The sequence below is a fragment of the Lepus europaeus genome, chromosome 18 (genome assembly GCF_033115175.1).
Source record: "Lepus europaeus isolate LE1 chromosome 18, mLepTim1.pri, whole genome shotgun sequence".
NCBI lineage: Eukaryota > Metazoa > Chordata > Mammalia > Lagomorpha > Leporidae > Lepus > Lepus europaeus.
The window spans coordinates 50,985,418-51,051,082 of NC_084844.1; the positions used below are offsets into that span (position 1 = coordinate 50,985,418).

The 65,665-nt window shown below is 54.3% G+C and overlaps 2 protein-coding genes and 1 pseudogene across 2 annotated transcripts; 1 reads left to right on the forward strand and 2 right to left on the reverse strand.

The window, feature by feature from the left end:
- Positions 1 to 787: 787 nt before the first annotated feature.
- Positions 788 to 965, reverse strand: LOC133747421 (U1 spliceosomal RNA; annotated as a pseudogene).
- A 6,634-nt stretch (positions 966 to 7,599) lies between these two features.
- Positions 7,600 to 15,473, reverse strand: ARRB2 (arrestin beta 2). Its single transcript, XM_062216493.1, has 15 exons — positions 15,375 to 15,473; positions 12,537 to 12,567; positions 11,857 to 11,917; positions 11,735 to 11,779; positions 11,383 to 11,579; positions 11,098 to 11,157; positions 10,763 to 10,830; positions 10,494 to 10,629; positions 10,177 to 10,261; positions 9,925 to 9,997; positions 9,488 to 9,625; positions 8,735 to 8,818; positions 8,553 to 8,632; positions 8,399 to 8,453; positions 7,600 to 8,123 (listed from the first exon to the last, which is right to left on the reverse strand). The coding sequence occupies exons 1-15, from the start codon at positions 15,395 to 15,397 to the stop codon at positions 8,030 to 8,032; spliced, it is 1,230 nt and encodes a 409-aa protein (XP_062072477.1). The 5' UTR covers positions 15,398 to 15,473; the 3' UTR covers positions 7,600 to 8,029.
- A 9,334-nt stretch (positions 15,474 to 24,807) lies between these two features.
- On the forward strand, positions 24,808 to 48,225 carry PELP1 (proline, glutamate and leucine rich protein 1). Its single transcript, XM_062215952.1, has 17 exons — positions 24,808 to 25,071; positions 37,429 to 37,493; positions 37,848 to 37,953; positions 39,514 to 39,663; positions 39,857 to 39,928; positions 42,816 to 42,875; positions 43,161 to 43,311; positions 43,465 to 43,594; positions 43,719 to 43,806; positions 44,210 to 44,298; positions 44,379 to 44,495; positions 44,595 to 44,742; positions 44,884 to 45,043; positions 45,968 to 46,023; positions 46,136 to 46,342; positions 46,466 to 47,968; positions 48,080 to 48,225. The coding sequence occupies exons 1-17, from the start codon at positions 24,823 to 24,825 to the stop codon at positions 48,170 to 48,172; spliced, it is 3,444 nt and encodes a 1,147-aa protein (XP_062071936.1). The 5' UTR covers positions 24,808 to 24,822; the 3' UTR covers positions 48,173 to 48,225.
- Positions 48,226 to 65,665: the final 17,440 nt, after the last annotated feature.

Consider the following 65,665-nt stretch of genomic DNA (forward strand, 5'->3'; position numbering starts at 1 on the left):
GCTATTGTCCACTGCTTTCCCAGCTACATTAGAAGGGTGCTGGATGGCCGGCGCCGTGGCCTAACAGGCTAATCCTCCGCCTTGCGGCGCCGGCACACCGGGTTCTAGTCCTGGTTGGGGCGCCGGATTCTATCCCAGTTGCCCCTCTTCCAGGCCAGCTCTCTGCTATGGCCTGGGAAGGCAGTGAAGGATGGCCCAAGTGCTTGGGCCCTGCACCTGCATGGGAGACTAGGAGAAGCACCTGGCTCCTGGCTTCGGGTCAGTGAGATGCGCCGGCCGCAGCGGCCATTGGAGGGTGAACCAACGGCAAAAAGGAAGCCTTTCTCTCTCTCTCTCTCTCTCTCTCTCTCTCTCTCTCTCTCTCACTATCCGCTCTGCCTTAAAAAAAAAAAAAAAAAAAAAAAAAAAAAAAAAAAAAGATGCTGGATCAGAAGTAGAGCAGCGGGACTCGAACCGGTGCCCGTATGGATGGCAGTGCTGCAGGCAGCAGCTTAACCTGCTACACCACAGCACTGCCCCCCACCCCCAGCTCCATTTCTAATCCAGCTTCCTGCTGCTGTGTACTCTGGGAGGCAGCAGGTGATGGCTCAAGTACTTGGATCCCTGCCACCAGTGTGGGAGACCTGGATTGACTTTTAGGCTCCTGGCTTTGTCCTGGCCTAGCCCTGGCTATTGCAGGCACTTGGAGATTGAACCACTAGATAGAAGATCTCTCTCTGTTTCTCTGCCTTTCAAATAAATAAAAATAAACACAATATTTTTTTTCTTTTTTTTTTTATTTATTTAACAGGGGAGAGCGCGAACGCAGTCCCCCACTACCACAAATTATGCAGTCGAGTTTCCCACATTTGGGGAAATCGCAGGGGTCAGCACATCCGGAGTGCAATGGATAAGTAGTTGCCTCCGAGGAGAAATAAATCAGAAGAAGAAGGGTCCACTTTTTGTTCTGACAGCTCTTATAGTATTGTCTCATTAAACTCTGTTCATGTCCAACTTTGAAAGTAAAAAGTAAATAAGAAATGAAAAGTGAGAGTAGAGCTATATAGGAGGCCTTCCAGGGGCTGGTGCTGTGGTGTAGTGGGTAAAGTCACTGCCTGCATTGCTGGCATCCCATATGGGTGCTGGTTTGAGTCCTGGCTGCTCCACTTCTGATCCAGCTCTCAGCTATGGCCTAGGAAAGTAGAGGATGGTCTAAGTGCTTGGGTTCTTGTACCTATATAGGAGACCCAGGGGAAGCTCTTGGCTTTGGATTGGCCCAGCTTTGGCTGTTGTGGCCATTTGGGGAGTGAACCAGTGGATGGAAGACCTCCCTCCCTCCTCCCTGTCTCTCTCTCTCTGCCTCTGCTTCTCTGTAACTCTGTCTTTCAAATAAATAAATCAATGTTTTTTTTTAAAGAGGTCTTCCAAATTCATGGAAAATGTGTATCCTGAAGCAACTGGGTTTCAAAATTCTTTGCCATCAAAATAAGCTTATGTTTTAATTCCATTTTCCACCTTTTTATTTCATTTTTTAAATTTATTTATTCAAGGCCAGGAGGCAGAAGCTTCTTCTGGGTCTCCCACACAGGTACAGGGGCCCAAGCACTTGGGCTATCCTCTACTGCTTTCACAGGCTATAGCAGAGAGATGGATCAGAAGAGGAGCAGCTGGGTCTTGAACCAGCGCCCCATGGGATGCTGGCACTGCAGGCAGCGGCTCTAACCACTACGCCACAGCGCTGGCCCCTTTTTTATTTCTTTGAGAGGCAGAGCTCCATCTGCTGGTTCATTCCCCCAAATACTTTCAAAGCCCAGGGAACCAGGAACTCAATCCTGGTTTCCCATATGCGTGACAAGGAACCCAACTCCTTGAGCAATCACCAGCTGCCTACCAGGGTGCACATTACCAGGAAGCTGAAATTAGGATCAAGCCTGGGACTCAAGCCCAGGCACTCATATAGGATGTGGATGTCCCAAGCGAGGTCTTAACTGCTGTGCCAAAGCCCAACCCCCTTCACCAACTTTTTGAAGCTCCTTTGTACTTCATTGTGCAAGGCCTAAGAGCGTTCTGTGGTCTCCTCCATCGTCTCTCCCTTCCATAGAGGGAGACGTGTGGTTTATTTCCCGTGGCGGTAGAGCAAGGAGAGAGGTTGAAGAGCGGGAGGTGGTTTGATCAATCCAGGTCTCAGAGGAGGCGGGAGGGGAGAGATCTGAACACAGGTGGGGGGATTCGCTCTATGCGGGAGAAGGCATTGCAGTCTTGATTGTGCAGGAGAACTGGTGTTGATCAGTCGAAGGTGGTAGACTGAACTCACTCTGTATTGCCTAATCTTTGTGAAAAACAGGAGACGTCCCTGTGAGCGTAAGGAAGGGAGAAAACTAGTGAGGGTGGGAGCCGGAGAGAGTTGTGACCAGAGGGAGGTGGACAGGTGATCAGGTGTGGAGGGCCCAGCTGATGGTGGAGACCACAAATTCTTAAGCAGCCACGAATCCGTGTTTACTGCCTATTACCGTGTTGGCACCTGGGATGTGTTGGGAGACTATTTGTTGGATGAACGCATGAGGGCTGTTTTGATTTCTCTCTGGAGTGTGTGTGTGTTTCCCACCCCTACCCCGTTGGTGTGGAGAAAGTGGGGGTATTTGGACAGATCCAAGGGTGCGGTTTGAGAGTACATATGAGGGGACATGGGAAATTCATGGGAAAATGGAATTAAAGATGAGTTTATTTTGGTGGAAAAAAAAAAGTAAAATCCATGCATAGGATCTTCATAATACCCATTTCCTGTGAATTTAGAAAAAAAAATTAAATGGCCGGCGCCGTGGCTTAACAGGCTAATCCTCCGCCTTGCGGCGCCGGCACACCGGGTTCTAGTCCCGGTCAGGGCGCCGGATTCTATCCCGGTTGCTCCTCTTCCAGGCCAGCTCTCTGCTATGGCCCGGGAAGGCAGTGGAGGATGGCCCAAGTCCTTGGGCCCTGCACCCGCATGGGAGACCAGGAGAAGCACCTGGCTCCTGGCTTCGGATCAGCAGGATGCGCCGGCCGCAGCGGCCATTGGAGGGTGAACCAACGGCAAAAAGGAAGACCTTTCTCTCTGTCTCTCTCTCTCACTATCCACTCTGCCTGTCAAAAAATAAATAAAAAAAAAAAATCTATGCTTAAAATAAAAAAAAAAACAAAGTTTAAAAAAAAATTAAATGTATTTATTTGGGGGAGAGAGAGTACTCCTGCCCAGTGGTTCACTGCCCAAATGAACTGGAGTCAGGAGTGGAGCAAGGTACTGAGTTCAGGCACTGCAGCGTGGGACATGGGTATTTGAACCACTAGGCCACATGCCTGCCCCTTTCATGAACCTTTTGAAGACCCTTATGTTAGGCAGGGAGGACGAGTTGAGTTGTGCTCATGACAAAGAGGTTGATGTGACAATTGTGGGGAACCTCAGGCTGGCCACCTGTGAGAACCTCCTCATCTACATAGTTTGCAGCAATCGGTCGACCACAAGTCCTATGAAAACAGCCAGGTGAAGCAGATGAAACAGAATGGACTCTGCATAAACTAGGAAGAACCAGGTGAAACAGATGAACTTTCGACCTGAGGCTATACGCGCCCTTTCATCTGATTGGACGATATCAGCATAAAGGGACATTGGGATCTGGGCGGGCAGGTGCGGCCGCCGCCGCGGCCTCTCCTCATCTTTTCTCCTCTCCCCACTTTCCTTTTGCCCCCACAAGTAAAAGTTCCTTGAGAACCGATGAACAGTGACCGTGTCGTGACTGCATTGGACCCTGGCTGGCGAGGGTCCGACAACGATCTTGACGTATAGGCTGGGAAGAAAAGGAAGTGTGAAATTGTAAGAAAATAGAAGGGCCTAGAGCTTTGTGACAACAAAACAAGCCAAGGAGCCATTAAGGAAAGACTTCATTAAATTAAAAAAAGTGAGGCATCTTTAAAGATACCCAGGAAGAAAATGTTTTGGAACTAGGTAAGGGTAATGCTTTTACACATATAGGGAATGTACTAAGCATCATTGAGTTATATATTTTAAAACAAGAAACTAGATCCAAATTCAAATGGTAGGGGCCAGTGTTGTGGTGCAGCAGGTTAAGCACCATTTGTGACCCCAGCATCCCGTGTTGCAGGAGTTTCTTCTGGGTCTCCCATGTGAGAGACATTGCCGCCATCCCATATGGGTGCTGGTTTGAGTCCTGGCTGCTCCACTTCTGATCCAGCTCTCAGCTATGGCCTGGGAAAGTAGAGGATGGCCCAAAGTAGAGGAGTCCTTACTGCTCTGCTTCTGATCCACCTTCCTGTTAACACACCTGGGAAAGCAGAAGATGGTCCAAGTACTTGGGCCTCTGTCACCCATGTGGGAGACCTAGATGGAGTTCTGGCTTCTGGTTTCAGCTTGGACCAGCCCTGGCTACTACAGCCATTTGGGCATTAAACTAGTGAATGGAAAATCTCTCTCTTTCTCTGTGTCTCTCAGTCTTTCAAATAAGTGAATCTTAAAAGACATCATAAACTGGGAAAAATATTTCCCAAATATATGAAAAAAGGGCTGATTTCTTTAGTATATATAGAGCTCTCAGGGGCTGGTATAGTGGCAGGCCAAGCTGCCTCCTGCAGTGCTGGCATCCCACATGGGTGCCAGTTTGAGTCCCAGCTGCTCCACTTCCAGTCCAACCCCTTGCTAATGCACCTGGGAAAGCAGCAGAAGATGGCCATGTGCCTGGGCCCTGCACCCACATGGGAGACCTAGATGAAGCTCTTGGCTTTGGCCTGGCCCAGCCCTGGCCTCCGTGGCCATTTGGAGACTGAACCACCACATGGAAGATCTCTCTCTCTCTCCCTCTCTCTCCTTCTCTCTCCCTCCCTCCCTCCCTCCCTCCCTTTCTCTCTCCTTCTCTCCCTCCCTTTCTCTCTCTCTCTCTCCCTCTTCTCTCCCTCTCTCTGTAACTCTTTCAAATAAATAAATCTTTTTTTTTTTTTAAAGAGCTCTTAGAGTACACTAAGGAAAAGGAACACCACTCAATAAATTGGGTTCATCCTCATTTACAGAACAAAAGATGCTATTTAAAAGTAGGATAAGGGGCTGGTGCTGTGGCATAGTGGGTTAAAGCTGCTGCCTCTAGTGCTGGCATCCCATATGGGCGCCAGTTCAAGTCCTAGCTGCTCCACTTCCAATTCAGCTCTCTGCTATATCCTGGGAAAGCAGTGAAAGATGGCCCAAATCTTTGGGCCCCTGCACCCACATGGGAAACCTGGAATAAGCTCCTGGCTCCTGGGTTCAGATTGGCCCAGCTCTGGCCATTGTGGCCATTTGGGGAGTGAACCAGCAGATGGAAGACTTCTCTCTCTTCCTCTGCCTCTCGGCAACTCTGCCTTTCAAATAAATAAATAAATCTTTAAAAAAGTAAATAAAAGTAGGATAAGACCATAAATCACCTGCTAGATTGGTAGCAGTCAAAGAGCCACTCACCCTCTTTGATCCAGCAATGCTACTTTGAAGAATTTGTCCTCCAGGTATATGGCGTATGTGTAAAAAATCCCCATATCTTCAAGCGTACTGTAATACTGTTTGAATTAGCAAAAACAGGTGACATTCTACATCAGTAGGAAACTGGTAAAAAAAAAAAATGAAATGGTGGTGGAAAGCTATTCTTTAAGAAAATGTGGTGGGTCTGTGTGTATTAAGGAATTATCTCTTAAATACACTAGTAGCAGGTGGGTGCTTGGCGCAGTAATTGAGACACCTCTTTGGGTGCCTGTATTCCATATCAGAGTGCCTGGTTTGAGTCCTGGCTCCTCTGATTCCAGTCCAACATGCTAATACACACCTTAGGAGGCAGCAGGTGATGGCTCAAGTACTTGGTTCCTTGCCACCCACCAGGGATACCCAAATGGAGTTCCAGGATCCTGGCTTTGATCTGGCCTAGTCCTGGCTATGGTGGGCATTTGGGGAGTGACCAGTAGATGGAAGATCTCTCTGTATCTCTGCCTTTCAAATAAAATGAAAGTAAATGAAACATATATGTATACATTTTAAATATTTATTTATTTATTTGAAAGGCAGAGTTACAGAGAGAGAGAGAGAGAGAGAGAGAGAAAATCTTCCATTTGCTGGTTTACTTCTCAAATGGCCACAGTAGTCCGGGAGCTGGGCCAGGCCAAAGCCAGGAGCCAGGAACTCCAGTCAGGTCTCCCATGTGGGAGGCAGGGGCCCAAGTACATGGACTATCATTTGCTGCCTCCCATTAGCAGGAAACTGGATAGGATGTGGAGCAGCTGGGACTTAAACCAGAGCTCATTTGGGTTGCTGGCATTGTTGGCAACAGCTTAACCTGCTGTGTCACAGTGCCGGTCCCAAATAAATATTTTAATAAAATACTATATTAGGGGCCAGCATGGTAGCATAGCAAGTAAAGCTGCCGCTTGTGATGTTGGCATCCTAAATGGGCACTGGTTTGTGTCCCGGCTGCTCCACTTCCAATCCCACTCTGCTCATGGCCTGGGAAAGCAGTGGGAGATGGCCTAAGTACTTGGGGCCCTGCCACCCACTTGGGAGTCCCGGATGAAAACGATGCTTGGATGAGTTGGCACTCAGACTAAAGGCCTGGGTAAGCTGCCCCCGTGCCTCACCAGCCTCATCTGCTATCTCTGTCCCTTTTCTTCACACATGATGGCGCTGTTGTCCGGGGTGCTCACCCCTGCAAAGTCCCCAACTCCTGCTCCTCTTTCAATTCTCCCCCTACAGGTCACGTGCTCCAGGGGATGTTCCTCTAGTCCCAGCCTAGGTCCCAGCCCAGGTCACAGCCCGCCTCTCGTGCCTTCTCAGAACTCCTGTACGTCTCCCTCGGCACACAGACGCTGTGTCACTAGGGCATGATTTCATGCTTGTTTGGGTTCCACTGCTGTGTCCTTACACTGACTGGCAGGCACGTAGTAGGGACTCACGTGAAAGAAGGAACCTTAAGAGAAAAAGGATAGACAGGTTGGGCTACAGAAGTAGGAGATAAGTCCCTGGCGTGCGGCCAACTCCCTCCAGCTCAGCCTGGGGCTGTCGCCAAGCCTGGGGAGTCCCCAGTGAGTGTCACAGGAGCTGCTGTCCCCGGCACTTGGGGCCAGGGCAGCCTGACTCTCGGCTGCCCGAAGCCTTGGCTTCTGTACTAGGATGGAAGTCCCAGACTCCACGGCGGGGTCACACGGCCTCTGGCTGGGTGAGACCTGCAGATGTGGTCCCGGTAAGCCCCAGGAATGGCTGGCCCAGCGAGCAGACGGAGTAGAAGCGAACACGGCGCGGTCACACAGGTCAGAACACGGTCATGCATTGTCGGTTGCCCTGCCCAGCTCTCGCAGCCCCTGGTCGGCAGGGCAGTTACTTATTATTTCCCCTGTAAAATGGCTAAGTTTACTTTGTGGCTTTACCAAGCAATACACTTGCGTTTGGACAGACCAGATCGAGTCTCAGTGTTTACCTTGGAACACAGGCTCAGCACAGTCACTCACTAAACACTTACTGAGAGGCCGTGTGTCGGGTGCCCTGGGGGTGCAGGAAGCGCCCAGATGAACATGCCAGACATGCTTTATCCAAGGCAGAAACACACACACATACACTCATGCCTATTAAAAGGTTTATTTGCTTCTTTATGCTCAAGAAACAAAGCGACAGCCTCGCCAGCCCCTGCCCCCACCCCAGGGTCTTGTCTTGGAGGCACGGGAGGCAGAGTGACGGGAGTGGAGGGGCGTGTTGGTGTGAGGCTGAGTGCGGGAGTTCTTTCTCCCCCTTCCCCTCCTATCACTTCTCTGTTCAGTGCCCTCCCTCTGAAAGATGTAGGGATGAACTCAGCCTGCTACCCATGGAGGGCTGGGGAAGCAGAGCTGTGAAAAATTAATGCCCACTTTGAACAGGAGATGGGTCCAGTGCGTATCTTGGGTGGGGGGATGGGGAGAGGGGGCTGGGGATGGTTGAGGAATGCTGGATGGAGGGGAAGGGAAGAGAGGCCGGGCCACCCTGCCCCCCGCAACCGTGGGGGTCTTGGTCCAGCCCTTCTTCCTAGCAGAACTGGTCATCGTAGTCATCATCCTTCATCCCTTTCAGCCGAAGCCGGGCAAAGTCCTCAAACACGATGTCGTCATCAGTGGCATAGCTTGGCGGGAGACAGGGCGACACGGAGTGAGGCCACGACACTGCCCTCAGCACAGGGCAGTTTTAGAACAGGCATGGGACCAGAGGGGTTCGCAGGAAGGGACGGGGAGGGCAGTGAGAGGCAGCCGCACAAGGCTCAGTCGTCTTAGCATGATGCTTCAGACTCCCTCCCGCCAGAACATGAAAAAAACAAAACGCAGGAGGGACCAGCTTCGGGCGTTAGGTTAGCTGTCTAGAGGGGGTCAGTGTGAAAGGGGGTGGGGATGAGTTTCTTACTTGGTATCAAATTCGATGAGGTTGGTATCCACGGGGACATCTGTTTCGGGAACCGCTGAGGCAAGGGGGAGACGGGGAGGTGAGTGGGTGCTGGCAGGACCCATTTTCCCCACTGGTCCTCCTTCTGGGGGCTTGGGGTACATGGTATGCTCACCTGACTGGGGTCTGGGCAGGGTGATGTGGTCGGGGGGCTTGGGGTGCATCAGGACAAAAGGTAGCTCCACAGAGACATCCCTGGGGGGGGCGATGACAGTAAGGACAATGATAGTGATGCCGATGCCACAGAGCCACACCACACCGTCCCCGCCCCTCCCAGGGCTCCCCCGCCATACTCACCCGCCTCGAGACACCACCAGCTTCACCTTGACCCTATAGGACACCAGGATCCCCAGCACCTCCTTGTTGGCGCCCTCCTTCACACTGCAATTGGGGACCCGAGACTTGGGTCACGGCCTGTTGCCCCATCTCCTGGCCCCACCTTAGGATGCCGCCAGGATCTGGGCAGGACTACAAACTCCCAACATCCACAGGCCAGGCCACACCCAGCATCCACCTGCGCGAACCCTCCTGTGGCTTGCTCTCTCTGTCACAGAGACAGAGTCCGTCGGACCTAACAGCCCGGCATAGTATCGCTCTCCATCAGCCCCTGTGCTCTCCTCCTCCTCCTCTCCTTGCAGCTCCCTTGAACCCTGCTGGCCCCCCGGCTTGCTGTGTGTGGTGGTGCAGTGTGTGTCCTGTGCGAAGGCGCCAGTGGGGCTGAGCTCCAGCCCGCGGTGATGCTGGGGACTCCAGGCTGCTCCCGCCCAGTGGTGCCAGGGTGCCTCGCAGTGGCTGATACCCCTGCCCGGCTCTGCCTCCGAGTCTGGGCCTGCACTTCTCCTTCCCTGCTGCCTCTGGTCTTTATTCAAGTCACCTGTTAGGAGGCCTTCCTAGCCCCAATGATCACACCCTGCCCCTCTCTCCACGCTTTCTATCTCCCTCTGCCTGGCTGTTCACACAGGTCACTGAAGCCTCCGCCTACAACAGCAGAGACCCGGCTGGTCACCGTCCTGGCCTGCAGGGGGCGCCCCTCCCGCATCCTGCACTCACATGGTGCTGGAGGCCAGGTTGGTGTCCTCATGCTTGAGTTTCCCATCCAGGGCGAGGCCACGCTTCTCCCGGTTGTCACTAAGCAGCGGGGTGATGGTGTACACCTTACAGAACGTGGAACTGGGAGACACCTGGTCGCTGCGAGCGGGGTGAGGGCCAGAGAAGAGACTCTTGGAGGGGCCAGGCTGCGGCAAAGCGCAGCCTCCTAGCCCCAGGCAGCATCTCCTGGTCACTTCCCTTTGGGCACAGGTCACAGGGGAGGAGGTCTGGGCTCCACCTGCTCACGGGCAGGAAGAGCGTAGAGCCGGCGGGCTGCGGAGGAACCCCCTTCTCAGTGGAGAAAGTTCAGGAGGGACTGCACCCCCCCCACACCTGACACTCGCCCAGGCCTCGCCTTCTCCCCCTGACACTAGGACCGGGGCTGTTCTCATACTCACTCCTGCTCGAGCTGGGCCACGGGACACTTGTACTGGGCAGTGCTGAAGAGGCAGATGTCGGCGTACTGTCTCACTGTGGGGAGGGCGAGGTCAGGCAGTGCCACAGCCCCGGGCCCCGCCCCTGCCGCGCCTCCTGTGCACCCCAGTGGGTCTCTCAGGCTGGGAGATGGCCTGGGCCGAAACTGCAGCAGCAGCCACGGAGGCAGCGGCACGCGCCTCCCCCAAGAGCCCCTGGCAGCCCCCACCTCCTACCAGAGACTTTGATCTTCTTGACGGTCTTGGTGGAGTTGTTGGTGACATGGACATTGACATTGAGGGGCTCCCCGTGGTAGTACAGCTTTGGAAGGGAGAGTGCCCTATGAGCCACGTCTGCGTCTTCGCCGCCCCATTCTTAGCGTGCTCCCAACAGAGACACACTGCTCTGTCCTCCCCCAAAGCCAAGCCCACAGAGCCTCTCCCCCCACCACTGCGGCCGCTTCTGAAAGCACCTCTACACCTGTGGCTGGCTCCCCCCTCCCGCCAGGGTCTGGCCTGCTCTGTGGCACCAGCGCCGCCCCCTCGCACCCCACCTCCTTGTCCAGGGAAGCCTCAAGGTGCAGGGACCGGTCAGACATGAGGAAGTGGCGTGTGGTTTCAGCCGAGGGCTGGGGGCCGGGCTTCTCTGGGGCAAACTGCACCTTGCGGATTACCAGTCGCACAGAGTTCCTGGGGGGCGGGGAGGAGCAAGTCCTCAGATCCCTGAAGTCTGCACCCACCCCCTAGAGGGGCTTTGGGGCGGGAGGGGCTGCAGGGAGCATCGAGGGAGCGGTTCAGCCATGGAGGAGGCTGCTTCTCTCACCTTTTGTGGCTTTTCTCTTCTAGAGATTTGGCACAGAAGGCTCGAATCTCGAAGTCTACCCCGCAGGCCTGGGGGGTGGGCAGAAAAGGCAGCGTCTTACACAAGGCCCCCGCCCCCCCCTTCTCTCCCTGTCCCCCCTCTCGGGCTGGGCTGGGGGGCTCCTGCCCCTCCTAGTCTGAGGAGCACACAGGGTCTCCCTGCTGTGCCTCCCCCAGCACCTGGCAGAGGCTTGCTCACGGCAGTGCAGGGGCAGGTCAAGAGAGCAGGGGGCAGTGACCACACCACGGTGTCCCCACTCCCATGGGGGACAGTTCCCTAGCGAGCTGCTCCCGTACCTTCCCCGTGTCCTCCGGTCCCGGCTGTAGCGTGACGGAGCAGGGCAGGTTCTGGGGTATCTGCAGCAGGGGAAAAGGGGAGGCTTCAGTCCCCCCCAGAAAAGACCCCAAACCTTCCTCCCAATCTCAACGTCAGAGGCTGGAGGAAGGGAGGGGCCAGGTGCAGGGCTTCCTGGATACCGGATGACTGTGGACCCGTCCATAACAGGCATCTCCCTGCCCCTGCCCTGCCTGCACACACTTCCCCAGGTCCCTTGCCCTGCAAAGGGGGTGGGGCATCCTCACTGTGAAAAAAAAGGGGTGGGCATGCTGGCCCAGCTTCCTCAGCAGCCGCTCCTGCAGGCGGGTGGGCGGCCGGGGCGGGCTGGGCGTCGGGGGGAAGGCCTGGTAGGTGGCGATGAACAGGTCTTTGCGGAAGGACAGGCCCAGCACGTCCAGGTCTTCTCGGCCGTAGCGGAAGGCGCAGGTGAGGGTCACAAACACTGCAAGGGAGGGTGGGGGGTGTGGTCAGGAGCACCCCTCTCCCCAGTCCCCACATCCCAGGAGACTCGCCCGGAGCCCGCTCCCAGCTTCTGCCTCGGCCCTCCATCTCTCTGGGGCACCCTCCAATGCCAGCCCACGCCACGTGGGCCAGTACCTTTGCGGTCCTTCAAGTAGTCAGGGTCCACGAGCACCACGCCATCTGGGGAGGGACACAGGGGTCACTGTCTGACTCACTCTCGGGGAGCGAGCAGCCCCTTCCTCGCTGGGGACACTTACCGACCGGGTCCACTTTGTCCAGGTGGTCGACAAAGTCCCGCTTGCCCAAGTACACGGTGAGCTGAGGATGTCAAGGGGTCACAGGGAAGAGTGGAGAGCATGGTGACAGGGCGTCTGCACCCCCCCACCCCACCCCGCGCCTACCCTGGGCTCTCCAGCCTGGGCTTTCTCTAGTTTTCCTCCCAGTGCTGTGGAAGGGTGAGGGCGCTGGGGGTTCCTTGCTGCCCGACCAACTTTTGGGCTATTTTGCTGCTCCCTAACCTCTCATCACACCTGTCTACCAGCCAGGTGTGTGTGTGTGTGTGTGTGTGTGAGCATCCTCAGGGAGGACCAGCCGGTTAGATTTCAGCTGCCAGCCTCCCGGGTGCCCCCAAGGAGCTCCGGGATAAACAGACCATCGCCTGGGGGTGGGGTAGCTGTTAACTTTTCCCAGCCCCAGGCCCTCTGGGTTGGCTCCTGGGACAACTACAGGTATAGGGCTGGCTTCTCGGCTCCTCCCCTTTGGCCTTGCTTAGGGACCCAGGCTTGGCCCCAGCAGCCTTGTGGCTAGGGGCTCCAGGAGGGAAGGAAGTCAGCTCGGGGCTGTCACAGGAAGTGAGGAGCTAGGGCCGGGGATGGTCTAGGGGCAGACCGGGCCCAGGGAGGGTCGAAAGATTGGATCAGCAGCGCGGGAGACTCACCTTGCAGTTGGGGCTCGACTTCTTGAAGACCCTAACAAAACAGAAAGGGAAACCCCACTGCCTCCCTCAGACTCAGCAGGGACCCCAGACCAGGACCCTCCCTGCAGAGCCCGAGAGCAGAGCGCACCCTGGACTCGCAGGGGCTGTGCCCTGCGCTGCCCCCTCCCACTTCCTCCCTGGCAGTCTTTTATACACCCTTGAAGCCGGTTGCTAGGGCAAATGCCCCTTCTCTTGTCCTAGATCCACCCTTGCTAGCCCCCCTCCCACCACGGGAATGGCTTCTGGCTGCTCCAGGAACCACCCAGGCTCTCCCCAAGGGGCCTTCCCGCGGGGGGCACTGAACGGGGAGGTTGTGGTTCCCTAAGACCTCACCGTCTTTCCATCTGGTCTCCAGCTCCACAGATAGCTGGGCCTTGGCCTTTGTCCCGCCAAACGGTTCCTACCAGAGGCACTACCCAAGGCTGACCCCGCTCCCTGAACTACCTACCAGCCCTGTCTCCGGCCCCAGCAGCTTCAGGTCCTATTTGTCTTTCGAGGCAAGCAGACGCAGTCCAGGCCCCAGACCCTCCCGTCTCAGGGTTCCTGTCACATCTTGTTTATGTTTCGCTTGCGGTGTGATAGCACCCAGAGCAGTCAGCGGTGCCTCCTCTGCCTCCCTCCTTGCCCTGCGAAGCCTCAGAGGCCTCCTTCACCTCGGCACACCCAGCGCGGCAGCCGCCGCACACTGCAGAGGATGATCGTGGCTAACGTTTTCTGTGTGACGGTGCCGTGCTCGGCGCCGTTCCAAGTGCGTGATCGTAGTTAGTACTCAACAGCCCAGTGGTGGGCCCCCAAGAGCCCTATTGTACGGGTTGGGGAAACTGAGGCAGGGAGCGGTCAAATACTTTGTCTAAGGTCACAGAGTAAAACAGAACTCCGACACAAACTGAGGCGGGCTGGCTCTGGATCTCAGCTCCCTGCAGCTACACGGTTACACTGTCCGTCTCTGTAGTGAGCACTGACAGTTTGTTGAGCGGAAGGGGATTTTTCTTCCCAGCTGCTGAAACTATCTAAGCCTCATCAGACTTTGGAAGGGGAGGGACGTGTCTGGCGACCCCTGCTCTGGCCACGTGTGGGCCTGGCCTTTGAAGCACCATCTAACTCCTTCTAATCCATTCTGCTGGGCAGTGCCCGCTGGAAAGGGTCCCAGAGAGGAGGAACTGAAGGGCTGCCGCCTGGCCCTTCCCTCCTCCCCCTCCAGCACCCCAGTTTCTGCTCCAGGAACTCCACTTGCCCCTTCTCCCCAGTGCAAGCTGTCCAAAGGCCATATGGCAAAGGGCTTAGCAGCCCCCGAAGTTCCCCAGCCACTAAGCTGTCATTGAGGGGGCAGCCAGCATGAGCACCCTACCTTCTGTCCATCCTGGGTTGGGGGGGACTGACTGCTCTGCCATCATCCAGGCTCTCCCTCCCCTTTGCTTCTGGGTCCCCTCCTTGCCCCAGCGTTTCTACCCAGCAGGGGCGCTAGCAGAGGGCTGTGGCTGCCACAATCAGTTGGCCAAGAGGAGTGTGGCTCTGGGGCAATTACCCTGGAGCACCTGCCCTTTGGATCCTAACCTGGCCCCCTCCTGCCAGGGCAGGGAGGAGCAGCATGCGCGTGCTCAGGCCGCCCAGGGAGACAGTGTGGGGATGAGCAGGGAGGTGCCCGGTCAGGGTGGGGGGCAGTGAAGCAGATGCCCCTTCACACTTCCTGCTATTCTCTCCATTTCCTGTGGCCCAGAATTTGATGGGGGTGGAGGGAATTGTGCCAGGTCAGCAGCCCTCCTTTGGCCCATCCGTCCCCCACTCCCTGAACCACATAACGGAAACTGGGGGCCTCCTCCAAGTCAGTGACTTCCCCCTTCTCTGAGGGTGCTTAGCCCCTAATCCGGGACACCCATCTTTCCTTGCTCTGCTGATTTCTCCCTGATAGGGGTCTACTCGATGCTCAGAAGCCTGGGTTCTCATACTCAGTGGGTGGGGTTGATGGGATCTTGTTTTGCAGTTCAAGTGACAGCTCAGGACCACTCCTGAGCCCCTCCTGGTTGAGACAAACAGCCCAAACCTTTTCTTTTGCTCCTGCTCCCCTGGGGCCCTGGCATTCACTCCCTGCCCCCTTGGGGGTGTTGGGTCACAACAGGAAGTGGATTTTGGTAGAGACCAAAAAAGAGAACTCGGGGTGTCCGTGGAAGGAAGGAGCCTCAATTGCACAGAAAACATCCGGGGAGTGGATGCGTGGCTCGGGGCAGACCCTTCTCCCCCACGCCCCGGGAAGGGACGCAGCCCAGCCTCGGGGAGGGTCGCCACGCACTCTGCTCCCTCAAGATGAAGCTGTTGCTCCTGGCAACCCACGGGAAGGCAGAAGTTTGGAAGCGGAGCCGCCCGGTCCTCGGGACAGGTGGGGGCAGCCCTTCTGCTGTAGGGTACTGGGCAGGTTTCCCTCGGGCTCCGCACGAGTCTAGAGGGGGATCCCCTTCCCAGCATCCAGCCTCCCGGGACGCGACCCTTTGGGACCGGCCACCTGCTCCTGCTTCCTCCTACATCGCAGCCCGCACGCGAGAACCCCTACATCCCTGCGAGGACCCCCGAGGCCGGTTTCTGGTCCCCTTCAGGCCTTGCTCTATGCAAGGGCCCGTGCATGCGCCCCCACTCGCCCCAGTACCCTGGAGGACCTAAGCGTGGGGCCCCGGATGGCTGCCCCCTGGGGACCCAGGCGTCCAGCCCCCAGCTTTCCCTCCCCGGTGTCCTTGTTTGGAGACTAGCTCGGCACCAGCCCCGAGCCGCAGCCACCCATATCCCGCCGCGCGGCCCCACCTCCCTTACCTGGTCCCCGGCTTCTCCCCCATGGTGCGCGCGCCCGCCGCCCGCCCGGTTCGGGGCTGGCTCGCAAGCCTTCTCGCCCGCTGCCAGGTCCTGCTCCTCCCCGCGCCACTGCGCACGCGCGCCCTCCGCTCTGTCTCCTCTTCCCCCTCCCCTGCGGGCCCCTCCTCCGGGCCTGGGGAACCGGGGCCAGATGCGTCAGCCGGATCGCGCGCGCCGGGCGCTCCCGCCCTCTCCTCACAGACTCGCGCGGTGATTGGCTCCGCCTCCACCCTCTGCGCTCCAGTCCCCGGGGGAGCCCTTCCCCGCGCGCGCGGTCCCTACTCCCGCTTCTCCCGCCCATCTCCCCGCCCTTCCGCAGATCTCTGCAAGCGGATTGGGCCGCTCCAACGAGGCGCCCGCCCTTCAGGAGATTGCAGCCCTCGGATTGGCTCCTGGCATCCACAACCCAGTAGGGGTCTCCTCCCCTTTGTTTGCTTTCTCAGTGGAGGTGGGGGCTGCCGGGGTGGTGGGGGCGGTGGAATGAGCTCAAACAGTCTGGGCAGGAGGGTGAGGGGATGCACACGTGGGTGAGCCGTTCCAGTTGCAAGATGCCTGCTAGGGTGCGCGCCGCTCCTCGGCTCATCCCAGAGCTTGCGGTTTCCTTCGGCCCGCCCTCCCGCTTTGTTGCGGTGTCTCAGCTCCCCCTGGTGTCTATCTTGGATTTGTGCAGGGTTTCTAATGTCTCAGCGTCTCCACCCGCCGGTCCAGGCTAGCATCTATCCATCCATCATCCATCCATCACCCATCCATCCATCCATCCATCATCCATCCATCCCCTCACACCCCGGCCCTATTTTGTGCCAGACGCTGAGCAGAGCCCTGGAGACACGCATGAGTGATCGCGGCCCTTGGCGTTCTGGTCCAGTCCAGGAACACGTGGACAGGTGTCATGAGTCCAGGAATGCTATAATAGAGGTCTGACTCAGAAGACAGAGCAGCTCACTGCGCTCGGCAGGCTGCCCAGAGGAAGGGAAATGTGAGGACGACCGTCCCGAAGAACCGGCACACGTTGAGCAAGGGCGTTCTGAAGAAGGCGAGGCGAGGCGAGGCGAGCACATCCTGTCCTGCAGGCAGAGGGGAAGACTGGGGCGGGCCCGCCCCGCAGGAGGACACGTGGAACCCGGGCCGGTTTTTTAAAACCGCGGAGTGTCATGATGAGAGTTCTGTTGTTGGAGATTAATCCTGGGCATTGGGGAGGGTAGGAGATGGCTGAGAGCAGGTGGGAGAAGAGGGGCCGGGCTGGAGGATCATTTCTGGGGCTGTCACATTGGACCTCAGGGAGGATGACTGACATTTCTGGGCTTAGGACTCTAAGCGATTTTTTTTTTTTTTTTGACAGGCAGAGAGGACAGTGAGAGAGAGACAGAGAGAAAGGTCTTCCTTTTCCGTTGGTTCACCCTCCAATGGCTGCTGCGGCCAGCACACCGCGCTAATCTGAAGCCAGGAGCCAGGTGCTTCTCCTGGTCTCCCATGCAGGTGCAGGGCCCAAGGACTTGGGCCATCTTCCACTGCCTTCCCGGGCCATAGCAGAGAGCTGGCCTGGAAGAGGGGCAACCGGGGCAGAATCCGGCGCCCTGAGCAGGACTAGAACCCGGGGTGCCAGCGCCGCAAGGCGGAGGATTAGCCTGTTGAGCCATGGCGCCGGCCCCTTCCCCATAGTTTCCCCCAATCGGCTCCAATCGCACTAACTTCACACCTTTTCCCTGCCACAGAAAAGAACAGGCATGAGATGGTGTCTGAGATCATCTTTGAGGTTCAAATTCAGGCTCTGCTCACCTGTTGCACGGCCGACCCCCTCAGTTCTCTCGCCGCCTTCTAAGCTTCTTCAAGCGTTAGACCTTGCATTTATTTAAGACTCGACTCATGAATTGCTTTTATCCAAATCTGACCACTGGCCAAAGCATTTTGACCAGAAGGCTCACGAGATCTGCATCCAACGTGCTTGGTGACTGCAAGGCAGCAGCCTGCATGGCGTAGAATCTGTATTAAAGACACTGAAATAAGGACAACTTTAGAAGGATGTTAAAGATGGCAGAGGGGCCGGCGCTGTGGCACAGCAGGTTAAGCCACCACTTGGGACATCCACATCCCATATCGGAGTGCCTGGGATCCAGTCTTGCCTCTGCTTCCAATCCACCTTCCTGCTAATGCAACTGAGAAGTAGCGGGTGATGGCACAAGTACTTGGGCCCCTGCCACCCATGTGGGGACCTGGGTGGAGTTTCTGGCTCCTGGCTTAGGCCTGGCTCAGCCCTAGGTTGTGGACATTTGGGAAGTGAACCAGTGGATGGAAGAGTTCTCTCCCTTTGCTCTGCCTTTTTATTTTTTTATTTTTATTTTTTCCTTTTTTACAGGCAGAGTGGATAGTGAGAGAGACAGAGAGAAAGGTCTTCCTTTTTGCCGTTGGTTCACCCTCCAATGGCCGCTGCGGCCGCGCATCTCGCTGATCCGAAGCCAGGAGCCAGGTGCTTCTCCTGGTCTCCCATGCGGATGCAGGGCCCAAGAACTTGGGCCATCCTCCACTGCCTTCCCGGGCCATAGCAGAGAGCTGGCCTGGACGAGGGGCAACCGGGATAGAATCCAGCGCCCCAACCGGGACTAGAACCCGGTGTGCCGGCGCCGCAAGGCGGAGGATTAGCCTGTTGAGCCATGGTGCCGGCTGCTCTGCCTTTTGAATAAATAAGAAAATGAATGAATAAACAATAAAAAACAAATATGGCCAAAAAGAATGAAAGAGATACATCATATCTTGGACAGAAAAAGCTATCATTATAAAAATATTTCATTTCTCCCCATATAGTCTATATTTTTTTTTAACTGAGCTGGTGTTGGAGCAGGTGTTTGGCCCAGAAATTAAGACCCCAGAGAAGATGTCTGTATCCCGTATCAAAGTACCAAGGTTTATTTATTTTTTAAGATATTTATTTATTTGAAAGTCAGAGTTACACAGAGAGAGAAGGAGAAGCAGAAACAGAGAGACAGAAAGAGAGAGAGAGAGATCTTCCATCTGATGGTTCACTCCCCAATTGGCCACAATGGCTGGAGCTGCGCTGATCCGAAGCCAGGAGCCAGGAGCTTCTTCCAGGTCTCCCACGTGGGTGCATGGGCCCAAGGACTTGGGCCATCTTCTACTGCTTTCCCAGGCCACAGCAGAGAGCTGGATCAGTAGTGGAGCAGCCGGGACTAGAACTGGCTCCCATATGGGATGCCAGCACTGCAGGTGGTGGCTTTACTATGCCACAGCTTGGCTCTGTCTATAAATTTAATACTGTATCAAAATAACAACAGGATGTTTTGGGGGAAACTTGATTGCACCCACAATCAGAAGAATCAGCTGTCAACGATAACCAGAATTCTGGGGGAAAAAAGTCACACATGCATTTGTCTTACCTATTGTGGTTTTTTTTTTTTTTTTTTTTGATAGGCAGAGTGGACAGTGAGAGAGAGAGACAGAGAGAAAGGTCTTCCTTTACCGTTGGTTCACCCTCCAATGGCCACTGCGGCCAGCGCGCTGCGGCTGGCACACCGCGCTGATCCGAAGCCGGGTGCCAGGTGCTTCTCCTGGTCTCCCATGCGGGTGCAGGGCCCAAGCACTTGGGCCATCCTCCACTGCACTCCCGGGCCACAGCAGAGAGCTGGCCTGAAAGAGGGGCAACCAAGACAGAATCCGGCGTCCCGACTGGGACTAGAACCCGGTGTGCCAGCGCCACAAGGCTGAGGATTAGCCTATTGAGCCGCGGCTCCAGCCCCTACTGCGTTTCAATAATAAAAACTGCTAGGGCCTGCACTGTGGCATAGTGGGTGAGGCTGCCGCCTGCAGTGCTGGCATTCCATATGGGTGTTGGTTTGAGTCCTGGCTGCTCCACTTCTAACCCAGCTCTCTGCTATGGCCTGGGAAAGCAATAGAAGATGGCCCAAGTCCTTGGGCCCCTGCACCCACGTCGGAGACCTGGAGGAAGCTCCTGCTTTGGATCGGCTCAGCTCTGGCTGTTGTGGCCATCTGGGGAGTGGACCAGTCGATGGAGGACCTTTCCCTCCTTCCCCCTCTCTGCTCCTCCATAACTCTGCCTTTCAAATAAATAAATAAATCTAAAACCAACAAACAAACTGTGCTACTGGCACAGTAATACGGGTCAAACAATGAAACAGAATAGAGTATGTGATATATTCACTAAAAAGAGTTGGGACAACTCACTCTGCCTTGGTGGTGTTGGTGGGGATGTGACATCTCTATCTCACACTTCAAACAAATGAGTTCCAGATGGATTAAAGATCAAATACACAGGGCCGATGCTGTGGCGTAGCTGGTAAAGCTGCTGCCTACAGTTCTGGCATCCCATATGGGCGCCGGTTCGAGTCTCAGCTGCTCCTCTTCCTATCCAGCTTTCTGTTATGGCCTGGGAAAGCAGTAGAAGAGGGCCCAAGTCCTTGGGCCCCTGTACCCGTGTGGGAGGCCCAGAAGAAGCTCCTGGCTCCTGCCTTCAGATTGGCAAAGCTCAAGCCATTGCAGCCATCTGGGGAGTGAACCAGCAGGTGAAAGACCTCTCTTTCTCTGCCTCTCTTTCTCTCTCTGTGTAACTCTGACTTTCAAGTAAATAAATAAATCTTTAAATACACATATTACAACTATGAATGTTTTAGGGGAAAATACAGAAGACTTTAGGGGTTGGGGAAAACCTCCCAAGATATCAAACCCAGGTCAATAATAATTACAGATGACACTTTACAGGATCTTCTGTGTGTCGAACATTGTCCCATACACTTTACAAGTGTCAACTCATTTTTTAAAAGATTTATTGGGGGCCGATGCTGTGGTGTAGTGGGCTAAGCCTCCACCTGCTATGCTTGCATTCTATATGGATGCCAGTTTGTATGCTGGCTGCTCCTCTTCCCATCCAGCTCTCTGCTATGGCCTGGGAACGCAGTGAAAGTTGGCCTTAGTGCTTGGGCCCCTGCACCTGTGTGGGAGACCTGGAAGAAGCTCCTGGCTCCCGGCTTTGGCCTGGCCCAGCCCTGGTCGTTGTGGCTATCTGGGAGATGAACCAGCAGATGGAAGACTTTTATCTGTCTCTCCCTCTTCTGTAGCTCTACCTCTAAAAATTATTAAATAAAATCTACCAAAAAAGAGATTTATTTATTTATTTGAAAGGCAGAGTGACAGAGGAAGGGAAAAAGAAAGAGAGAGAGAGAGAGTTCTTTTACTGGCTCACTTGCCAAATGGCTATAATGGCTGGGGCTGTGGACCAGGCCAAAGCCAGGAGCCTGGAACTTCATGCAGGTCCTCCCATGTGGGTGGCACGGACCCAAGGGCTTCGGTCATCTGCTGCCTCCCCAGGTGGATTAGCAGGGAGCTGGATTGGAAGTGCAGCAGCTGGGACTTGAACTTTACCCACTGTGCCGCAGTGCCAGCCGGATAGATTATTTACCCCTCACCAACCCCTGGGGTAAGATTCGGTACTTATCCCCATGATACAGATGAAGAAAGGGGACGCACTAAGTAAGCTGCAGGCTCATGCAAGCAGCAAGAGGCAAAGCTGCTGTGTGAACCCAGCAGGCCTGCTCCAGAGTCTGCACCTGCCTTTCATCACAACGCTTTCTTCAGAAACCCTGAGATTGTTAACAATTCCAAAAAGATAAAAGGACGAGTTGGTAAAAACCTTTTGTAATGCAGTAATAAGGATAATTCCTCATGGGGCTGGCACTGTGGCATAGCAGGTAACGCCACCGCCTGCAGTGCCAGCATCCCATATGGGCGCCAGTTTGAGTTCTGGCTGCTCCACTTCTGATCCAGCTCTCTGCTATGGCCTGGGATAGCAGCAGAGGATGGCCCAAGTCCTTGGGCCCCTGCATCCATGTGGGAGACCCGGAAGAAGCTCCTGGCTCCTGGCTCCTGGCTTCGGATCAGCACAGCTCCAGCCATTGCAGCCAACTGGGGAGTGAACCAGCGGATGAAAGACCTCCCTCTTTCTGCCTCTCCTCTCTGTAACTTTGCCTTTCAAATAAATAAATAAATCTTAAAAAAAATTCCTCATAGGTACAAAGAGTTCCTAAACTTAATAAAATAAAGGCAAACAACCCAGTAAGAAAATGGGTAGACGCATGGGAGACCAGGAGAAGCACCTGGCTCCTGGCTTCGGATCAGCGAGATGCGCCGGCCGCAGCGGCCATTGGAGGGTGAACCAACGGCAAAAAGGAAGACCTTTCTCTCTGTCTCTCTCTCTCTCTCACTATCCACTCTGCCTGTCAAAAAAAAAAAAAAAAAAAAAAAGGGTAGAACACGTGAAAAGATAATTAAAAAGAAATATAAATATCTCAACATATAAGAAATTATTCCATGTCACTACTGGTTAGGGAATACAAAAGAAGAAAATCTGATTTTTCAACATTCAAATTGACAGAATTTAAAGAGATAAAGTTAGTACTGGGACAGTGTACAAGGAATGGAGCATTTTACACAGAAAATTAATAAGTAAGAGTGTAAATAGATTTCTGAAAGTGCTACAGGTTCTAGAAAATAGGCGGGGTAAAGGGGCAGAGGGAGACGGCGTTGGCAGGGGGAGGGCCGAAGAAGCAGCCCACGGGATGCGGGCGTTTCACCTCTGGTTGAGATACTGGTGTCCTTCGGCAGAGTGCCTGGGTGCGACGCCCGGCTCTCGCTCCGATTTCCAGCTCACACAGACCCTTGGAGGCAGCGGCGACTGCTCAAGTCACTGGGTTCCTGCCACCCGTGTAGGAGACCCAGGATGAGTTCCTGGCTCCTGGCTCTGGTCCTGGCCATTGTAGGCACTTGTGGAATGAACCAGTGTATGGGCTCACTCCATCGGTCTTTCTGCTTTTCAAAATAAAAGAAGAGAATAAAAAACTCTGAGGATGCCAGCATGGTATCAGTCACACAATAGGGAAGGAACTTTTTTTTTTTTTTAAAGGGTATTTATTTGAAAGGGCAACAAAGAGACAGAGAGAGAAAGAGAGAGAACTTCCATTTGCTAGTTCACTCCCCAAATGACCCCAACAGCCAGGTTTGCCCTAGGCAGAAGATAGGAGCCTCATTTCCTCCATGGGTCCCCAGGGCCCAAGTTCTTGGGCCACCTCCCACTGCCTTCCCAGGCCCACGAGTAGGGAGCTGGATCAGAAGCAGAGCAGCTGGGACTCAAATCGGCGCTCCCAAGAGACGCTGGGGACGCAAGCAGCCACTTAACCTGGTGCACCACAGTCTCAGCCCGGGACAGTTCCTCTAGCAGAGTCCCCCCGCCTGTGCAAAGGCTCTGTGGTCAGGATGGGCTTTGCTGGATGACAGAAAGAAGGTAGTGTGGCTCTAGGATAGAGGAAGGGAAAGGACATGGTACTTGTGGTATGGGTTGCATCATGCAGGTTCTAGTAGGCCTACGTGAAGAGCTGGGATTTCATTCTTGCCGCATTTGGAAGCTGTTGAAAAGCTCTAAGTGGGGAGCTACAATATTGATCCACATCTGAAAACACCGTGTGAGTTGCTGTCCGGAGGACTAAAAAGGAGGCGGAGAGCAATGCACACAGCCTTTTGTAAGGCCTGTTAAAAGAGCCAGGTGAGAGAGAATGGTGGACCAGAGGAGCACTGGAGAAGAAATGCAGAAAAAACGCATCCCATTGGGTTAACGTATTTTGCAGGCAGAATGCTAGGACTTGAAGGATTAGAGATCAAAGATGACTCTCAGATTTGACTCTGATACACAAAGAGGTCTTAGCCTGGTCACAGCAGTGTCCGAGTTAGTGTAACACTGCACCAGCCCTGTTTGTAACCAAGAGTGCAGGACTGAGCCAAACAGAGGAAGCCCAGGCACAGGGGCAGAGAATCTGCAACCTAAGTGTAGACGCCCTGGAGCCTGTAGTTCAAAGGATGTCCCAGGAGAGCTTATCCTGCTACAGTGTCCTCACAGGGAGCCAGATACCCACCCACAAAGACCTCAGACCATGCCCGGGTATACATTGTACACCAAGCCTCCCCCCTACACTCCCCTACACCTGCTGTAAAAGTTCTAGCCACTGACTTTTATGTGTGTGTGTTTGTTTTCCAGGAACTGTACCTTTCCTCCATCTCTTTCCCTGGCCACAAGTAAATAAAGCTTTCCCTTGAGCAACTTTAGTTTGAAGCTGATTATTTGGCTACACCCCAAGCAAGAGCCCCCTGTGTCCACCAACATTCAACAATAACGGTTAAATCATGGGGCATCCACTTCATTCCCTCCATGCAGCTTAAAAGGCCATTAAAAAAGATTTATTTATTATTTTTTGAAAGAGTTACACAGAGAAGGAAGGCAGAGAGGGAGAGAGAGATCTTCCATCCGCTGATTCACTCCCCAATTGGCCGCAACTGCTGGAGTTGTGCTGATCTGAAGCCAGGAGCTTCTTCTGGGTCTCCCACTCTGGTGCAGGGGCCCAAGGACTTGGGCCATCTTCCACTGCTTTCCCAGGCCATAGCAGAGAGCTGGATTGGAAGTGGAGCAGCCAGGTCTCGAACTGGTGTCCATATGGGATGCCCGTGCTTCAGGTCAGGGCATTAACCCGCTTCGCCACAGCGCCGGACCCTAAAAGGCCATTTAAAGGGAGCTGGTGCTTGCGGTGCAGCAGGTTAATCCTCTGCCTGCGGCCGTCCTCCCATATGGGTGCCTGGCAGCTCCTGGCTCCTGGCTCCTGGCTCCTGGCTCCTGGCTCCCGGCTCCCGGCTCCCGATCAGCTCAGCTCTGGCTGTTGCGGCCATTCGGGGGACTGAACCAGCGGATCGAAGACCTCTCTGTCTCCCTCTCACTGTCTGTACCTCTAACCTCTCAAATAAATAAATAAATAAATAATTTTTTTAAAAAAGGCATTTTAAGGACACCCACATTATAGGAAACGGGGAAAAAAAAAAACCTCCACAGCTTACTGTTTAGTAAAATAGGCTGTGGACGCGTTCGGGCACGGAGTTAGGAAAGCACTGGAGAAAAGAGAGTTTCTTTTTGATCCAGGCCCTTCAGTATTGCCTGAATTTGTTTCGGCAAGGCATGTATAACGTGTAATTTCCGAAGTTGCAGATGCCCGGGACCTCGGGCGAGCGGGTCAGTGCCTCAGCCGCGGGTTACCGACTCCCTAGACAGTGTCCCGCGCCTAAGTTTAACGGGAACATTTCGGGCACAGGCGCCTTCCGTCCGGACCACGTGCCCCTTCTGCTCCGCGGGACCGCCCCCCGCCATGCGACACCCCCAGAACCCGCCACCCGCCGCCCCGCCAGCCGGCCCCGCCGCCCCGCGCATGCTCTCTCGCAGCTGGCGCCGCGCATCCGCCTCCACGCACCAGTGCGCAGGACCACAGCCCCTTCCTCACGCCCCCTCCTCACGAGGCGTGCGTCGCGCTGTGTTTGCGTCATCGCGCCACGCCACCACTCCAGCCCGGGAAAGATGGCGGCCGCCGTTCTCAGCGGGCCCTCTGCGGGCTCCCCGGCGGGGGTTCCCGGCGGGGCCGGGGGTCTCTCGGCGATGGGCTCCAGCTCGCGCCTTCGCCTGCTGCTGCTGGAGAGCGTTTCCGGGCTGCTGCAGCCGCGGACGGGGTCCACCGTTGCTCCCGTGCATCTTCCAGTCCGCTCCGCCCCGCATTTGCCCGGGCTCGTGTGCCTGTTGCGGCTGCATGGAACGGTGGGCGGGGCCCAGGTGAGTCGGTGGCCCGCGTGCCCGCGGCCCTGTGGGAAGGTTGACGAGGCACCTGCGCGCCGGGACTATGGTACACTGCAGCTGCCGCAGGGGCTGGAGGGGAGGCGAGCTGAGGGCAGAAACCGGAGACAGCTGTCAGGCCGGACGAGATCCGCGTGTTTCTTCTCCTTTACCCGCTATGGGTTCTTGAGTTGTGGGCGGGTAAATGGGGCCGTAGTTGTCTGTTGCTAGGCTATTGTTAGGCACACAGGAGTGGATTCGATTCGGGGCCTGCTCACTCGCTAGCTTCCCCAGCCTCTTCTTCCTTTGGCGGTACCTGTTTGGGGTTGTTTTTAGGGAGGACTGGTTTAATGGACGTATTCAGCAAGTGGTTCCCCAGCCCTTACTCGGCGCGCCATTTACGGCCGTGATGGCGATGGACGAAACGCAGTGGAACACAGCGAGAACTGAGTAGCAGGGGGGCTCTAAGATAATCCGGAGACTTACAGAGATCTTCCGAAGGTTAAGCTGAGACCCTTAGGATGAGCGGGGGTTGGGTAAGGAAAGAGAACGAGAGGGGCGGTCCCGTCGTGCGAGGAAACTTGGTGTGGGAAGGCCCTGCGGGTAGGAGGAAACTGGGAAGAAGGCGTTGGGGTGGGTAGGCAGTGGGCAGACAGTTTTGTCGGCCGGGTTACAAGGAGCCTTTGGACGGTCGTCAAGAGCAGCATCTAGCATCCATTTAGTCCTGCCAGCCAGAAACCCGAGCGTCATCCTAAGCACCTCCCCCCCCACCCCATCCCACGAGCAAGCTTTCCAGCCCTGTTGACTTTGTCCTGAGCAGTTTTCACATCTGTGCACCCCTTTCCGTGGCTTCCCCATCGTCCCCATCCTAGCGTGTCCCACCGTTGTCTTGGCCAAGTGAAGGCACTCCTAAGGACAACATAAGGTGTTTAAGCCGGAAGAGGCGCGTCCTTAGTATTCTCTCCTTCCTGCATCCCCTCCCACTCACTTTTCTCCAAATACACACATAGACACGTGGTGAGCTCTTCCTTGTCCAGCTTTTTTCTTTTTTATTTAATTTTTTTTTTAAGATTATTTATTTGAAAGGCAGATTTACAGAGAGGCAGAGGCAGAGAGAGAGAGAGAAGTCTTCCATCCGCTGGTTCACTCCCCAAACGGCAGCAGTGGCCGGAGCTGAGCCGATCTGAAGCCAGGAGCCAGGAGCTTCCTCAGGGTCTCCCACTGGGTACAGGGGCCCCAGGACCTGGGCCATCCTCCAAGCTCTCCCAGGCCATAGCAGAGAGCTGGATCGGAAGTGTGGAGCAGCTAGGACTAGAACTGGTGTCCACAGGGGACGCCGGCATTGAAGGCGGGCACCCCCCCCCCCCAAGCCTTTGTTCTTGAGACTGTCCCAGCTGTATGCATCCCTCCAGGGTGAACTTAACCCCACTTTGCTGAGACATAACCTGGTGTGTTAGTCCTCACCATCACTGCACAGTAGGTGAGACAAAGCCCTCTGCCACTCAGGCCAGTTTCAGACGCAGTAGCTGATTAAGGATTCTCTCTTCTCTAAGTCCTCTCCCTCTAATTCATAAGCTTCCTTTTTCTCAGTTGTATTACAGTGCTGTTTTTTTTTTTTTTTTCTTATGTTCTTCCTGTCTACAAACAAGCCCAGGCATATCTTTTCTTTCCTGAGCATTTATGAACTGTTATCTGTCCTGCTTATAAATGTGTGATTTTTTTCATCTCTTTCTTTTTTAAAAGATTTATTTATTTATTTATTTGAAAGGCAGAGGTACAGAGAAGGAGAGGCAGAGGCAGAGAGAGAGATCTTCCGTCAGCTGGCCCACTCCCCACATGGCTGCAATGGCTGGGACTGGGCCAGGCCAAAGCCAGGAGCTTCAGCGAGGTCTCCCATGTGGGTACAGGGGCCCAAGCACTTGGGCCATCTTCTGCAGCTTTCCTAGGTACACCAGCAGGGAGTTGGATTGGAAGTGAAGCAGCTGAGGTGCCAGTGGCTTTACCCACTATGCCACAGCTCTGGACCCCTCTTTCAAGACTGCCAGGGCCGGTGCTGTGCACGGTAGGTTAATCCTCCGCTGGCCAACATCCCATATGGGCACCAGTTCTAGTCCTGGCTGCTCCTCTTCTGATCCAGCTCTGCTATGGCCTGGAAAAGCAGTGGAAGATGCCCAAGTCCTTGGGTCCCTGCACCCGCATAGGAGACCCAAAGAAGCTCCTGGCTCCTGGCTTCGGATCAGCTCAGCTCTGGCCATTGCAGCCATTTGGGGAGTAAACCAGCAGATGGAAGACCTCTCTCTCTCTCACTGTGTATAATTCTGCCTCTCAAGTAAATAAATAAATAAATAAATCTTTAAAAAAAAAAAAAAAAGACTGTGCCTCTTCCCTTGATTCCAACTGAGTGATTTGACATCTTATTTCTTTTCTCTAAATTTCCCAAGTCTAGTAGAATTTTGAGTGGAGAAGCTAAGGGTAATACAGGAAACTGGGGTCCTCCTTTAATACTACATATGCCATATTTTTGGATACAGTCTGTGTTGAATTTTTTTCTATTTGTGCTTCTTATATTGGGTTCTTAGTACATGGGTCTGTGTGGTCGGTTTTTTTTTTTTGCTTTCCCTTAGTTTTTTTTTTTTTTTTTTAATTGAAAGGCAGAGAGAGAGAGAGATTCTCCCTCTGCTGGTTCACTCCCTGGATACCTACAACAGTCCGGGCTTGGCTGGGCTGAAGCTGGGAGCCAGAACTCCATCCTGGTCTCCCACGGGGTGGCAGGAGCCCACTGTAGCAGAATGTCATTATCAGGAGGCTGGATTGGAAGCAGCGGCACTCCTGTATGGGGTGGGGGCTTCCCAAGGGATGGCTTAACCTGTTGTGCCAACATGCCTGTCACTTAACAGATTTTTTTTTTTAAAAGATTTATATATTTGAGAGGCAGAGTTACAAAGAGGAGGGAGGGAACGAGGGAGGGAGGGAGGGAGAGAGAGAGAGAGAGAGAGGTCTGTCTTCTGGTTCTCTCCCCAAATGACCACAGTGGCCAGAGCTGGGCCAGTCTGAAGCCAGGAGCTTCTCCTGGGTCTCCAGTGTGGATGCAGGGGCCCAAGCACTTGGGCCATCTTCCACTACTTTCCCAGGCCATTAGCAGGGAGCCGGATTGGAAGAGGAGCAGCCAGGACTTGAACTGGTGCCCATGTGGAATGCTGGCACCATAAGTGGAGGCTTAATCTGCTACACCACAGTGTCAGCCCTGTAACAGATTTTTAGAAAAATGTTTGTTTATTTTCATCTACTTGGAAGGCAGAGCTCTTACTTCCCAGCGCTATAGCCGAGAGCCCAGAATTCCATCCAGATCTCTCCTAAGTGGGAGGCAGGGGCCCAGACACCTGAGCCATCATTTGCTACATCTCAGGATGCATAAGGAAGCTGGATTGGAAGCGGAGGAGCTGGCACTCCGGTTGACACTGCAGTTTGGGATGTGGGCTTCGTGGGCATTGCAAGCAGCAGCTAAACCCGCTGTGCCACAACACTACGCCCTGTAGTTTAGCTGTTGTTAAATTAGAAGCAGATGTGGTGTTCACAGTGTGTCTCTCTGGCTCTGCTTCTCTAGCAGCTTGAGCATACAGGCATCTGAAGGTATCTCTTGGCTCTCTGGATCCTGACGTCATCCCTAGTCCCCTACCTATACTGAGGCCTTATAACTTGTAAAGAGTACTTTACTGGGGCTGGTGCTGTGGCGTATCAGGTAAAGCTGCCTCCTGCAGTGCCGACATCCCATATGGGCGCCAGTTCGAGTCCTGGCTGCTCCACTTCTGATCCAGCTCTCTGCTATGGCCTGGGAAAGCAGTGGAAGATGCCCAAGTCCTTGGGTCCCTGCACCCGCATGGGAGACCTGAAAGAAGCTCCTGGCTCCTGGTTTCGGATCAGCTCAGCTCTGACTGTTGCAGCCATTTGGGGAGTGAACTAGTGGATGGAAGACCTCTATTTCTCTATGCCTCTGTCTCTGTGTCACTCTGCCTTTCAAATAAATAAATCTCTAGGAAATAAAAAAAAAGGACTTTACCTTTGAACTTGTTTCAGTCTAGCCTGTCATCATCTGAATATTTATTTATTTATTTGAAAGGCAGAGTGACAGAGTTTCTGTCCACTGGAGTACTTCCCAAATGGCTACAACAGCCAGGTCTGGGCCAGGCTGAAGGCAGGAGTCAGGAACTGGTCTCACAGATGGGTGGCAGAGGCCCCAGCACTTGAGCCATATTCTGCCCCCTTTCCCAGGCACATTGGCAGAGCTGGGTCAGAAGCAGAGTGAGACTGGAGCCTGCACTCGCATTGGAATGCCAGTGTGCTACGACACTCCCCCCGCCATAGGTTTTTAGTCAGCATTTACTGAGTCTGTATTATGTGTTAGTATGGTTCCTGTGCCTGGGTGGCTACGTGAGATGTGATCCTTCTCTTCAGAGAATTACGGTTCAGTTGAGAAGTGAAATGACGCCGGCGCCGTGGCTCCTCCGCCTTGTGGCACCGGCACACCGGGTTCTAGTCCCGGTTGGGGCGCTGGATTCTATCCCGGTTGCCCCTCTTCCAGGCCAGCTCTCTGCTATGGCCCGGGAAGGCAGTGAAGGATGGCCCAAGTGCTTGGGCCCTGCACCCGCATGGGAGACCAGGAGAAGCACCTGGCTCCTGGCTTCGGATCAGCGCGATGCGCCGGCTGCAGCGGCCATTGGAGGGTGAACCAACGGCAAAAAGGAAGACCTTTCTCTCTGTCTCTCTCTCTCACTATCCACTCTGCTTGTCAAAAAAAAAAAAAAAAAAAAAAAGTGAAATGAAGGAAATAAGCTTGGAGCTTGAGAGAGAGACAAAGCTCCACTGTGTGATTCACGTGCCTCAGTCACCAGCTTGGGTTTCCCACAAGCACCACACACTGTGACAGTTTCTAGCTTGGACTATAGCAGCAGTCATTTTTCTTTTTAATATGAAACGCTTCACGAATTTGCATGTCATCCTCGCTCAGGGGCCACGTTCCAGTTTTAGTCTGCATGCTGCCGATTCTAACAAGTCTGCTGACTGGCTGCCCGCCCTTGGTTCTTCCTCTCCTGAATCCATTCCCTCACGGAAGCTGGGTGAGCCTGCCAAGGTGAACCCCTCGTCCTGTCTGCCCCCTTCAGAACTTCCTCAGCACCTGGGGATTCCTGCACTGCTTCCTGCTCACTGTGCCCCTCCCGTGGCACACCCCGCCCCCAGTCTCTCGGTTCCTTCTCCATGCTCTGCTCATTTGTCACTGCCCACTCCTTTTCTGCCTACCTGTGATTCACCACTTTTTTTTTTTAAGATTTATTTATTTATTGAAAGGTTGAGTTACAGAGAGGCAGAGGCAGAGAGAAAAAGAGAAATGGGTCTTCCATCCACTGGTTCACTCCCCAAATGGCTGCAACGGCCGGAGCTGGGCCGATCCGAAGCCAGGAACCAGGAGCTTCTTCGGGGCCTTCCATGCAAGGACTTGGGCCATCTTCCGCTGCTTTCCCAGGCCGTCAGTAGGGAGCTGGATCAGAAGTGGAGCAAGCAGAACTCAAACCTGCGCCCATATGGGATGCTGTTGCAGCAGGCTGATGCTTAACCTACCAGGCCACAGCTCAGCAGGACCTCACCCGGGAACATTTTAGCAATCTTAATTTCATTCCTCCCCAACTCTGCCCCCGCCTCCCCTCCCCCAAGCATTTTTTAAAGCGAATCCCAGATGTCCTTTCTTCTGTAACTGTTTGTTCTCTGAAGGACACAGCGTCTGCCTGGTATCTTTCCTCGGGCCTTAGGACCCTGCAGTTCTCTTGCCAGTAGCAAAGGATCTTTTTAAAAAAACTCAGTAAGATCCCAGCATTCTGCTGCTTGCAGCCACACAGCAACCTCAACCTCAGGGCTTGAGGCTATGCATGGTGTGTCTCCTCCGGTTTTGGTTTCCCTGGTTTCCCGGCTGGGCTGGCCGCATTCCTAGAGTGTGCTGAGGCCTTTACTCCCTGCTGCGAAGCCTTTGGAAAGGCGAGCACCTTCTCGTTTAGAGCTCGGCCTAAATGTCTCCATTTCCCAGGATGCTCCTGCCCACTCTGGAAATAAAGTGGGCCCTTCCCTTCCAGTCATTATCCCGTTTTATTTCTTCCCTAACATTTACCACTGTTTGAAAGAAATTAACTTTATTAAAAAAAGATTTATTTATATACTTGAAAGGAAGAGTGACAAGAGTTCATACCCTCAAGTGATTGCAGCAACCAGGTCTGGGCCAGGGTAAAGCCAGGAGCCAGGAACTCCATTCCCTATCCAGGTCTCCTGCGTAGGTGGTAGTGACTCCAGTACTTGAACCATCATTTGTTGCACTTTAGCAGGGAGCTGGATTGGAAGTGGAGCAGCTGGGGTTCGAACCGGCTCTCACAGGAGATGCCAGCTCACAGGCAGCAGTTTAGCCCGCTGCACCACACGCAGGCCCCAGAGAGGTTAACTTTGATTATTGGGTTAAAGTGGTATCTGCCAGGTGTCTTAACTACATTTGCAGTTAATAAATTTGTTATCTTGGGGGGGATGATGTAAATGTCTGTGTCTGTGTCAACCTTTTACCCACTTGTTTTAGCGTCGGTTAGAGCTTCTTCCATGGCAGGGTTAAGGCACAGCAAGGTTGAGCTGCCCCTTGGAGTGCTGGTTTGAGTCCTTGCTACTCTGTTTCTGATGCAGCTTCCTGCTAATGTGCTTGGAAGGCAGCCGATGGTGGCCCAACTACTTGGGTTCCTGCCACCCATGTGGGAGATTGGAGTTTCTGCCTTTGGCCTGGATTGGCTCTGGCTGTTGCAGGCATTTATTTGGGTAGTGAATCAGTGGATAGAAGATCGATTGATCTCTGTCACCCTGCCTTTCAAAAAATAAATAAATCTTTTTAAACATTTTTTTTTTTTTTTGACAGGCAGAGTGGATAGTGAGAGAGAGACAGAGAGAAAGGTCTTCCTTTTGCCGTTGGTTCACCCTCCAATGGCCGCTGTGGCCGGCGCATCTCGCTGATCCGAAGCCAGGAGCCAGGTGCTTCTCCTGGTTTCCCATGCGGGTGCAGGGCCCAAGGACTTGGGCCATCCTCCACTGCCTTCCTGGGCCACAGCGAGAGCTGGCCTGGAAGAGGGGCAACCGGGATAGAATCCGGCGCCCCAACCGGGACTAGAACCCGGTGTGCTGGCGCCGCAAGGCGGAGGATTAGCCTGTTAAGCCACGACGCCGGCCCTCAAAATAAATAAATCTTAAAAATAAAATTCTTCCCTAACTTTTACTATGATAGTTGTTCCATTTAGACTCAGCCAAACCACTTGTCAGAATAGTCCTTTGCAGGTGATATGGTACCTCTTAAAGGTCAAGTTTAAAGGTCACATCTAGCTCTGTATTATTTGAGTTGTCTCTTAGGATACAGTTGATTATTCCTTCCTTCTTGAGAAGCTGCCTTCCCTTGACTTTTGGGATATCGTGGTGTCTATCTTTGTCTATCTTCCTCCCTCTCTCTCTCTCTCTGTCTCTCTTTTTCTTCCTTTTTCAGATTTATTTTTATTTATTTGAAAGAGATACAGAGAGGTAGAGCCAGAGGGGGGGGGGGGTCTTCCATCGGCTGATTCACTCTCCAAATGGCCGTAACTGCCAGAACTGAGCTGATCCAAAACCATGAGGCAGGAGCTTCTTCCAGGTCTCCCATGCAGGTTGCCCATCTGAAGCCAGGAGCCAAGTGCTTACTCTCAGTCTCCCACATGGGTGCAGGGGCCCAAGGACTTGGGCCATCTTCCACTGCTTTCCCAGGCCAGAGCAGAGAGCTGGATCAGAGTTGAAGCAGCCGGGACTCAAACCAGCGCCCATATGGGATGTCGGTGCTGCAGGCCAGGGCTTTACCCACTAGGCTACAGTGCCGGCCCCCGTGCTGTTTTGATTTTCCTCTTTCCACCCTGGCCACTGCCCAGTCTTTCCAGTAGTGACTGTTTGCTCCTCACGTTTCTGATCCCTAAAGCGTGGAGTGCCCAAGAACCCAGTCTTCCCACTGCATTCTGCTGGGTACACTCATTCCTTTGGTGAGCTGATCCAGTCTCACAGGCAACAACTTTTTTTTTTTTTTTAAGATTTATTAATTACTTGAAAGTCAGTTACACACAGAAGGAGAGGCAGAGAGAGAGAGAGAGAGAGAGGTCTTTCATCCACTGGTTCACTCCCCCATTGGCTGCAGAGAGAGAGAGAGAGGTCTTTCATCCACTGGTTCACTCCCCCATTGGCTGCAATGGCCAGAGCTGTGCTGATCCGAAGCCAGGAGCCAATAGCTTCCAGGTTTTCCACATGGGTGCAGGGGCCCAAGTACTTGGGCCATCTTCTACTGCTCTCCCAGGCCACAGCAGAGAGCTGGATCAGAAGTGGAGCGGAGGGACTCAAACCGGTGCCCATATGGAATGCTGGCACTGCAGGTGGCAGCTTTATCTGCTGTGCCACAGTGCCGGCCCCAGGCAACAATTTCTAGATGCCCATTTCTAACCTGGATTTCTCTGCTTAACTCCAGACTTGTCCACTCAGTACCTGTTTGGTGTTTTCATTTTTATATGTTGAGTAGATAAAGCAGATTTACCTTATCTGAAACTGAACCCCTGACTCTCACCTCTAAAACCTGCTCCTCCCCTATCATTCCCTGTCTCTGTAAATGGCACCTATCTTTCTAGTGCCTCAAGTTAGAAACCTTAGGGTTGGCCAGCGCTGCGGCTCAATAGGCTAAACCTCCGCCTTGTGGCGCCAGCACACCAGGTCCTAGTCCCAGTTGGGGCACCGGATTCTGTCCCGATTGCCCCTCTTCCAGGCCAACTCTCTGCTGTGGCCTGGGAGGGCAGTGGAGGATGGCCCAAGTTCTTGGGCCCTGCACCTGCGTGGGAAACCAGGAGAAGCACCTGGCTCCTGCCTTCGGATCAGTGCGGTGTGCCGGCTGCAGCACGCCGGCCGCGGCCATTGGAGGGTGAACCAATGGCAAAGGAAGACCTTTCTCTCTGTCTTTCTCTCACTGTCCACTCTGCCTGTCAAAAAAGGAAAAAAAAAAAAAAAAAAAGAAAGAAACCTTAGGGTTATCCTTTACCGTTCTGTCTTCATCCATATTTAACTTGGTACCTCTACCTTCAGCATGTCCAGATTTTGACAGTTCTATATCCCCATTGTCACCATATTCTTTAAGCTGAATCATCTGTTGCCTGGATATTACAGTAGCCTCCTATTTCCTCTGTCTGCTTCTGCCTTCTCAGCGAGGCAACTCATGTGTTGCCGATATTTTTTTTTTTTTTTTAAATTTTATTTAATTTAATTTTTTTTTTGACAGGCAGAGTGGATAGTGAGAGAGAGAGACAGAGAGAAAGGTCTTCCTTTGCCGTTGGTTCACCCTCCAATGGCCGCTGCGGCCAGCGCATCTCGCTGATCCGAAGCCAGAAGCCAGGTGCTTCTCCTGGTCTCCCATGTGGGTGCAGGGCCCAAGCACTTGGGCCATCCTCCACTGCCTTCCCGGGCCACAGCAGAGAGCTGGCCTGGAAGAGGGGCAACCGGGATAGAATCCGGCTCCCTGACCGGGATAAGAACCCGGTGTGCCGGCGCCGCAAGGCGGAGGATTAGCCTGTTAAGCCATGGCGCCGGCCCCGCCGATATTGTTTTTTAATTTAAAAAGAAATTTACTTACTTTTTGAGAGAGTTCCCAGCTACTGGTTCACAGTCCAGATGCCCTTGACTTAACTGCTAGACTGAATGTCTGCCCCTGTTGGTTTGTGTGTTTTTAACAGAGTAACAGAGAGAGGGAGAGACAGAGTAAGATCTTACATCTGCTGGTGTACTCCCTCAAATGCTGGGGCTTGGTCAGTGCAAAGTCAAGAACCAGGAATTCCATCTGGGTCTTCCACATGGGTTGCAGGGCCATCATCTACTGCCTCCTAGGCTCACTGGCAGGAGGCTTGCTCAGAAATAGAGTGGCCAGGACTCGATCCAGGCACTCTGACATGAGGTGTGTGTATCCCAAGCTGTGCTTAGTCTGCTGTGCAGCAGCACTCAAGTCAGGTAACGTCTCTGCTCAAATGCCTTCTGTACCCAGGGCTTTTATCTTAGAGTAAAAATTAGCATCACCCATGCAGCTGATACCCCAGCCTTCATCTATGACAGCCTCTGTCCACCTTGCTCGCTCTGCTCCAGCGACAGTTTGCCTCCTACTGTTTTTTTTTTTTTTAAAGATTTATTTATTTGAAAGAGTTACCGAGATAGGTAGTAAAGATGGGTGTGTGTGTGTGTGTGTCTTCCATCGACTGGTTCACTCCCCAGAGAGAGAGAGAGGTCTTCCATCGACTGGTTCACTCCCCAGATGGCCACAATGACCAGAGCTGAGCTGATCTGAAGCCAGGAGCCTCTTCCAGGTCTCCCATGTAGGGCCCAAGGATTTGCCCTTCACTGCTTTCTCAGGCTGATTAGCAGGGAGCTGGATCGGAAGTGGAGCAGCTGGGACTCAAACCAGCACTCATGGGATGCGGGCCGGCGCTGCAGGCCTGGGCTTTAACCTGCTGCACCACTGCGCCAGCCCTGCCTCCTGCTATTCAGATGTGCCGAGTGTGCTTGCATTTCGTACCCTTTGCTCTTTTTCTTTCCTGTGTCTGAAACACTTAGGTTATCATTATGCCTTTAAAAGGAAAAAAATAATAATAATAATAAGCTTTGCTAGTTTGTCAGTGGTAAAGATGCCCGTGTCTCACAGTGGAGTACCAAGTTTGATACCAGCTCTGGTTCCTGACTCCAGCCTCCTGCTATTGCAGACCCTACAGTGATGGCTCAAGTAACTGGGTTCCTGCCACTCCTGTGGGACACCTGTATTGAGTGTCCGGATCCCCATTTAGACTGGGCCCAGTCCTGGCTGTTGCAGGCATTTCTATCCCTGCCTCTTAAACTAAAAAAACAAACAGACAAACAAAAAAAAACCTTTGAGATGTGAGTCACATACTATACAGCTCACTCATTTAAGTTGTGCAGTTTAGTATTTAGTATTTTTGGTGTATTTGCAGAGTTGTGTGCTGTGATCAGTTTCCATTTTTTGTAATCAGAGTCAGAATGTGTGACTTTGACTTAGCTTTCAGAACTATATTCCTTTTTTTTTTAAGAACTATATTCCTTTTTACAGCCAGATAGTATTCTCCATGTTTGTGCATTCATCAGCTGATGGAATTTAGGTCGTTTGCACTTTTTGGTTATCATGAATAACATCGATATGCATGTTCAAATTCAGGTTCTTGTGAGGACGTGTTTTCATTGCTGCTGGGCATACATGTAGGGGTAGAACTTCTGGGTCACATGTCACTGTATGTGTAGCCTTTTGAGGAACTGCTGGACTGTTTTCCAAAGGCGCTGCACTAGCTTACCTCCCCACTGGTGGGGTGGGAGGGAACCGGCACGTGGGTTTTCATTCTCCTTTGGGTCTGTGTTCTGCTATGTAAGACATTCTCTCCTCTCCACGCTCTGGGCATGCCTCTTCTTTCTTACTGTGCTCTGTTCTTCCGTTTAGTATGTAGCACCGTCCAGTGCTATCTGCAGGGTAAGCATCCCTTAACCTGAGATGCTTGGGCCCATAAGTGTTTTGCATTTCAGAATTTTAAACAACATTTTATCTCTCTGTTTTGTTTGAAAGGCAGAGAGACATAGAGAAATAGAGACAGGAGATTTTCCATCCACTGGTTCATTCTCCAATGCCTGCAACAGCCAGGGCTGGGCCTTACCAAAGCCAGGAGGTAGAAACTCCATGTGGGTCTCTCATTTGGGTGGCAGAGTCAAGTACTTGAGCCATCATCCACTGCTGAGCAGGGCGTGCTGTAGGAACTGCTGGAACTTGAACTCGCACTCTGATAAAGGGGTGTGGGCATTGCAAGTGGTGGCCCAGGCCCCTGCACCACAGCACCTGCCTGCCCGTGCCTTTTCACGTGAGGTCAGACAGTTTGAGATTTTAGAGTTTTGGGTTAACAGTGGAGGAGTTGTTTGAGGGAACAGGAAGAAGGATAGCAGCAAGTTTGTCCAGCTGTCTCCTTGGTGCTAGGTAGTCTGGTAGACTCAGCTTTGAAGTCTGGTGGTGGGACAAGGTGGGCTGTCCTCTGTTTAGCTCTGATTGGTTGGGTAGGACATAGGCAAAGGGGTCAGGCAAGATTGAACAGGAGGAAAGGCTGAGGGTCAGCTGCTGTGAGTGCTGCCCACAGGACAGAGGGCAAAGACAGCAGAGGAGCTGTGATGCCAGAAAGGCTCCGCAGGTGCTGGCCCAGGAGGCTTGCACGTCTTTAACGTGCTGTTGCCGACTCGGCTTCCCCATTGTCTCTCCTCTAGAACCTTTCAGCAGTGGGGGCTTTGGTGAGTCTCAGCAATGCACGGCTCGGTTCCATCAAAACACGGTAAGTCTTTAACCCTGTGTTTACTCCCTGGGATGCAGGCTGCATGTCTGCCTGCGTGTCTGTCATTGTCATCCATGGACTCATGGGCTTTGTCTATTCCCAAGAGGATAGAGTGTCATTGTTTTTGTGAGCTCACGTGAGTTGAACCTCACCGTTCCCAGGAGCTCCCAGATCTCCGATTCCCCAGCTGGCATTGCGTTTGCCCCCACTGCACTCCAAGTATGTCAGGAGTTAGCAACTGCAGTGGACCTGGGGGTAACGTGTCACGTTTCTCCGTGGAATGAAAGAGCAGTCAGGGCCTTCCTTGAAGCGTAGCCTGTACCCACTGGCCACCGCTTTCTTCTTTCTCGCGAGGTTTGAGGGCCTGTGTCTGCTGTCCCTGCTGGTAGGGGAGAGCTCCACGGAGATGTTCCAGCAGCATTGCGTCTCTTGGCTCCGGAGCATTCAGCAGGTGTTGCAGGTAAGGATTTGGCATCGAGCCGCCTCTGCCCCTCCCCACCTCCTCCTCCACCCTGGGTCTGTGTGTACTTTGCAGCTTGGATATTGTTCTGAGGACAGAGTAACTAGAAGTGATTTCCTAAGAGCAGGGAGGATATGCTTCAATAGAAATATCCTTTTGAATTTTTTGGTGTTTTTATCTGCTTTTTTTTTTTTTTTAAGATTTGTTTATTTGAAAGGCAGAGTTACAGAGAGGCAGAGAGAGAGGGAGAGAGATATCTCTTCCATCTGCTGGTTCACTTTTTTAAGATTTGTTTATTTGAAAGGCAGAGTTACAGAGAGGCAGAGAGAGAGATATCTCTTCCATCTGCTGGTTCACTTCCCAAATGGCCGCAATGGCCAGGGCTGGGAGCTCCGAAGCCAGGAGCCAGGCGCTTCCTCCAGATCTCCCTTCATGGGGGCAGGGGCCCAAGGACTTGGACGATCTGCTGCTGCTTTCCCAGCTGCATTAGCAGGGAGCTGGTTGGGAAGTGGAGCAGCCAGGACTCGAACTGGCACCCATATGGGATGCCAGCACTGTAGATGGCAGCTTTATCCCCTGTGCCACAGCACCAGCCTCCCTAGCTTATTTTAATTCATTTGACTTTCTTTTTTTTCCCTGCAATGGCTGGAGTTGGGCCAGTCTGAAGCCAGGAGCCAGGAGCTTCTTCCAAGTCTCCCACGCGGGTGCAGGGGCCTAAGGACTTGACCCATCTTCCACTGCTTTCCCAGGCCATAGCAGAGAGCTGGATCGGAAGTGGAGAAGCCAGGTCTCAAACCGGCGTCCATATGGGATGCCGGCACTGCAGGTAGCTGCTTTACCCGCTACACCATAGCGCCAGCCCCTCATCTGACTTTTTATACTCTAGCTTCTGATAGTTTCTCTTCATTAGCTTTTTTTTTTTTTTTAAGATTTATTTATTTATATGAAAGGTAGAGATACAGAGAGATCTTCCATCCACTGGATCACTCCCCAAATAACCTTAATGGATGAAGCTGTGCTGATCTGAAGCCAGGAGCCAGTAGCTTCTTCCGGGTCTCCCATGTGGGTGCCGGGGTCCAAACACTTGGGCCATCTTCCACTGCTATCCCAGGTGCATTAGCAGGGTGGTGGATTGGAAGTGGAGCAAGCAGAACTCGAACCAGTGCCCCTACGGGATGCTGGCACTGCAGATGGCATCTTAAGCTGCCACACCACAACGCTGGCCCCAGCTTTTCTTTTCTTTTTTTAATTAGTATTTTATTAATTTTATTTATTTGCAAGGCAGAGTCAGAGAGAAACAGACAGAAATTTCCTATCTGCTGGTTTATTCCACATGTTTGTAATAGCCAAGGCTGAGCCAGGCTGAAGCCAGGAACCAGGAGCTCGTTCTGGGTCTTCCATGTAGGTGACAGGCACTCAAGTACTTGGACCGTTACCTGGTAGTAGAGTTGGTGGTAACACTGTCGTTAACTGTGCTGTTTGTCCAAGCCCGTGCTGCGCTGCCTCTGTCCTCCTCTTGGCAAGGATGAGGTTGGCAGCATGGAGTGTTGTTGCTTCTAGTCCCAGGACCCACCCCCCACAATGGAACTGGCTGTGGCTGTCTTGAAGGACCTGCTACGATATGCAGCCCAGCTTCCGGTGCTGTTCCGGGACATCTCCATAAACCACCTCCCTGGGCTTCTCACTTCCCTGCTGGGCCTCAGACCAGAGGTGAGACCTGCCCCCAGTTCTGCTGCCCTGTTTGGATTAAAGGATGCAGTGGGAAATGACTGGGGGTTAGTACTGAAGAAGTGAGAAGAGTGATTATGTGGGCAAGGGACTGTACAGGGGTGGGGTGAAATGGGAGTGCAGGGATGGAGCTCGTGGTCCCTTCCTTCTTCCTGATGTCGTGTTTTTCCCGCAGTGTGAGCAGTCGGCGCTGGAAGGAATGAAGGCTTGTATGACCTACTTCCCCCGAGCTTGTGGTTCTCTCAAAGTAAGCACTCACGGAAACTCTTCTCCCGGCAACGTAAGCCTGGCTGGCTCTCTTCCTTCAGGTTCCGTTGCTGAGATTTCTGACACCTATCTTCTGATTGGTATTTTTTTTTTAACTTGAAAGAGTTACACAGAGAGAGAAGGAGAGGCAGAGAGATAGAGTGGTCTTCCATCCACTGGTTCACTCCCCAATTGGCTGCAATGGCCGGAGCTGAGCCGATCCGAAGCCAGGAGCTTCTTCTGGGTCTCCCACGTGGGTGCAGGGGCCCAAGGGCTTGGGCCATCCTCTACTGCTTTGCTGGGCCATAGCAGAGAGCTGGATAGGAAATGGAGCAGCCGGGACTTGAACTGGCACCTGTATGGGATGCCAGCACTGCAGGCGGTGGCTCTACCCACTACGCCACAGCATCGGCCCCCTGATTGATCTTTAAAGTCACCTCTTTCCATAGTCACACTTAGCCACTTTGGAGCACTCAGCTCCCCAAACTCGTCTTTCTCTTTGTATCCCTTAGTAAATTCCCTCTGTGACTTCTCCACCCCTCCCCCCAAGTTGTCACAACCCCTGCAAGGTGACCGCACAGCAGAGCCACCCCAGGTCACAGAGGCAAGGAGTATGTGCATCAGGAGAGGCAGGAGGTCAGTGGAAAAATTAGTTTTATTTTCAAGGAGATGGACCACGTAAGAGGTGTCTGTTGACCTCAGCCTAGGACTTTTTTTTTTTTTGCCTATTTATTTATTTTACTTATTTGAGAGAGACAAAGAGCTCTCAGCTGCTCGTTCACTTTGCAGACACCCGCAGCAGCCAGGGCTGAGGCCAGGGCTGAAGCCTGGAGCCAGGAATGCAATCCGGGTCTCCCACATGGGTGGCAGGAAGTCACTCCTGCCTCCAGGGTCTGCATTAGTGGGAAGCTGGAGTTGAACTGTTGTCCTTGGAGAAGCTGGGGAATCAGAGTCCTTGGATGGTTTCTGTTCTGTGTTTCAGTGTTCTGAGACACTGCCACGTGAGTGTGGGTGTTGTCCAAGTCCAAGGGGAATGGTCCTGGCTCCTAGGGCAGCCATGACAGTGCTGGTCTTGGTCAGGGGGAGTCATGCTCTGTGATGCGGGGAACTGAGCGTGGCTCCTGTCCCTGGGGAGCTGGGAGGGAGTCCGTGGTGAGGCACCCTGAGACATTCGCCAACAGGCCTCTGCTCCTGTCCTGTGTCCCCTGCTGAGTAGTCTTCCGGAAGCTCACCTGTGTGTGTGCAAGGCCTGCGCCCCTCTGTGAAGTCAGCTCTCTGAGCGTGGGCTGTCACGCTCTGTTGGCATCTTCTGGCTGTGTTGCTTTGCTGTGTGTCTCTCTGGCCTTGTTACCCAGACTCTGCCCTCCTCAGCCCCTCTTCCTGACCTCAGCATTATTCTCTCTCGGCCCCCCTTCCGTAATGTGCCAGCCTCGGTACAGGTTCCCCGTACGCTTACTCTGTCTTCCTGACTGACTGGTGTGTCCTCTGAAGGTGGAAATCCTGTCTCCAACCTTTCTAAATCTCTGGTGCAATGTTCTTTTAAGATCTTTAGGGGCCTGGCATTGTGGGGAAGTGGATATAGCCGCCACCTGCAGCGCCAGCATCCTTCCATGGGTGCTGGTTCAAGTCCGGGGTGCTCCACTTCCAATCCAGCTCCCTGCTGGTGTACCTGGGAGAGCAGAGGAGAATGGCCCGAGTCATCAGCCTCAGCCCCTGCGCCACGTGGGAGACTTCAGTCTGGCCCAGCTCCGGCTGCTGCAGCCTTTTGGGGAGTGAACCAGCGGATGGAAGACCTCTCTCTCTCTCTCTCTCTCTCTCCTCTCTCTCTCTTTCTGTAACTCTTTCTTCTTCTTCTTCTTCTTTTTTTTTTTTTTTTTTAAGATTTATTTATTTATTTGAAACAGTTACACAGAGAGAGAGAGAAAGTAAGAGAGGTCTTCCATCTGCTGGTTCACTCCCCAATTTGCCGCAATGGCTGGAGCTGTGATGATCCGAAGTCAGGAGCCAGGAGCTTCTTCCAGGTCTCCTATGTAGGTGCCAGGGACCCAAGGGCTTGGGCCATCTTCCACTACTTTCCCAGGCCATAGCAGAGAGCTGCATCGGAAGTGGAGCATCCAGGACTCAGACCGGCGCCCATATGGGATGCCAGAACTGCAGGTGGCAGCTTTACCCGCTATACCACAGCGCCGGCCCCGCTACCTTTCAAATAAAATAAATAAATCTTTTAAAAAAAAATCTTTATTTATTTATGTTTACCTATTTGAAAGGCATAGCAGCAGAGACAGAGATCTTCCATCTTCTGATTCACTCCCCAGGTGCCCAGAAGAGCCAAGGCTGGGCCAGGCGGAAGTTGGGAACCCAGAACTCCATCTGGGATTCCCATATGGGTGGCAAGGCCATCTTCTGCTTTCCCAGGCTTATTTTCAGGGAGCTGGATCGGATGCCGAGCAGCTGAGACTCAAAACAGCACTCCAAGGCAGGGTGCTGGTGTTGTGGGCGGCGACTTAACCCACTGCACCACACCAGCAGCCCCTGAACTCTGATTCCCGCATCTGAGTTGGTGGAGAGAGCGCTGGGCTGTGGGATTGTTTGCACGCTCTGTCTTTCTGGCTGAGGGGGTCTTGGTCATTGTGCAGAAGCTGACAGGAGGGAGCCCACTTGGGGTGGGGGGCAGAGGCAGACTCTTTGCCCAGAGCAGAATCTGGCCCCATGACGTCGTCCCTCCGTGGAGGCCTGGCTGGCACCAGGTGCTGATTCCCAGTGAGAGCGCTCTGCTTCCTGCGGCTTCGGAGAGAACACGCCTGGCTTTGAGCCTGCCGCCGGGGGTGGACCGTGTGCTCGTCTGTGGCTGCTGGAGCCGCCTCACTCACTCTTTTCTCCTCATCCAGGGCAAGCTGGCCTCCTTTTTCCTTTCTCGTGTGGACGCCTTGAGCCCTCAGCTCCAGCAGGTAAAGGGAAAGGGTGGAGGTGCCCAGGGTCCCGAGCCAGGAGCGTCTTCTACTGTTCATTCTTAATTTTCCCCGTACTGCTTCTGGATCCTGGTTCCGCTTTCTTCCTGTTAGCGTGCGCAAGTCCTGGCTTCTGCCCTCCTCTGTCCATCTGCACCCTCTCCCTCCCTCCCTCCCTCCGCCCGTTTCCCTCTGAACTCTCCATCCCTGTTGGGCATTAGCGGTGGGGATCCTGAGACCAGGCTAGGTTCCTGGCTGACCGAGTGTCTGCCCTTCCTTCTGCAGTTGGCCTGTGAGTGCTATTCCAAGCTGCCCTCGTTAGGGGCTGGCTTCTCCCAGGGACTGAAGCACACTGAGAGCTGGGAGCAAGAACTGCACAGTCTGCTGGCCTCACTGCACACCCTGCTGGGGGCCTTATACGAGGGCGCCGAAACGGGTAGGGACCAGGGCTGGTGTTGGCGGGACAGGAGCCAGGGGGAGCTTGGCCGGAGGGAACAGGATGGTGGCCCCGGGTGGGGCCGCTGGGTTCTAGGTAGAATGGATGGGAGTTTAGTTAGGTCACCTACGTACCTGGTGTATTTCTGCATAGTTTCTGTGCCAAACGAAGACCCAGGCGTGGAGGCACTGCTTTCCCAGTCGGAAGATGGCGACACCCATGTCCTACTCCGTCTTCGGCAGAGGTTTTCAGGGCTGGCCCGCTGCCTGGGGCTCATGCTCAGGTGAGCGTGGGCGCTGGAGGGAGCAGAGCCGGGAGCGGCAGGGGATGCGATGGGAGGAGCTCGAGGCGGGTGGAGTGACGCTGAGGAGCCCCTCTGAGGGGTTGCCTGCTCTGGTTCTCTTTAGCTCTGAGTTTGGGGCTCCTGTGTCCGTGCCTGTGCAAGAAGTCCTGGATGTCATCTGCCGAACGCTCAGCGTCAGCAGCAAGAACATCGTGAGTGGCTCTGTCCTCTCTGACAGCCCGGGCCAGGACTCTGGGCAGCCAGGAAGGGACTGGGACCGGAGGCTCCCGGGCAGTGTGGTCCCTGAGGTTGGCCCGGCAGCCCCTTCCTTTAGTGCAGTTACTATCCCCGCCGTGTCTCCCGGCCCCACAGGCACGCGGTCCTCCAGTGGGGCACTTTAGGCAAATGCGCCTCTGGAGGAGGGTGTACTTGGGAGTCAGCGGGTCCTTGCCAAGCGGCTCCTCCGTACCCGGTTTGACGCTGTGGGGAGAACAGGGCTCGGCTGGGTTCCTCACCTGTGTGAAAGTGTCTGTGTAGTCAACATGCGTCTCTTGTGGCCCTGTTCCTGGCTCTCTCTCTTCTCCCACTCCTTATTTTTGCCACCCTTTCCCCCAGAGCTTGCTTGGGGACGGCCCCCTGCGGTTGCTGCTGCTGCCCTCTGTCCACCTGGAAGCCTTGGACCTGCTCTCTGCGCTCATCCTTGCGTGAGTGGGGTTGGGTGGCGTGGAGTGAGGGGACTGGGGTGTGCTGGAAATGAGGGTCACTGTTCTGTCTCTGCCCCCAGGTGTGGAAGCCGACTCTTGCGCTTTGGGGCACTGATCAGCCGCCTGCTTCCCCAGGTCCTCAATGCCTGGAGCGCTGGCCGGGATTCCCTCTCTCCCGGCCAGGAGAGGCCTTACAGGTGACCATCCGGGAAGCGGATGAAGGGGAGAGGGTGGATTAGGCAAGTGGGGGTCTGGCACGCGGAGCTGCATTCGTAACCGGCCATCTCCGCTCACAGCACCATCCGGACCAAGGTGTACGCGGTGCTAGAGTTGTGGGTGCAGGTTTGTGGGGCCTCGGCAGGGGTGCTGCAGGGAGGAGCGTCTGGAGAGACCCTGCTCACCCACCTGCTCAGCGACATCGCCCCGCCAACAGATGCCCTCAAGGTGAGCGAGGCCTGGCTCCCATTCCAGGGCGCTCGTCCTGTGTCCTTTGTCCACTCGCCCCTCACCACACACTGCCTCCTGACCCCATGCCGCCTCCCCGGTTCCCTGTGTATGTGATTTGTGTCTCCCTCCGCCCACCAGCTGCGCAGCCCCCGGGGGAGCCCTGATGGGAGTTCACAGACTGGGAAGCCCAGTGCCCCCAAGAAGCTAAAGCTGGACGTGGGGGAGGCCGTGGCCCCGCCCAGCCACCGGAAGGGGGATAACAATGCCAACAGCGATGTGTGCGCAGCCGCTCTGCGAGGTGGGTGAGGCCTGTGCCCTGGACCTCTGGGGCCTGGGATGGCCTAGAGTGACAGCGCAGAACCAGCTGGCAGCCTGGACAGCGTCTGTAAGGTGCCGACTGGCAGGGGGAGGAGCGGAAGCAGCTGTGCCAGTCCCGAGGCTGCAGTAGTCTTGGGTTCTGCTGTTGAGTGGGGGTTCTGGGTGGTTACCCCGCTCCTCTCCGGCCTCAGCTGTCTCGTGTGCTCAGTGGATACGTTGCACACCCATGATCCACACCAGCTGCAGCTCTAGCCCTGGGCACGGGCCCTGCCTGCAGAGCTCACCTCTGCCAGAGCAGGGCCCACCGACAGCCATGTTTGCAGCACAGCGGCTGCTCCCTAAAGCCCAGTTGCTGGTTGGAGACTGCAGTTAGTGCGTGGCTCTCCCCTGGGCCCTGGGTGTTTCACTGCCTGCCACCTACCGCATTTCTGTATCTGATCTGTGTTTGCATCTGTATATATACGCATGTGTATGATGCTTTATTTACATTATTGCATTTTCCTGTTTAAATTTTGAGAGGCAGAGAGACCGAGAGAAAGCCCCCATCTGCTGGTTCACTCCCCAAATGCATGCAATGACCAGGACAGGGCAGGACCAGAACCACCCCTGTGGGTGGCAGGAACCAATTATTTGAGCCATCACTGTGCTCCCCTGGGTCTGGGTCTGCATTAGCAGGAAACTGGAGCTGGGAATGAACCCAGGCTCTCTGACGTGGGGTGTCAGTAGTCCAACTGGTGTTTTCCAGTCACTAGGCTAGATGCTCACCCATGAGCCGCGTTTGGTAGTAGAGAAAGCAAACTCAGAGAAGTTAAATGGTTTGCCCGGGGTGGGCGGGGGCAGAGCTGCAGGGGCCCTTGCTCTGCGTTGCTTGGCAGCCTCCCTCACACTGCGCTCTCTCGCCCAGGCCTTAGCCGCACCATCCTCATGTGTGGGCCTCTCATCAAGGAGGAGACGCACAGGGTAGGTAGAGCCTGGGCAGGGGCTGCTGTCCGTGGCGGGGAAGTGGGTGGTGTGCCCCAGACTGGGTAGCAGCCCTGGTGGCGTTCCTAGGTGTGCTCTGTGTCCTTCGCAGAGGCTGCATGATCTAGTCCTGCCCCTGGTCATGGGTGTCCAGCAGAGTGAGGTCCTGGGCAGCTCCCCGTACACCAGCTCCCGCTGCCGCCGTGAACTCTACCGCCTGCTGCTGGCCTTGCTGCTGGCTCCTTCTCCCCGCTGCCCACCTCCTCTGGCCTGCGCCCTGCAAGCTTTCTCCCTTGGCCAGCGAGAGGACAGCCTTGAGGTGAGTGCTGACTGGGCCTGAGTCCTCTTGGGCTCCTGGGTTCTCCTGTTTCGATGCTGGGCTGCACTCCGCCCCCCCAGGCCCTGTCTTCCTGGAGCTCACTGCCTGCTCTTCCTCCTTCAGGTCTCCTCTTTCTGCTCAGAAGCGCTGGTGACCTGTGCTGCTCTGACTCACCCTCGCGTTCCTCCCCTGCAGTCCATGGGCCCCACCTGCCTCACACCTGCCCCCGTCCCCCCTCCTGAGGCCCCATCTCCCTTCAGGGCCCCACCCTTCCACCCCCCCGGCCCCATGCCCTCAGCCGGCCCCATGCCCTCAGCCGGCCCCGTGCCCTCAGCTGGCCCCGTGCCCTCAGCCGGCCCCGTGCCCTCTGCAGGCCCCTTGACCTCTGCGGGCCCTGTGCCCTCAGCACGCCCAGGACCCCCAGCCACAGCCAACCACTTAGGCCTGTCTGTCCCTGGCCTGGTGTCCGTCCCTCCCCGGCTCCTCCCTGGCCCTGAGAACCACCGGGCAGGCTCCCATGAGGACCCTGTCCTTGCCCCCAGTGGGACTCCCCCACCTGCGGTGCCCCCAGATGAAACGTTCGGGGGAAGAGTGCCCAGACCAGCCTTTGTGCACTATGATAAGGAGGAGGCGTCGGACGTGGAGATCTCCTTGGAAAGCGACTCGGATGACAGTGTGGTGATCGTGCCTGAGGGGCTGCTGCCCCTGCCACCTCCGCCACCCTCGGGCACCACACCGCCCCCTGCGGCTCCCGCCGGGCCTCCCACAGCCTCCCCTCCAGTGCCGGCCAAGGAGGAACCTGAAGAGCTTCCTGCAGCCCCAGGCCCTCTCCCACCACCCCCGCCCCCACCGGTTCCTGGACCTGTGGCTCTCCCGCCTCCCCAGTTGGTCCCGGAAGGGCCTCCTGGAGGAGGAGGAGGAGGAGGAGGGGGGCCTCCCGCCCTGGAAGAGGATTTGACGGTCATTAACATCAACAGCAGTGATGAGGAGGAGGAGGAGGAGGAGGAAGAGGAGGAGGAAGAGGAGGAAGAAGAGGAGGAGGAGGAAGACTTCGAGGAAGAGGAAGAGGATGAAGAAGAGTACTTTGAAGAGGAAGAAGAAGAGGAAGAAGAGTTTGAGGAGGAATTTGAGGAAGAAGAAGGTGAATTGGAGGAAGAAGAGGAGGAGGAGGAGGAGGAGGAGGAAGAAGAGTTGGAAGAGGTAGAAGAGTTGGAGTTCGGCTCAGCAGGAGGGGAGGTGGAAGAAGGGGGCCCTCCCCCGCCAGCCTTGCCTCCGGCTCTGCCCCCTCCGGAGTCTCCCAAGGTGCCGCCGGAGCCAGAGCCGGAGCCAGAGCCAGAACCTGGGCTGCTGTTGCAAGTGGAGGAGCCAGGGACCGAGGAGGAGCGAGAGGTGGAGGCGGCTCCCACCCTGGCCCCTGAGGGGCTGCCCTCCCAGGGGGAGGCGGAGAGGGAAGCCAGCAGCCCCGGGGTGGAGCCGCCTCCCCAGGCGCTTGTGGAGGAGGAGCCCTCCGCTCCCCCAGCCCTGCTGGAAGAGGAGACTGAGGGCGAGGGAGACAAGGTGCCCCAGCCCCCGGACACGTCCGCGGAAGGAGAGGTAGAGGCAGGCGCCGCTGAGCTCCCGGAAAAGGTGAGGGCCGGGGCCGGGCTGGGAGGAGAAGGGCTGCCGCTGCTCGGGTCAGGGAAGACGCTTGACCCAGCCTGACCCACTCATCACGTCTGGCGTCTTTGTCCCTACCAGGAGCAGGATGACACAGCTGCCATGCTGGCTGACTTCATCGATTGTCCCCCTGATGACGAGAAGCCGCCGCCCGCCGCAGACCCCGACTCCTAGCCCTCTCTTACACCGCCCTCCTCGTTTCCAATAAAGTTATGCCCTTAGGCGCCCGCTGCCGCATCTGCCTGCTGCCGCACTGAGGCCGAGCGTGGGCTGGGCCTGCGAAGGTCCTGGGAGCGTCTCCCTCAGCCTCCATGTCTGGGGAGGAGCCTTGGCTTACACGGTGCCGCTCCACAAGCCAGTGCTGCTCTTCCTGATGCTAACTATGAGGGGGATCTTCAAAAAGTTTGCAGAAAATGGGTGTTACAAAAAAACTGCCTGGATATCAAAATTTTTTGCACTGTAATTGTCTTTAAAAACATGTTTAAAATGTATTTGAGGGGCCGGCGCTGTGGCACACTAGGTTAATCCTCCGCCTGAAGCGCCGGCATCCCATATGGGCGCTGGGTTCTGGTGCCTGCTGCTCCTCTTCCAGGCCAGCTCTCTGCTGTGGCCCGGGAAGGCAGTGGAGGATGGCCCAAGTGCTTGGGCCCTGCACCCCATGGGAGACCAGGAGGAAGCACCTGGCTCCTGGCTTCAGATCGGCGTAGCTCCAGCTCTTGGGGCCATTTGGAGAGTGAACCAAAGGAGGGAAGACCTTTCTCTCTGTCTCTACGTCTCACTGTCTGTAAACTCTACCTGTCAAATTTTTAAAAAAATGTATTTTAGAGGCAGAGGGAGGTAGTGAGCTCCAGGCTGCTGGTTCATTCCTGCAAATGCCCATGACCGCTGAGACCACATCCAGGAGCCAGGAACTAAGTCAAGGTTTCCCACACGGGAGGCAGGAACCTGACTCCTTGAGTCATTGCCCCTGCCTTCCAGGGACGGCTCTAGTGGGAAGCTGGACTCTGGAGCTGGCATTTGAACCCAGGCGTCGCACGCATGCTCACTGGCGTCTTCACTGCCAGACCAAATACCACTCCACAAACTTTGAGATACCAATGTCTGAGCATGAATGTGAGCTTCAGGCCACAGAGAGTTAGAGGGGCTGCTGTCACTGACTGTGGTCCGGGGGTGGGCGTGTGGGGGGCGGAGTGTCCTGGTGAGGAAGCGCCATAGACACACACGTGGGGGAAGAGCGCCCCAAAATAAAGCAGCATCCAGAGGGTGTGGGGACTGAGCTGATAGCACTCCCCCACACCTCCCTGGCAGGGAGCTGATAAGCTTGCACCAGGCCTTCCCCCCCTGTCTTGAGATCTAGGCCGTGGGCGTGGGCCTAGAGCCGTGTCTGTGACGTGCAGGTCTGATGTCAGCAGTGTCCGTGCACTCACCCCGGCTGTTGGAATGTAAGTCGCATGCCTTGGGAATGCAGCAGAGGGAGCCACTGCTTCCACCTGCACATGTCCCACAGTGCCTGAAAGGGGAGGATGAGTTAATTGTTGGAAATTTCAGTCGGGTTAAAAAAAATGCCTCCCCCCCCCCCCACTTGCTGTTTGGAGAAATTTCAAGCCTACAGAAGAGTTGTATGATTAGTATAGTACAGAGGCCTACATAAAAGTGCCTGGGTTCAGTGACCACCGTTGGCTGCTCACTCCAGCTTCCTGCTGATGTGCACCTGGGAGTTGCAGTGATGGCCGAAGTACTTGGGCCCCTGCCACCCAGATGGGAGTCCTGGATGGAGTTTCTGGCTCCTGGCTTCAGCCAGGCCCAGCCCCGGCCATTGCCAGCACTTGGGGGAATGAACCAGCAGATGGGAGCTCTGTACAAAACGTTTCTAAGAACTGATGCAGGATAACCTTTGCCGAGCTAACCTATTGCTGGGTTTAGCCAGGTTGGCTTTTCTTCCTGTGTAACTCTATGTGAAGGGTCTTTCACAGGCCCTTGCCCCCCCCCCTGAAATTCTTCGAATTATCTTCTAATTTTAGAGACATTTTGCTACACAGCCATAGCACCATTAACAGTAATAAAGACAGCCCCTGATTTTCAATGATGTATTGACTTGTGACTTTTTAAAATATATCTTAAAGTTCTTATTTGAAAGGCAGAGAGACATCTTCCAACCTCTTGGTTCACTTCCTAAATGCCCACAACAGCCAGGGCTGGGCCAGGCCTAAGTCAGGAAACCCAGTACTCAATCTGGGTCTCTGACCTGGGTGACAGGGACCCAAGTACTTAGACCATCAGCTGCTGCCTCCTGGGTGTACCTTCTCATGACACTGGTTCGCAAGTGGAGTAGCTGGGGCTTGAGCCCAGGCATGCAGCCATAGGGACTCCCAGGGGTTTGGTTTGGTTTGGTTTGTTTTTGCTCCCCCACCCCACCCCCTTGTATCCCTGGGCAGGGACTTACGGGCTGGCCTACAAGAACTTTTTTTTTTATTTGTTTATATTTATTTGAAAAGTAGAGACTCAGAGATGACCTCTTTGCTGGTTCACTCGCCAAATGCCAGGGCTGAGCCGGAAACCCGTAACTCAGTCTGGGTCTGCCATGTGTGTGGAACAGACCAAGAGACTTGTGCCAGTATCTCCTGCAGGAAGCAGAATCTGAAGGGGAGGGGCTGGGACGTGAACTTGGACCAAGCACCTGGATGAGGGATGTGGAGCCCTAAGCCTCAGTTCAACCACTGTGCCAAAGGGCTGCCCCAGTCTCCCTGACGGAGTTCAGGGTGATGTGGGTGTCTTTGTGCATAAGGAAAACACCAGAAACTGATGCTACCTTAAAATAAGGAGTTCTCTTTGTCACTGTCAGTGCAGTGCCCAGTAAGTTACTTGAGATATTCAATACTGGATTATAAAGTAGGCTTAGTGTTAGATAATTCTACCCACACGTGTGCTAGTGTGTTAGGCCAGGCTAAGCTGTGTTGGTCCGTAGCTTGGGTGTGTTACGTTCGTTGAGCTGACGTTTATCAGGACGGAACTCCATTGTCAGCCAAGGAGTGTGGGCAGTCTGTTTTGGTAACCGCACTTCCCTGCTTATCCCTAAGTCTGTGTGTGTGTGTGTGTTTCTGAGCGAAGCTGAAGAGGAATTTTTTTTTAGACTTATTTATTTGAAAAGCAGAGTTACAGAGAGAGGGAGACAGAGAAAGAGCAAGGTCTTCCATCTACTTATTGGCTCCCCAAGTGGCCATAGTGGCCAGGCCTGGGCCAGGCAGAAGCCAGGAGCTCCTTCCAGGTCTCCCAGGCACATTAGCAGGGCGCTGGATTAGAAATAGAGTAACTAGGACTTGAACCAGTGCCCAAATGCTTAACCTACACCAGGCAGAGGTTTAACCTTCTACACCACAATGCCAGTCGCAATAAAATTTTTTTTTTAATATACTTATTTGACAGGTAGATTTAGACAGAGAAAGGTCTTCCTTCGTTGGTTCACCCCCCAAATGGCTGCTGCAGCCGATGTGTTGCGGCTGGCACACTGCACTGATCCGAAGCCAGGAGCCAGGTGCTTCTCCTGGTCTCCCATGGGGTGCAGGGCCCAAGGACTTGGGCCATCCTCCACTGCCTTCCCGGGCCATAGCAGAGAGCTGGACTGGAAGAGGAGCAACCAGGACTAGAACCCGGCGCCCATATGGGATTCTGGCACCGCAGGTGGAGGATTAGCCAAGTGAGCCATGGTGCTGGCCCCATTAAATAAGTTTTTTAAAAATAAAGTAATTATAGATCCATGGGGAGTTGCCAAGATGGCACAGACAGGTGGGGGTGGCAAGGCACCCAGTTTCCCCCAGTGGTCACGTCCTGGAGGATGGTAGTTCAGAATTAACACTGGCAGCTTTGTGTTGGAACACAAAAGAGGCACAGCTGTGACCAAGGCAGCCCAGCCCTGCCCTGCCCTTTTAGAATCTGAATTGTATGGCCGTGGTGGTTAGGTGGTGCTAAGTACCATGGGAAAATAAGGAAGACAGGTGTGTGTGCGAACCTTCTGTGGTGGAAATTTGTAGACAGTCGGAGAAAGTGGAAGTGTTACACAGAGCACCGACGTGTCTGCCACTTAAGATTTGTGCGTGAGTTGGTGCTGTGTCGAGTACGGTGTTCAAAGAAAGCTCTCGCCGAATAGAGCCAGGAAGCTGAGAGAGAGTGCGGCTGAGGTCTGGGGGGCGGCTTTTCCAGGGGAGAGGCAGGGGCATTCCTGGTGTGCTGGCGGTGGGGAGGCCGGTGGGGTTGAGATGGGTGGCTGAGGTAGGAGAGGATAGAGTGCGAGTTGCAGCCGGGAGCAGAGGGTGGCGTCTGTGTTCTGTCTGAGGTAGGAAGTTGGGGGAGTCTGGAAGCAGAGAGCTGAGGTGTGTTTTAGCAGGGTCCACGTGGCTGCCCGCAGGGAGTGGATGGGGAGAGGCAGGGCGGGAGCCAGCTCAGCTAGCGGAGTGACGCCTGCCCAGGCCTGGAGGAGAAGGGGTTGGATTCTAGACGATGTTTGCAGGTGGGACTGACAGACGGTCGCCTCCCAGCTGCCCAGGGTTACATCAGCCTGCCGGTTCTTTAACCCATGATTATCTTCTTCTGCCACCAAATAGACGTGTACATGCATACAAATCCATTTGCACGTACCATCCTCCACTGAAGTATTCACAACATAAGTTTCTAGAATTGTTGATTTCTTTTGTGGATGTTTTTGCTCCCACCAGAAGTACAAGCAAAACCTTTACCAAACTATGTTAACAAACTCAGTCATCACTGCCCGTGCACGAGGTGGGAGATGGCATGGCAGTGAGCTTTCATTTGGATTTCTCTTGGGGGGCAGCCTGAGTCTCTTGTCATGCATTTCAGGCTCTTGGAGCTTCCTGTTCCGTGCAATGTCCACATCCTTTGTTTACCAACCTGTTGGGGGATTTGGACACGGGTGGAGGACTTGAGGGAGCAAACCCGCTCTGGTTCGCCAGAGTTGAGGGTTGCCGCTGGAGGCCTGGGGACGTGGTTGGACGGATTTGTGTGGCTCGGGTCGTGGAGGGCCTCGAGAGCTGTGCCCAGAAGTTTGGGCCTCAGTCTGCGTGCCAGGGATTCCCTTTCAAGTCTGCCCTTGAGGGACGTGGCTCGTCCAGCTGCCCCGGCCGGGAGGGCGGCCTTTGACAGCCTGACACGCTGGGCTTGCTGCCACGGCTGAACGCTGCAGGGTCGGGGCCCTTGGCAGACCTGACCGGGCTGAGCAGTCTCCCAGGCTTTCTGCTTTTCTCCCACCTTCTGGTCTTGCACCGTGCTCAGTGATGCGTCAGCATCCCTACTGCTTACTGTGCCCTAGAGATGGCGCTTTGGGATCGTGGGTAATGGAGCTACAGTCACCCCAGTGGAAGGGCCGGTGGCCCACAGAGGAGTCGTTTTGCGGTGGTGATAATGGAGAACGATTTTGCAAGCGTTAGGGGCACAGGCAGGGTCCTGGGTGTGGGGAAAGCCTCTGCCGAGGCGCGGTCGGCCAGGGCCTTGGGCAGCACGCTGCCGGGTAAGGGGCTCGAAGCACAGGGAGGGTTCGGGGCTGAGAGGGGGTTTGAGCAGGGAAGAGCCACCGAGGAACTGGTCAGAGTGAAAAGCGAAGTAGGCTGGGTGGCACCCAGACCACTCCCCCAGCAGGGGAGGAAGGAGAAATGGAATGTTGGGAAATGTTCGTGCACGGGCTCCATCCCAGTGGTCTCACAGCGTCTGGCCCTGGCTGCCCCCTGCAGGGCTGAAGCAGCCACACCAAGAGCGAAGGCACCGCATGGCCTGCGAGCCAGGGAGGCTGTGGGGGGCTCAGAGCACGCATCCTGGGCTGCTCACGCTGACCTGCAGCTCTTGGGCCTGCCTCACTCTCCCTGTCTCTGCCTGCCTGGGCCCACGTGGACATCCGCTCTCAAACACTGGGCAGTGCCCGTGGCTTCCCCAGCAGTGGCCCTGTGCAGCACCCTGTGGTCGGGGCGGGTGTGCTCTGTCGTTCTCTCCCTGTGGTTCCTAGCAAATGATTGACAGGAAGGGTGTGAGGGATGGGGAGGGAATGACAGCTCCGTGTGCGGCCCGCGCCTGAGAGGACCCTGCCTGTGTCCAGCCCTCCCTGACCTGTTGCCGTTTCTCGGTACTGTAGTCCAGTGTTGCCCCCCAGCGCTCCACTTTTCCGACCGCGACTCCTCCGAGCCCGTCATGCCTTCTGCTTCTCCGGCTCCCATGGGGACACACGGTGCTTCCTACCCTTTGGGGTCTCAGAAACACAAAGAAGCACACAGTGTCTTCACACATGGATCATTTCTGCCCACCCGGCCAGCTGGAGGTGACTTGCTTTCATTTGTCACATTTCTGCGACCTTTTCTCTCTCTCTGTCCATCTGGTGGCCACTCATTCGCATGTGGCTTTCACGGCGTGCACGGAGCTTCCTGTAGGCCACCCCCTGCGGGTGCTGGACATAGCCCAAGCTGCGGTCACTGTCCCTGCGGCCTCTCCATCTGCTGGGCGGGCGAAGCCGAGGGTGGCGGGAGGCTGGGGCGCACGGGGCCTGTGTTCCAGCAGCGTGGGGACAGGCTCTCTGGCTCGAAGAAGGTGGAGCCCCTCCACCGATCCTAAATGACTGGAGCCCAGAATTGGGACATTTGACGGTCACACCGCAGCAAAGTATTTCGGGGTGGGGGGCAGTGGTGTTTGGTAGCAGTTAAGAGGCCACTTGGAGGGGAGCGGCATTGTGGCTAAATGAGTTACGCCACCACTTGCATCCCAGTGGCTCCGCTTCCGATCCAGCTCCCTGCTAATGTGCCAGGGAAGGCAGCGGAAAATGGCCCAAGTGCTTGGGCCCCTGCCACCATAAGGGAGACCCAGATGGGGTTCTTGACTCCCGGCCTCAGCCTGGCCCAGCCCCAGTCCTTGCAGACATTTGGATGGAATTTCTCTTTCTCTCTCTCTCTCTCTCTCTCATAAATGAATCTTAAAAAAAAAAAAAAAAAAATCGCTGGGTGCCTGGGTTCAAGTCCCAGCTCGGCTGTCCCTGCCAGCTTCCTGCTCACGCGCACTCTGGGGAGGAGGGGGCGGCAGTAATGTCTCAGACGGTCAGGTCCGTGCCACCCACATGGGAGGCTGGATGGAGCTGGGGCTCCTGGGTTTGGCCTTGTCCAGCCCAGCTGTTGTGGGCATTTGGGGATGAACCAGCAGTTGGCAGATCTCTGTCTCTGCCTTTCAAATAAATAAATACAAAATTAAAAAAAAAATTTTAGCTTTAACATTTTTTAAAAGTTCCTTTTTCTCCCATTTTTCAAATCTAGAAAATTTAACAGAATAGCAGTAAGAGCAGATACACACATACCTCTAACTTAGATTAATCAACTATTAATATTTTACCACATTTGCTTTCTATATGTATTTCTATATATATATATATTTCTTATATCTGTGTTTTCTCTTGAACTAGTTGAGAGTAACCTGCGACAACTTGAGAATTGCCCTTAACTACTTTTTTTTTTTTTTTTTTGGACAGTGAGAGAGACAGAGAGAAAGGTCTTCCTTTTGCCGTTGGTACACCCTCCAATGGCCGCCGCGGCCGGCGCCCTGCGGCCGGCGCAACGCGCTGATCCGAAGGCAGGAGCCAGGTGCTTCTCCTGGTCTCCCATGTGGCTGCAGGGCCCAAGGACTTGGGCCACCCTCCACTGCCTTCCTGGGCCACAGCAGAGAGCTGGCCTGGAAGAGGGGCAACCGGGACAGAATCCTGCTGTGCCATAGTGCTGGCCCCTATATTTATTTATTTTTTAATATTTATCTGAAAAATAGAGTTACAGAAAGAGCGAGAGGCAGAGAGAGAGGTCTTCCATCCACTGTTTCACTCCCCAAATGGCTGCAATGGCCAGGGCTGGGCCAGGTTGAAGCCAGGAGCTTCTTCCAGGTCTCCCACGTGGGTGCAGGGGCCCAAGGACCTGGGCCACCTTCTGCTTTCCCAGGCCATAAGCAAGGAGCTGGACAGGAAGTGGAGAAACCAAGACTAGAGCCGGCGCCCATGTGGGATGCCGGTGTCACAGGCGATGGCTCTGCCTGCCGTGCCACACTGCTTGTCCCAGTCAGCCAGCCAGTGTTTACCAGACAGTCTGCAGTCTCTCTTGGACTCAGGTATGTGCCCTCCTGCTCACTCGGGCATCATGTGGAAGGTAGGATGTATCATCTAGGGAACACAAAGCGGTAGATGTCGATCTCTTGTGTGAGGTGCCCTGTGTCTGGGGCAGGCTGGAGGCGTCTCTGCAACCCTCTTGCCTGGCCCATCCCTGAGCCGCGGGGCGAGCACAAAGGCGCCCCCTGCCTCTACCTCCTCCCGGAGTTTCCCCTAGTGCCACGTCAGGTGTCCTGATGAATGTCTCACCTGCCATGCTCCTGTTCTTCAGAATCCTCTGTCTGCTGGCAACTCTGTCTCCAACAGAACATTCACCAGGGGCCGGCGCTGTGGCGTAGCAGGTAAAGCTGCCGCCTGCAGTGCCAGCATCGCATATGTGCTCTGGTTTGAGTCCCAGCTGCTCCACTGCCGATCCAGCTCCCTGCTATGGCCTGGGAAAGCAGTAGAAGATGGCCCAATGCTTGGGCCCCTGCACCTGCGTGGGAGACCTGGAAGAAACTCCTGGCTCCTGGCTTCCGGACCGGCACAGCTCTGGCCACTGTGGCCAATTGGGCAGTGAACCAGTGGATGGAAGACCTCTCTCTCTCTCTCTCTCTCTCTCTCTCTCTCTCTCTCTGCCTCTCTTTCTCTGTATAACTCTGACTTTCAAATTTTTTTTAAAAAAAAAACCTTTACCAGTGGTTTGCTTTTCCTGATTTTTTTCTCTGGGAGTCGAGGGCACAGGTTTCCTTATATTGAATCTGAGATGTTTCCAGAAGTCCAGTCACTCACGGACGATGACATCGACGGGTTTGGACAGTCCAAGCCTCTCACTTCACTTTTCACTTTTAACCACACACCCCACGTTAATTACAAATGAGCTAACCGGACTGAAAATGTGATTCCATGTAAGCTGGTTTCGTAATTAAGTACCATTTTTCAAATGACACCATACTGATTGGAATTTCGCTAGAAAATCTTCCCGTTTGCCAACTCTTTTCTCAAGTTCTGAAGTTTCCAAAAATCTACGTCTCCCTTTCCAAGTCACTCAACCTAATCCCTCAGCAACTTTGTCCTGGCATGCATAGCCAAGTTTAACCTTCTTTGTCACGTCCAAAGGACCACAATTACAACAAATTCTGTGTGCAAACATCCACAGTTTGAGCCATGGTTACAGATCACTCTCATTTCCAGCATCGTGGAGGACGTGCCAAATACAACTGAACGTATGTACACGCACACACACACACAGAAGCACACTACATCCTACACACATGTGCCTGTTAGATAGGGCCTGACCCATGTCTGGTTTGTTGAATTATCTGTATTTAACTTTCCTATTTTGAGACAAAAGAAAGACCAAGCTAAAACATCTTCCTGCTTGCTGCAATTTTTGTGATATTTAATAATTTTAGTCAATTTCTATTTCTTTTTTTTATTTTTATTTATTTATTTATTTTTTTTTTTTTGGGCAGGCAGAGTGAATAGTGAGAGAGAGACAGAGAGAAAGGTCTTCCTTTTTGCTGTTGGTTCACCCTCCAATGGCCGCTGCAGCCGCGCATCTCGCTGATCCGAAGCCAGGAGTCAGGTGCTTCTCGTGGTCTCCCATGCGGGTGCAGGGCCCAAGCACTTGGGCCATCCTCCACTGCCTTCCCGGGCCACAGCAGAGAGCTGGCCTGGAAGAGGGGCAACCGGGATAGAATCCAGCGCCCCGACTGGGACTAGAACCCGGTGTGCCGGCGCCACAAGGCGGAGGATTAGCCTATTAAGCTACGGTGCCGGCGTCAATTTCTATTTCTATAACCATAAATACACTAATGTTTATTGGTTTACCTGTTTCACCCATTATCGCTTTTAATTTAAGATTATTCAGCAGTTTTCTAGGAGGCATTTTTCTTTCATCACCATTTCCTAGAATTCTGGAGTTCTGAAATTCACATCATCTCCCTCAGCCCCACTCAGGTCTTTGTGGCATGCAGCGTCTTGGATTTGGCGTGATGTCCCCTTTGGAAGTCTAACGTGATCGTTGACTGGAAGCCGCGAAAGTCCCTGGTGGCGCTGTTCGGGACACCTGCGGCCCCCATGGGAGGGTCTGGGACGGAGTCCTGGCCCTGATTCAGATCCACGTGGGAGGCAGCACAGGTGGCCCAGGACGTGAGTCCCTGTCATCCACATGGGGGACCTGGACGGAGTTCACGACCCCTGGCTTTGATCTGGCCCAGCCCTGGCTGTTGTGTCCATTTGGGACGTAAACTAGCGGGTGGAAGATTCTCTCTGTCTTTCCCTCTCTCTCTCTGCTTTTCAAATAAGTAAATAAATCTTAAAAAAAAAAAAAAAAGCTCTTTGTAATCATCGTCCCTGCCCAGCCCACTGAGGGCCACTCCCTCCTTCCCAGAAACGCTCCCCACTCCCCGTCCCGGGCCGGCCAGCCCAGCCCAGCCCATGGGAGCCTGACTGCTTCACTGCCTCTCCGGTGAGAGTTTTCCTCCATGTCTGGACTCCATGTGGAGACTGTGGCCCGGCAGTATTCACATAGTCCCCAGGAGGTTTCCACGTTAAGCCGCATTTCACCCACGGACTAACAGGCCAGTGCGTGCGTTTTGTTTGGCACTTGGATGCTTCCCTTGAAGTGTGTGATGGTGCAGTTTGGCGGGCAGAGTCAGGTCGTGTTCTTCGTGCACTCTCCTTACCTCTCTGTCCAGAGACCCAGGCATGGGTGGCAGCTTTACCCTCTGCTTAGCAACCCATGCAGAGGGATTAACTTCTTTTTTGCTTTTGAAAGACTCTTAGCTAAAAAAATTTCTGAATTTCAAGCATTAAATGCACTTTCTAACTAAGAGAGGGAAGACGTCAATGACTGTTCTAAGTATTTGCTAAGCCAGCTGTTCATTCATCTCGGGGCATGCGTGTGCCCTGGAAGCCTGCTGAAGCCTCCTGGTTTTGGATTTTTAGGTTCTAGAGACGTCTTCCATCTGCTGGTTCACTCCCCACATGCTCACAATGGCTGAGGCTGGGCCAGGCCGAAGCCAGGAGCCTGGAGCTCCATCCGGGTCTCCTACCTGGGCCATGTTTCTGGGCCGTCTTCCACTGCTTTCCCAGGTGCATCAGCAGGAGCTGGATCAGAAGTGGAGCAGCTGGGACTTGAACTGGTGCTCTGGTATGGGATGCTGGCGTCCCAAGCAGCAGCTCAGCCCACTGCACCATGCCACCTTCTTACGCGGTTCCTTAAGGGGGATTCCTCACCAGAGAGAGTCAAATCTTCACCCGTGGTCCTATTGCGTTCTCTGCCAAGGAAACACTTTGCAGCATACAAAATTATGGCGTCAATTCTTTCCTTGAGAGGTAGGAAAGGATCACGGATGCCGGTTACCTGGGACCCCCGGGCCTTATCTGACTCAGCCCAGGGCCCCCAGGGCTGGACAAGACCCTTCCCCAGGCCCCTTTTGGGGTATTATTTCCTGGTCTTCCCACCTGCTTTGAAATGAGGTGAAATTGAAATTTTCATTCTTTTCCTCAGGGCATCTCCACCGCTCCACCCACAGGACCCCTATCAATGCATCTCTCTAGCAGGTGTGGACGGGGCTGCAGAATAACCCCTTGAGGGGAAGCCTGGAGACTCAGGCACCTCCTGCCCGGTGTTTTGCCACCCTTGGTTCAGCTGGAGGCTCCGCAAGCACCCTGATGGCCCGCAGAGGGACACGCGGCAAGGACGTGTGCCCTGTCCTGTGGCAGGGAGCAGCTCCGTTCTCTCCAGGCCTTCTCCGACTGCCTGACTGTGGCTTTGGCCTGTTGGCCTGTGTGAATCCTGGTGCCATGCAGTGACTGGAGACATTCGCAAACATTGTATTATTATCTTTTACAGTCCCGCTCGTCAACCGGTCTCAGGTGAGCGAGTCTCATTTAGGGACTCTCAGGTGGCTGCAGTCAGGTGGAAGCTGAGGTTAGAATCATCTAGAAGGCTCTGGGAGCCCGAGCTCTCCAGGGCGCTGGCTGGAATATCTGTATAGGGGCTCTGCACGAGGCCCGAGTTGCCGGGGTCCCAGAGCGAGCACCCCAGGGCACGAAGCGATGGGAATTGAAAGCAGTGGCCTGAGTTTTGGCAGTCCCGCAGGGTCACGGCCACCGTATTCTGGGGGAGGCAGTCACAGGGTCTGTTCAAGGGTGCAGGAAGGGCCCCCCCAGTCGGAGGAGAGCCCGCGTCATGGAAGAGAACGCAGGGTGTGTGTGTTGTTGCGGTCGTATTTGGAGAACACAGTGTGTCCATCTGACGCAGTGCATCCTCTCACACAAGTCCCCTTCCTCCCCCACGCAAAGTGCCTCCGGCCCTCCCCACCTCATGCTGTTACGGAGCCAGCCTGACGTCGGAGGTCCCCTGCAGGCGTGCACGAAGCTCCCCGAGTGCTGAGTGCCGGTGCGTGCTCTGGGGCTCTCGGCCATGCCCTGGGGAGTCTGGAGGTCCTCTTCCAAATTATGCTGCTTTTTCTGTAAACAGGAGCCCCTGTTTGTAGGCGAATAGTTCTCTTAGCCTGATGGCTGCCTGCAGAAGTTTGGGATCCAACATTCTCTTCTCTCCACTCCTGTGTTCCTTTCATTCCAGCTCACATAATTAAAAGGAAAAAAAAAGTGGCCGGCACCGCTGCTCACTTGGCTAATCCTCCGCCTGTGGCGCCGGCACCCTGGGTTCTAGTCCTGGTTGGGGTGCCGGATTCTGTCCCGGTTGCCCCTCTTCCAGGCCAGCTCTCTGCTGTGGCCCGGGAAGGCAGTGGAGGATGGCCCAAGTGCTTGGGCCCTGCACCCCATGGGAGACCAGGAGGAAGCACCTGGCTCCTGGCTTCAGATTGGCGCAGTGCGCCAGCTGTAGCGGCCATTTGGGGGGTGAACCAATGGAAGGAAGACCTTTCTCTCTCTCACTGTCTAACTCTGTCAGAAAAAAAAAACAAAAACAAAAACAAAACACTGTGCTGAATCTTCCTGAGGTTTAAGAAGTGATTTCACCCTTGAACCTTTGTCTTAACCTTCAGACCGTGTTTCCCGGACAGGCCCTGGGTTCCATCTCTGCTCAGAAGTTGCTTCTTCTTCTTCTTCTTTTTTTTTTTTTTTTTTTTGACAGGCAGAGAGGATAGTGAGAGAGAGAGACAGAGAGAAAGGTCTTCCTTTTGCCGTTGGTTCACCCTCCAATGGCCGCCGCAGTAGCGCGCTGCAGCCGGCGCACTGCGCTGTTCCGATGGCAGGAGCCAGGTGCTTCTCCTGGTCTCCCATGGGGTGCAGGGCCCAAGCACTTGGGCCATCCTCCACTGCACTCCCTGGCCACAGCAGAGAGCTGGCCTGGAAGAGGGGCAACCGGGACAGAATCCGGCGCCCCAACCGGGACTAGAACCCGGTGTGCCGGCGCTGCTAGGCGGAGGATTAGCCTAGTGAGCCACGGTGCCGGCCAATAGAAACTGCTTCTCAATTCTGGCCCTGATGGTGATCTGGAGTGACCAAGAAAAAGCGAAATAGCTCCGTGTCTGAGCTCAGCCAGTCTGGGTCACGGATACGCAGCACTTTGTCTTGAGCTCCTCTCTCCCAGTTTGCGTTTATCATGGGCAGTGAGAAGCCAGGTGGCGCTTTCAGTGTTTCACCTTGTAACCTCCTCTCAGCACTGAGTTGATCAGGTACCTTCCCCATTTTCCTATTACTGCAGGGGGCAGAAATGTCCACGCACGCGTAATCCCTTCCTCTGATTTCCAATAATGTTTTCTTCACCTTCCTTTAAGCCCTCACCATAGCTTCCCCAAAGGAGCTCAGGCTTGCTGTCATTCTCCCAGAGGCCCTGGAGGCCCCTGGGCACCCTCGGGCCACGTGCTTCAGAGTTCTGCTTCAGTAAAATCCCACCCCGGCACCAAATGTGTGCTGCTTGTGCATTGCTAGCAAAAGTGACTACAAACCTTGGAGGCTAGAAATAGCAAGCATCATTTTGGCATCATTTTTAGTGGTTCTGGGGGTTACCTGGGCCAGGGACTTCTCCCCCGAAGTCTCTCTAGGGAGCCTCGTTAGGCGGTGACCGGATGGAGTCACCTTGAAGGCTTCCTTGCCCCTCTGCTGACCACTGACCACTGACCACGGCCTTGACGTGTGGCCTGGGCTTCCTCACAGCACAGGGGGAGGGGTGCATGGGCTGCGTGGCCTGGTCTCGGAAGACCTCTCACTTCTTTTTCTCTGATGTCCACGGCAGACACGGCCCACCAGGAGCAAGAGGACTGAACAGAGGCACCCAAGGGGAGGGCCCGTTCCTGTATCTCACACAAGAATGAACTCAGAATGGATCACAGGCCTAACTGTACGATGTGAAACAATTCAACTTCTGGGAGAGAATATGAGAGGGAAACTTTACGAAGGAGAAAAAAATTAATGAACGCTGACGAATTGCGCTTCATCAGAATTAAAAACGTGGGGCAGGCGTTACGGGGCAGTGGGTTAAGCAGCAGTGTGCAATGTTGGGATCCCACATCGGGCACCAGTTCAAGTCCCAGGTGCTCCTCTTGCCATCCAGCTCCCTGCTAATCTGCCTGGGAAAGCAGCAGAGGATGGTCCAAGGGCTTGGGCCCTGCCACTCACATGGGAGACCCACACAGAGTTCCTGGCTGCTGGTTTTGGCCTGGCCCTGCCCCCCTAGGTGTGGTCATTTGGGGAGTGAACCAGCAGATGGAAGATCTCTCTCTCTCTCCTCCCCTCCCCCTCTTGCTGTCTCCTCTCCCATTCCTGTAATTCTGCCTTGCAAATAAATAAATACATTTGGAAAAGAAATAAAAAAAACCTCTGCTCTGCTAAAGACAGGGTTAAGAGATCAAAAGACCTCACTCTGAGAACTTCCTTGTTGGGAGACAGTATTTGCAAATCATATATCTTTTTTAAAGATTTATTTATTTATTTGAAAGAGTTACACAGAGAGAGGAGAGGCAGAGAGAGAGAGAGAGGTCTTCCATCCGCTGGTTCACTCCCCAAATGGTCACTATAGCTGGAGATGTGCCGATCCAAAGCCAGGAGCCAAGAGCTTCTTCTAGGTCTCCCACACAGATGCAGGGGCCCAAGGACCTGGGTCATCTTCTACTGCTTTCCCAAGCTATATCAGAGAACTGGACTGGAAGTGGAGTAGTCGGGTCTCAAACTGGCACCCATATGGGATGCTGGTGCTTCAGGCCAGGGTGTTAACCCACTGCACCACAGCACCAGCCCATATCTCTTTTTTAAAAAAAGATTTATTTTTATTTATTTGAAAGATAGAGTTACGAGAGAGGCAGAGACACAGAGAGAAAGGTCTTCTATCCTCTGGTTCACTCCCCAAGTGGCCATATGGCCAGAGTTGAGCTGATCTGAAGCCAGGAGCCAGGAGCTTCTTCCGGGTCCCCCACGTGGGTGCAGGGGCCCAAGCACTTGGGCCATCTTCCACTGCTTTTCCCGGCCATAGCAGAGAGCTGGAAGGGAAGTTGCAGCAGCCGGGACTCGAACTGGCGGCCATCTGGGATGCCAGTGCTGCAGGCCAGGGCTCTAACCCACTGCACCACAGTCTGGCCCCACAAATCATATATCTTAAAAAGAACTTATATTCATCAGTGAGAAACAACTCAGCACAAAATGGGAAAAAGTTTGAGTAGATATTTCACCAAAGAAGATACAAATGTCAAATATACATGAAAAGACAGGCGGTATAATCAGGCATTAGCAAAATGTCCATTAAAGCCACAGTGTAAAGCCGTACACCAATCTGAAGGGCAGAAAACCTCCCCCCGCCCCCCGGGGCACCCACCTTGCTGCCGAGCTGCCGGTACCCCCTTGGCAAAGGTGCAGAGCGACCGGAGCTCTTGTGCGTGGCTACCGAGATTGAATGTACAAGGGAACAATGGCCAGAATCCCATACGCACACAGAACTGGATTCCACAGAAGTGGCAGCCAGCCATGGGCCAAACCCCACTTCTGCAGAAACCAGTCCAGGAAGTTGAAACTGAAGCCCTGCGGTGACCAGCCCCAGGAGATCTGGGCTAAGTCAATAGCTGCCAGATTTCTTCCTAATCTCTGTCCTCACTTCCACCTAGAGCCGCCCAGAGACGGTCCAGTCTGCTCTGCAGGGGAACCGCCCGGCTGCCCGGCATCGAGCCCGGCTGCCCACGCCCTCTCCCCGCCAGCAGCCTCCGCAGCTTGCTCCTGGGCACCTGACCCCAGGAGCGGGCGCACACCCCTCTGCACTCCCTGAGACACTCATTGTTGAGAACTTGCCTTCGGGGCCCGAGCCCGGTGCACATCAGTTTTGGCGAAGCCTGCTGTTTCATTCTGTTTTCTAAGACCAGAGACCTCCTCTCCCTGGTGTCAATTCAGGCATCGTTCAGATCCCCAGAAGCCTGAGTATTCCCAGTTGGTCACTGTCGGTTCCTGTGTTGCTCGTTTTCAAAACCTCATTCCCAAGCGTCTGCTGGGTGCGTGGATCCCCAGGTCGAGCCTTCCTGCACACGGGCAGAGCGGCCTCTTCTCCCAGCAGCGGGAGCACTCCAGCGTCTGATCCTGAAGGATCCTCACTGAATACCCTGTGGAAAGTCGCTGAGCAGGGGCTGTCGCTGTGGCACAGCAGGTTAAGCCGCTGTATGCAACACCAGCATCCCCTATGGGCCCCAGTTCGAGTCTTGGCTGCTCCATTTCTGATCCAGCTCCCTGCTAATGCACCTGGGAAAACAGCGGAGAATGGCCCAAGTGCTTGGGCCCCTGCACCCATGTGGGAGACCTGGAAGAAGCTCCTGGCTCTGGCCTGGGCTTGCAGCCATCTGGGGGGCGAACCAGCACATAGCAGATTATCTCCTCTCTCCCTCTCCCTCTCCCTCTCTCTCTCTCTCTCTTTCTCTCTCTCTCTCTCTCTCTCTCTCTCTCTCTCTCTCTCGGTAACTCTGACTTTCAAATAAATAAATAAATCTTAAAAAAGAAAGAAAAGAAGCCCAACTCTGGGCTCTCGGGAGTTGATGCAGGTAAAAAGGACCATTGTGGCTGTTGGGCTGCTTTTTTTTTGGGGGGGGACCTGAAAAGGGGCAAATTTTCCTGATTACCAATTCCTACAAATTAATAAGAAAAAGATCAAAACTCGATGGAAAATGGAAGAGGCAGTTCACAGGAAAGGAAATACAGATGCCCCCCCCCCCAAATGAGAATATGCTGCATCTGACTGGTAATAGGAGAAATGCAAATTAACATGAAAGTGAGGGTGTCATTTTTCACCAGGGAGGCTGACTAGGGTAAAAGCGCTGTTAGTACACCAGTGGCTATGAGTGTGAGGCATTCTCCCTCCCGGCCCCCTAGTGGGAGTGTGCCTCGGGAGAACTTTCCATGGAGGACAAGTTAGCAATTGCTGGCAGCCTTCCACATGCTCTGGCCTATACCTTCCATCTCTCAGGATCTTGCATTACAGGTATACTTACATAGGAAAAGATTGCACATGGGGGTTAATTTCCCTCCATTACAAAGGATTGCCAACAACCTGCAGAGTCTATAGTGCTACAGAAAACCAATGGGGGGCTCACCAATGAAGAAGGAACCTCTTC

Bases quoted from the DNA above. Each gene is read 5' to 3' on its own strand.
- ARRB2 (XM_062216493.1), bottom strand. From the start codon at position 15,397: ATGGGGGAGAAGCCGGGGACCAG. The intron at 9,626-9,924 runs GTGAGTATGAGA...CCCCGCTCGCAG, and splicing joins GTGGCCCAGCTCGAGCAGGA to CGACCAGGTGTCTCCCAGTT. The intron at 8,124-8,398 runs GTAAGAAACTCA...TCTCCCGCCAAG, and splicing joins CTCATCGAATTTGATACCAA to CTATGCCACTGATGACGACA.
- PELP1 (XM_062215952.1), top strand. From the start codon at position 24,823: ATGGCGGCCGCCGTTCTCAGCGGGCCCTCTGCGGGCTCCCCGGCGGGG. The intron at 44,496-44,594 runs GTGACCATCCGG...CTCCGCTCACAG, and splicing joins GGCCAGGAGAGGCCTTACAG to CACCATCCGGACCAAGGTGT. The intron at 46,024-46,135 runs GTAGGTAGAGCC...TGTCCTTCGCAG, and splicing joins TCAAGGAGGAGACGCACAGG to AGGCTGCATGATCTAGTCCT.